Raw genomic sequence first — 72,089 nt, forward strand, 5'->3', positions numbered from 1 at the left:
ATGTTTTTGTAAGCAATCGAAGATTGACAAGTACCCTTCTTATGTTACCGTTAATTGTTTGTATAAGTTGACGTGTATCTGCTAACTTAATTAAAGTGATATGGTAAAAGAAGGGTCTACCTAAGATTCTATAGACGTATTCTGAGAATTTCTGCTTAAAATAAGTAAAAACGTCAACAGTGAGATTTCCAAACATTACTGAGACACAGGATATCAGGTAAATATCCTAAAGTCTTTCAGTGTCTGATGAAGAAACAATCCTTGATCTTCCCAAATTATCCTACGTTATTGCTATTAAACCCTTGAAACCTGATTTGTGAATTCGAAAACAGTTTTCAGTCTTTCTTTGTTCTTGTTACGTAACTCTTATTTTATTACATTATTTCTTACCAAAGGTCACTAATATGGAGATTGATAACTTCATCAACTGGAGTGCGATTGAAATATGAAATTGATCGTCTGTGATATGAGATCATTTTCTGAAAAGGAGTAATTGTTCGACTTAGTCAAATAGTTATATCTGTTAGTTACAGATGCTGAACTGTATGATATTGTTAATATGTTTACATAGTAATTTACTGACTCACTGCTGTTAAAGAATAATCAGTTCAAATGTATGAATTGGACTGTTAATCTGACAAAGTAAATGGCATAAAAGGTAGTTGTGGTATTTATATGAGTTAATGATTCTTTTTTGCTTGACGACCTGCTTATTACGAATTGCAGATATAGTACATTCATTGGTACTCATCCAGTTCTACTTTCTGTAAATTGCACTATTTTAGGAACTCCTAGTTAGTACAATATTTCGAATACTTCTGGTTATCATAGTAGTGTATTCATATACCATTTTAATTTATTTTGGAAATCAAATATGTTCTTACGACAGTCTTGCGTTTAATAGCGTTATTATATTATTCTTTTAGTTGACTGAACTTATATCATTTTTTCTTTGCCGCTGACTTTTGTTTCGTTAGTTCATCAAGTGATCACTCATTTTCACCTTATAATGCTTTGTTACTATGCTAATAGGTGTTCTAGAGTCTTATTTAACATATATATATAATTACAACATTCTATCCGGACTTTTCAATCTTATTTTAATGTTAACCACACTATACTGATATCTTTTTCACGCTAAATCTGATGGAATAAAATGAATTTATATTCTTCTGCCCAAATTGTTACTCTTAGTCTCTTTAAAATGATTATGATTGATGAAAATAAGCTCATATTTCTATATATGCCTTAATAATTCACTAATGAATACATTAGTTTCCGTTACATTTACCAACTCACATATATGTGCACACATATACATATGGGAGAGGAGTCGGACGACGCAGTCGGCTAGTGGAACATGTGCGTAAATGACCTTAGAATAATTTAGAAAACCATACTTTTGTTAGGCGAACTCATGAGTGAAACAGACCAGAGGATTAAGCTTATAACGGTTTTCAAAACTTTATCTGGAGATTATCGAAGAGCATTCTTAATACTTTGGAAGCCCTGGACATTAGAAACTCCAAGACAGCTTTGCGTGAACGAAAAGAACTTGTTCTGACCCTAAATTGGACTTGGTAAACTTTAGTGTCTAGAGTGTTGTGATAAACTCTTATTCCTTTCAATTCAGTTGATATTGTTTGTTTGAATCTTCCAGTTGATGTTTGGGACTGCAATTGATCAGTTTCTTGTCAATGGGAAAATTCAAACAAACGATACCAAGTGAATTTAAACTTCACCCCATTGCACAAGCGAGTGACCATCAAGACTCAGTAGCTAAGTGGATAACGCAGTGGCTTTTGAAGCGAACGGTACTGGGTTCAGGCTCCAGAGTGAACATCACCTCTGAGATGCAGGTACATCCAGCTGTCGAGTCCCAAATAGGATGAAACACGTGTCCTGGATTCCACTGCTAGACACTATTCATTTTTTCTAATTACTTTCATTTTATATCATCTCAATCTCTCGTTCCTATACATTCAATTCCAAATTTACATTTATATAACTTTAATTGGTTTCTATATATAAGTGCCTTAACATGTTATACGTGTGACCTGATTATTTGAAGTGTATTGAGTAAATATATCACATTTTTAGATCAACTTAATCTTTTTAAATCATTAGCCTACTTCTTTACAGATGCGTGTTTAATTTATTCCTTTTATTAATATTCTATATTTACCAGTATCTCACCACAAATTTATTTAAATTTTTAGCTGTGATGTCATAATAAGATACTTTGTTTCCATCTTTCAAACGTTTTATTTTGTATCAACAAACCGATACTTTAAACTACCAAATAGTTCCTCAAATTAATTTAGTCACATTCTTATCTGTGTAGTGATATTTGGAAGGTATGCAGGACTGAATTTTGTGTGATTTTTTCTACATTGAATAGCTCTAGCTGTATTATTTCGAAAGGTGTTACGCTTCACATGCCGTCATTGACAATCCTACACCTAATCATTACGAATATTTGTATGTTTTCTAAGAATATCATACTTCTGGTTTATATCCTTTTTATGTACTTCGGAAAAGCTTGAGAACTTGGATTTTTATACTCATGTGTTAGTCTAAACGCAATTTTAACAATTCTTGACATAAGGATATCAAAACTTAGGCTAACTGCTAAATGGAACGACTATTTATGCTCTATTTCTATTTCTATCTCCTACTTTAAACCCTACCTTGGTGTACGTTACTTTGACACTCCTATTTAGATCTTCAAACTGATTTTATCGAGGCCTGTAAACCCTAAATTTGTTTCCTGATTATACATATAAATCTCGTGTTTGTGTTATTCTTTTCAAGTCACATTAGTTAACTTGAAAAAAGAGTGATTGACAACCAATTTAATAATATGAAACTTAGTAAGACTGGTTTCATGAACCAACATTAAGTAATTTTTTAACATCAAACTTTATAAAACTCATCATATACCTAGAGAATATAAAAGTTGGCAAAATTTATTTGGATGAATCTATGACGAACAAAAGACTCCATGATCTGTGTTGATTGAGATCGATTACTTGATTTTATATGATCAGTGTAACTAAGTGGTAACTACTCTCAAATCTGAATTGTTGACGAATCACTCTGTGCATGATTATCGTAAGATAGTACAATCTATTAGAATAACTACAGAATTATGTACAAAATTGAAATCTGAAACGTTAAAAGTTGTTAGATATGTAGCTCGTAGTTCATCCACAAATTTATAAAATCTATTGTGACATGTATTTTCAGTGATTTTTTCTAACGATAGTATAAAAATCACATATTTTTCCTATTTGTCACACTTCATATGTAACCACGTTTATACTCAATATCTATTGTTTCTCTTTATCAATAGTAAAGAAACAGATATAATTGTTTGGTCATATTTGACATACTCTTCACTACCGCGATTATTGAAATATAAACACTATCTCCGCCATCTATTTTTATGCTTTATTGACCACGGCCTTTGATTGAAGATTATAATAGTAATATAACATCAGAAGGGGGTTTTGTGGAGATTTTAGTCATTTTATAGTTGAAATCATGAGTCAATTGAAGACAGACCACCATGGAAAACCTGGAGGCTTCAATTGACTAATGAGTTCAACTACAAACTTACTAAAACCTCCACAAAAACCCTTGTGATAATAATCATATGCTCAATAATGACTGGTTTCAAGAGGTATTTCCTGGAGTTCTAGTGAGAAGCAGTGACCAGTGGAGTTCAATCGGGTCTGTTATGAGATAGTAACTCACTGAAGACAATGATAAATGGTTGCTCAATTTCGTGGATTGGTTGAAGTTAGACATTAACACCGTTGGATGCCGGCTCAGTTGTCTAGAGGTTAGGCGCTCGCACGTGAGACTAATAGGTCCTGGGTTCGAATCTCGCGAAGCGGGATCATGGATGCGCACTGTTGAGGAGTCCCATAATAGGACGAAACGGCCGTCCAGTGTTTCCAGGTTTTCCATGGTGGTCTAGCTTCAATTGACTCATGATTTCAACTATAAAATTACTGTAACATCCTTTTAGGCCTTCACACACTACGTTGGAGTTTTAGCCCGGATCATTATTAAATAATACTAGCAGATTTAACCTTCTTCATTTTGCTGTTTGTGCCACCAAGTGCAGAGGAACCTTTGTTAATCAAGCGAACTCATTTATGGTTGTTATCTCAGCGAGAAGCTTACAAGTAATATTCATTTTATAACAATTGTTACCATTTTGTTGTTCAATATAACTTTTTATATTGTAACTGTAATTTGTTATCTTTTGCGTTACTCACAGACATACGTTTAGGTTTGTAGTGTTAATTCTTTTAGTATATTATTGGCAACTTTGTGTATTGTTATATCTTGAGTAGGCTTGTAGCTGTAAATAAATCCCCAAAATCAATAGCTCTGTAAGTGTTCGATATTGGATACTGACCACATTAGTTTTAGTGGACTCGTTTAGCTGAAAGCGCTCAGTCATGCATCCGTACCAGATCACGTTTCAGAACAGAGTGGGAAACATCTCCTACGATCATTACCCAGATTAGATCAGTCACTTCTCGATATATTGATAACCCATCAAATATATCTTCCAACCTCCTCGCTTCTGACTTCTGATTTTAACTGGGTGGGGACGATTCGATTATAGGTGTTACTGGTAAAGTGTTGTCAAACTACAATACTGGTGGTATCTTCAGTGGTGAGATAGACGCCATCTGATACACCAAACGATAAACTGTGAGTCTGTTCCTTTTTGGAACTTCATAAATCATTGTTTTGCTTTACTAGACTTTTATATATTGTGATGTATATATTTTTTCGAGTTTTCGGATATATTTGAATTATTTATTTTTCGATCATCATGATACCTGATTTTTCACTATGACGAACAGATACCCCAAGTATTTTAGTTAAAGACTATCCCCACCCTCGTTTCAGCTGATGCCTTTTCGGCCGGACAATATCGAAGCCTGGTTCTGCAACGCAGAAGCTGACTTCCACGAGTACGGCATTACTGACGCACGTGCACAGTTCCTCGCGGTTGTTAAGGCATTACCGCGCGAATTTAACAGTTACGTAACATCTAGTATGTTTACTAGTGATGTTTTGAAACCTTACGAAAGTCTTAAACGATCGATTCTTAAACGCGGAGATCTAACCGATCGACAAAGGTCAGTTCAACTCCTTATTAGTATCGACCTCCAACATGGCTCCGCGACAGATATGTTGCTAAGGCTGAGAGAGGTGTTTGGCCAAAGAACTTTCGATGAAGACCCATTCAGACAGCTTTTCTTATCTAAACTTCCGCAACAGGTGCAAGCAGTTCTCTCCTCGTTTCAAAACAACGCCGTAGACGAGCCGGCTGCATCTACTGACCGCATACTTGAAATCACGAAAACCTCTAGTGCCGAGGTGTTCTCACTCCAAGAAAAACCTCAAGAGAGACAATGTGACATTTCGGATCTGTGTCATACACTGACACGTTATCTTAGGTTTCGTAATGACCGTAAACGGTCACATAGTCCTCCAAGAACGACTTCATGTAGGCGATCTGTCTCTAGACCATGAGAGACGGATAACCCCGACTGGTGCTGATATCATAACCAATATGGAAACGATTTCAAAGGCATGTCATGACCGTCAACATTCAGAAATGCTAAATCGGAAGCAACTCCTTAGACTTCCTAGGACACACTATTGATGCTTAAGGCATCTGACCTCTGTAAAGCAAAGTGACGGCCATTCTGGATTACCCAGAACCAACCAACATTAAGTAATTGCGCACATTCAACGGTCTTGTGAGTTTCTTTAGATGGTTAAAACCAAAATGCGCGTCCCTTATGAAACTGCTAACCGACCAACTTCGTGGAAATGCGAAATTCATTAGTCTGGACGATACTGCGCTAAAAACATTCTCCACAATTAAGGAACTCATCGCAAAGGCAACTTTGCTAGCACATCAGGACACCCAAGCGATCATTAGTATCGCAGTAGACGCATCCGACTGTGCAATCGGATGAGTCTTACAACAATGAGTTAACCACTCTTGGCAACCTTTAGGATTTTTCTCGAGACAGTTGCAAGACACTGAATCGAGGTACAGCACTTTCGGTAGGGAACCCCCAGCTATGTATTGTGCTGTACGGCATTTCCAACATTCCATCGAAGGAAGAGAATTCACGCTTTTTACCGATCATAAACCTCTTACCTTCTCTTTAAGCTCATCCTCAGACAAGTACTCACCCCGAGAGTCTTGACAACTTGACTACATTTCGCAGTTTACTTCAGATATACAACACATTTCTGGAGCAAACAATGTAGTTGCAGACGCCTTCATTGAACAGTTTCCAAGGAATCGACCTTAAACTCGTTCAGCTTCAAAAAGAAGACACTGATCTTCAGCACGGGTTATCCTCGACAACACTTAAACTAAGTACTGGGCAGATGGGAACAGGTAAGGAAACCTTACTTTGCGACATATCTACAGGTAGGGACCGCCCGATCGTACCGAAACATTTTCGACGCAACGTCTTCAATACGTTGCACAATCTTTCTCATCCAGGTGTTCGTGCATCAATCAAGCTTATAGCCGAACGGTTTTGCTGGCCTGGTATGAATAAAGACGTTAGGGAGTGGGCACGCTCTTGTGTAAGGTGCCAGAAATCTAAGGTCATAAGACACAACAAATGTCCCCCAGGTTCGTTCAAAACTCCTGGTGCTCGTTTCGGCCATGTTCATCTGGATATGATATGACTCTTACCCGATTCAAAGTAAACGCTGACATTGGATACACTCGCATCTCAACACGTTTATGAAACTACACTCTGACTTCCAGGAGAATTCGTGGATCCTTTGTCTTCTTCAATGAACATAGATCTAAACTTCTTCACGAGCAGGCTTGCAAATGCAATGCGTTCAGTTAAACCTGTTTCCAGTCGACCTCAATCAAGTGATGTTTTCGTTCAACCTGACCTACGACATAGTACACATGTCTTCGTACGTCGAGGCTCACATCGACGACCACAGATGTGGTTGGGCGCGGTTGCCGTTGGGTAGGCTACCTGTCCACTCACGCACGGCTCATATAGACAAACAGGAAGAAGCTCACGCGTTCCAAATTGAAAGCATAAACTGCCTATACACGAACGCTGCGAGCTTGCCAAACAAAGTGGATGAGCTGCGTGAACTTAGAAACGCTAATGATGCCCATCTGATAGGAATATCCGAAACTTGGATAACGTCTCAGTTCACGGACCAGGAGCTAGCAATAACCGGAATGTCTTTATTTCGCAACGACAGAAAAACAGGAATGGGGGGTGGGGTAGCACTATACATACGGTCATGCCTGGAGGCGCACCAACTTCACAACCAAGAGTTTCTCAATCTTGATGAGTCAGTATGGTGCTCAGTAAGATTGTCTACCACCTCGAGGTATCTAGTTGGGGTCATCTACAGGAAGCTCACTGCCGACATCGAGTATGACAAACGTCTGCTGGAAGGATTAACTCGCTCTACGCGTCTCGGATTCTCTCAAATCCTGATTCTAGGGGACTTCAATCTTCCTAGAATCAACTTCGTGGAACATACATACATTGGAGGTGACAACTCTACTGAAGCTCGGTTCTTCAACCTCATCGGTGACCTGGGATTATTCGAAAATGTGAAGTCGGCAACTCGTTGGAGAAACAGTCAGACGCCGTCGCGTTTAGACTGGGTATTCACAAATGAAGAATTCCTAGTTGACGACCTATCAATCCTGGCTCCCCTGAGGAAAAGTCATTACGCCGTCTTATCATTCAGCTTTGTCAGCAAAACGGAGCTAAGATATCCTACTAGCAACAAGCGCTGGAACTTCAAACGGTTAAATGTGTTAGCTTTACAGGACTATCTACAACAGGTGGATTGGGATGTTCACCCTCAAATTGAAGTGGATGCTCATTGGGATTTTTTACTGCACACGATCTTATGTGCTACTGAGCATTCAGTTCCTAAAATGGTCCCAAAAAGCTACAAGCAACCTCCATTCATCAAGAACCGCACTCGTCGTTTGCTAAGCCGCAAAAGGCACTGTTGGGCTGAATATAAACGAACTGATAACAACGACGCATACAGGCAATATAAACGCATAAGGAACATATGTTCAAAGGCAATGAGAGAAGATAGGCTTCAGTTCCAGACCAAACTTACCGATAAATTCGTCTGCAATCCGAAAAGCTTATTCAATTACGCAGCTTCTCTTCGACAAGGCAAAACTGGAGTTTCCTGACTGCTTGGTCCTAATGGCCCGACCAATAACGACGAAGATGCCGCTAACCTTTTGGCTGAACAACACTCCCAGACATTCCAGCTGACCCACATCAACCATACTGACGAAAGCTTCACCTGCACCTGTACAGGACTTTCCGAAGTGGACCTGAGTGCTGACCTGGTGCTCCGTAAACTGCAGCACCTAAGAAAAGACACTTTTCCTGGTCCGGATATGGTTCATTCCGCTGTTTTGAGGGAAGCAGCTTCAATCCTGGCGACACCACTTAGCGTGATGTTTGCACACTCGCTAAGCAGAGGCAAACTACCGGAAATTTGGAAGCTGGCCCACATCACACCAATTTTCAAAGGAGATCGACGCAGTGAACCCTCAAGCTACCGACCAGTGGCCCTTCTCTCCATACCTTCCAAAATTATGGAGTCCCTAATATACGACGGTATACTAGAATACTTATCATCCTCAAAGTTCTTCTCACCTCAACAGCATGGTTTCAGAAAGGGTCATTCTTGTATGATCAACCTGCTGAGTGCGGTGGATAGATGGACAACCATCCTTGATCGCGAAGGGAAGGTTGACGTCATCTACCTGGACTTCTCAAAAGCTTTTGATAGGGTCAACCACGCATGTCTTATCAAGAAGCTTAGACGATTGGGTATAAAACCCCCTTTGATTGATTGGCTCTCTTCATATTTAGAAAACCGACACTTTAAGGTCAGGGTTAACTTCATTCTCTCTCAGGCTATGGAATGTCCTAGTGGGGTCCCCCAGGGCTCAATACTAGGACCTCTTCTCTTCTTGATTTACATTAACGATCTTCCTCAACGAGTTTCATCTGACTTGTTGCTTTTTGCTGATGATGTGAAACTTTGGAGAGAGATACGTAATCATAATGATATACTAGTTCTTCAGGAGGATCTGACCCAACTTCAAAGTTGGGCAGACGACAACGGACTTACCTTCAACACTACAAAGTGCAAAGTAGTCCATCTGAGACATGTTGCAGACTATAGTTACAACTTAGATAACTCCTCTCTAGAAGTTTCCCAAGTCGAAAAAGATTTAGGAGTGTTGGTACCCTATGACCTGAAATCGTATGCGAACTGTGACAAAAACGCCTCTCAAGCAAACCTTGCACTGGTAACATTGAAGCGTATTTTTGGCCAGTTTGACGGTAGAACCTTCCACATAATCTTCAACAGTTTTATTCGTCCCCATTTAGAGTACGGAAACATAGTATTTCCTCCCTCCCTCCAAAAGGATAAGGACACTCTGGAACGTATACAACGTCGAGCCACGAAATCAGTTCGGGGACTCAAATTCAAACCTTATGAAGAGCGCCTCAAATCACTTAACCTTTACCCGTTAGAGTACAGGCGTCTTAGAGGTGACCTTCTTATGACTTATAGTATCCTTAATACTTCTGGTCATCCCCTTAAACATCTTCTTAAGCTTAGTCATAACACTAACCTGAGAGGAAACACCCAGAAATTGGAGACCCTACATAGCAGAACAGACTGCAGACACAACTTCTACTCCGTTAGAGTTGTCAAGTGCTGGAATTCGCTGCCGACTGAGCTAGTCCAAGCGACCTCCCAGGAGTCCTTTAAGAGGAAACTTGACTTATTCTTAAGGACTAAGGATAACATATTATTATGATTTACCAAATTCTTTTTTTTTTCCTCTATTATCGTTGATATACCTAGGTTTTTGCCTGGAGGTATTGGTGATCCACTGCTACTAGACACGGAAGCCCGTTAAGGGAAAGCTTCTTCTATTCCGTCCTCAACCATTTGAACCATTTGAGCAGGCTTGCAAATGCAATGCGTTCAGTTAAACCTGTTTCCAGTCGACCTCAATCAAGTGATGTTTTCGTTCAACCTGACCTACGACATAGTACACATGTCTTCGTACGTCGAGGCTCACATCGACGACCACAGATGTGGTTGGGCGCGGTTGCCGTTAACGCGTGCCTACTGGGAAGTTCCCGGATTGTTTTTCGTGTTATTCGATTTTAAATTGGGGTAATTGCAGGGTTTTCTGCAATATTCGGCAGACTCCCCATACTGGCTATGATATCAGCACCAGTCGGGGTTACCCGTCTCTCGTGGTCTGGAGACAAACCGCTTACGCGAAGTGTTTCTTCGCTGGGTATGTGACTGTTTACGGTCATTACGAAATCTAAGATAGAGTGTAAGTGTATGACATAGTTCTGTAATGTCATTCTGGGTCGTTTGAGGTTTTTCTTTGACTGAAAAAACCTCAGCATTAGAGGCCTTCGAGGATGCGGTCAGCAGATGCAGCCGGCTCGTCTATGGCGTTGTTTTGAAAAGTGATAAGTACTGCTTGAACCTGCTGAGGAAGTTTACACAAGAAAAGTTATCTGAATAGGCCATCATCAAAAGTTCTTTGGACAATCACATCTCTCATTCTTAGCAACACATCTGTTGCTGGATCATGTTTGAGATCGAAGTTATTGAGGAGTTGATCTAACCTTTGTTGATCGGTTAGATCTCTGCGTCTCAAAATGGACCGTTTTAGAATTTCGAAAGGTTCTGAAACATCTTTTGTAAACATACTACGTGCTACGTACCTGTTGAATTCGCGTACTAGTACCTTTACAACCGCGAGGAATTGTGCGCGTAGATCATTCATGTCGTATTCGTGGAAGTCGTTCTCTGCGTAGCAGGATCAAGCTTCGCTATCGTCTGGCCAAAAGGGCATTATCTGAAACGAGGGTGGTGTAATAGTCATGATCTTAAGTAGCTTAGGAGTCTGTTCTGTCATGACGAATTTAAAGTATAGAGATGAACGAGGGAAAAGTATTCAAAAATACAAAAAAATATCACAATATATAAAAAATAAAGTAAGGCAATGATTTATGAAGTTCCGAAAAGGAACAGACCCACAATTTATGCGTTGGTGTACCAGATCACATCGGGCTCACCAATGAGGATACTGAAGATACCACAGGTATTGTAGTTTGACAACACTTTACCAGTAACAACTTCTATAACTGAATCGCACCTACCTAATGAAACCAAAAGTCAGAAGCTAGGAGGTTGGAAGATATATTTGATGGGTTATCAACATATCGAGAAGTGACTGAGTTCGTCATGAAGAAATTGAATATTGAATGGCGGGAATGTAGTATGTAGGTCTTCAGTGCTTTGCTGAGATCTGGCTTGGATTTGTATGTGGTTGTTTTCGTCGGGCCTAGAGATTTTATGACAATATCAACTTGGTTTTTTCACATATTTCAAAGTTCATATGTTTCCAAGCAGCGTTTTTAATCTGTCTATTTTTATGCAATAAACTTCCCAGAAATATATGTACCATAGAGTATACTCTAGTAGAACTATAGTTCTTTTTATAAAACGAGGATTAAAATCAATCCATTACAGTTAAATGGTCTGCATTACTGACTTTATTAGTCTATGAGAAGTGACAAAAATATTATCATAATAACCCTACAAATCATTTTAACTGTTAAGCGTCTGGAGTCGGTAAGTCTGTCTGCTTCAGATATTAACAGCACCTCCAAAAAATTCAATACCGGGCTGGTTTTCTTGGGCTTGCAGTTTGTGACTCTAAGTCAAGCATTGAATGAATATTGAACCGTATAGATGTCAATAGATTATTCATCTTTCATCAGGTCCTGGAACATATATACCGACTCTAGATTGCTTTTAGCCTCTTGACCTTTATATGGAATTTCAATCTGTTGACTGGACTAATTTATTCAAATTCATAGACCTTTTAAATAGGCTTTCGTTCCTATTCTGTTGGCTAAGTTAATCATTACTCGAAGAGGTTAACCCAGTCTGCAACTTTTCATTTGTTGGACGCTGTATTGCAATATATTCAGGTAGGACTAAACTATACTGCCGAACCAATCAGAAGCTTTCGCGGGTTTTCAAGGTCACAGCGCTAAGTTCGGTACCTGATGCTTACGTACGATCGGTTTACAGCGGATTTTAGGGAAGACGTGATAATTCAGCGTCTACTAGAGAAGTGATCATAAGATTTTGGCGCGAAATTCAATTATCCATTTGGACAAATGGAGTTTTGGCATTATAGCTGATGTCAGTTCGTGATGAAAACCCTAAGTATAATTCCTAGCCTTAACCGTGAACTTTGAATCATAATTTGAATTCTTCACACAGGTTTATGCCCTCATTTGGCCCTCATTTGAGTAATGCTGTGCTTAGGCATAAAGTATTCGGTTAAAAAGGCGAATTGGTCAATAAAACTTCCAACCTTCGCCGGTTAAATTGACATGGACAAGTTACGTTTATCCAACCACCGCTATCTAGAAGTGTAATGTCTGACGTAGGTTGGGAAAAGTCAGCGGATAAGTAGATCAAGATATAACAACGATTCACTTACTTCTAGTATAGGTCATTTGGGTAGCCGTGGAACTCCAATTCTGGCCCCGCCCAGTAATTAATAAACGGTTAGAAACTTTAAGTAACGTGGTGCTAAATCGGTCACAATGGCGCAGTATTACTTAGTTTCCACCTCTTTTTAATATTGAGTTTAGTTTTATTCCTGAATCTCCATTCTTCAATCTCATTTTTCCTCATTCTGTATTTCACATGTCCGCTATAGTGGATATGGTTTCCCATCCTATCCCTCTTATCCTGTTTATTTCCTTTCTCGCTTTGCTGGTGTGTGTTATGACAAATCAGATAGGTCCATTTCCAGGTCGTACGTCAATAATGACTGACTGCATTCTGAATGTCCGTACATTGTTCAGTAACTGTCTAAAAGAAATACTGTTTCTGATTAGAAAAAGTATTTAATGAAACATACGAAGTAATACATTCACACACTGCAAATGAATTTTTGTAGTTGTTATATTCCCGATAGTTGCGTTCTCAAATGTCCACAGATAATTTGTCCTTCACGGTCTTTAAAAATGGTGTTTTGTTTGTTCCCGTCTGCATACAACATGGATTATGTTTGTACTACAAATTGTTGGTGGTGTGAGATTCGATATGGTAATTCTCGCATTCATTTGGACTAGTGATTTCGAAGTAAAGATAAGCTGCATCTGTTCGTGCTTATTACTTCGTCGTTTCGATTGTATCTTACTTGCTTGTCTCACTTATCACGGTAAGTGGGTAGTTAAGATATAGCTTCATTACCAATATAACTTATCGAACGAAGACCTGCTCTCGGTCAGCGAAATAAAGCATTTAGAAGTCATACTAAGAAATCTCTAAATTGATTTGGTCTTCTTAATGTTCGTCAATAGGGCTGGAATTTAATTACCTTCACACTATTAAGATTTTATTATTTTTATTATTATAAGTGGTAAAATTTTACTTGAGGGTCACACGTTTTATTCCCTCTCAATATTAGCTAGTCTTTTCCCATTAAATAATTAGATAACTTACATGACTGATTACGAAATGTTCCACTTCTTTATGCTATGATTTCTTTGTACTTGATTTGGAACTCATACTAAATGTTTAAATCTCATATTAGTAAGCGAAATTTATCTTCTGTAGCATTATTCTTTCAGTTATTTTGTTTCTATCGTTACTCATGCTGTTATCTGTCATGTTCTTCTTAGTTGGAATACTGAAATATGACTGAGAGTCTAGTTAAGCCCCTGAATCCGGTTCCAGATTTCTTTAAGGCTATATATATATATATATATATATATATATATATATATATATATAGGCCATAACTGCTTTCAAACCTCGCAGATGTGGTCACAAAACTCAACTTTCAACTACAGTCAAGGTTTGTAATATTCCATTGTTGATGTTCAGGATTGAAATTTGTATGTCTTTGTGGGCATTCATTCATCCGAATAGGACGAAACATATGTTCTGGAATCCGCTGCTAGCCATGATCCTAGAATACCAAGTTGCAGGTTCGGGCATCTAAGTTTAATTTGGTCTGGGCAACCGAAGAGTATCATTAGCCCGCATGCATAAAGCATACTTCAGATTCAAGTAAACAAACATGTACTTAGCGGCTGTATTGAAAAAAAGGTATTAATCTGACCTCTGATCACTTCTACGCAGACTGCCACTTTTATCTTAATAACTCGAGCGTACATTAAAGATATCCACCATCAATCTGCGGAGGGTGATTAGGTGTAAATCCCCCATCAAACACTTTATGCACTATTGAACTACTGACCTGATAATTGAGTGAGGTTTTCGTTGACGAAATAAATGATTCATTCATAAAGTCAGATATTATCTGGAAATCTAAGACTAGGTGCGGTAGGCGAAATCAAGTTGACAGTAACAAGACAAGACAAGGTTGGGAGTGATACTCTCGAGCTCTGCAGAAGTAGGCTAATGATCAAGACACGACTCGGTTGAAAACCCGCCTATTCATGCAATCTACTAGTATCACGTACTCTCACATAAAGAATGTTGCTCATACTCATGTACACGAACATGCCCTTTTTTACCGAATTGTAATAAAAAATTCACTATTATGGACTCTTATTAAGTCAAAATAGTCATAGCGGTTGTACATCAAGACCGTGTCTTGAATCACACCGAACTCGTGTGCTCAGTTATGCAATATGTGGATGTCATCAGGGTTATAGATAAGTTATATCACAGTTACACAACGCGATAGGGAATCAATGGAGTAAAGCAACCTTTTTTAAGATGTATTAGCTATGTAGTACTCTGGTATCAAGGATTTCTACACCTGAAATAAGAATATCGCTCATGCACCTATCTAAACATTCATCTGGAAGATGATGTTTAATGCATCTTTAAAAAAAGTCTAGAAGGGAATAAATTTTACAAATTGTCCTGAAATGACCTGACCTCATTTTATTTTATAATGAAAGTTGTGGGTTGTCAGTAACCTGTTGAAATTTTAGTAAAAATATTAGTTTGTTGACGTTGTTAATATCAACTGCTTTAGGTAATGTCGTTTTGATGGACTCTGATAGCAGCGGGTAGACGGATTAGCTTCATCACAGCTGCACCATTTCTGTTGTCACTTAAATAACAGAAAGTACGTGAAATCAACCTACTAGGGCACATTCTAAACAATAGCTGTCAAGTTTAGTTTTGGGTTACGGTATAGTAGTCTTTTTACTTATGTTGTTGTTTCCAATGTATTCTACGTACGTTTTTTATTTTTTTACAGAATTGTAAACTATATTTTTCATTACATGCCAGTACATGGGTGAAACTAAGGACCAGTCATATTTTTTAAAAGATCTGAAACCCAACATGAAACGTGTATCATGTGTTTTTATAGTTTTGGAGCTGGGTTTGTTGTTTGCTTAGACTACAATTTATACTATGTCACAAGGTCCTATCACGCGTACGAAAGATGGCAATGAAGTTCGGACTGCGAAGGTCGCTGATCGCACAGGCACGATTAATATATCTGTTTGGAATGAGAATAGTTCATTAATTGCTCCATGTGATGTTTTACAGCTAGTTCAGGGTAATACTACTGTAAGGGGTGGCTGTTTAAACTTGAATGTTGGTCGTTATGGTCAGCTTATGAAAATTGGAGAGTAATTTTATGTAATTGTTATTCCAAAAATTTCTTTTCAGATTTTGTTTCCCTTTTGTTGAGTCACCTGATTTTAGCGCTTATAACGATGAATGGTTGGGGAAATCCGTAAGTACTATCATCTCGTTTGGCTAATCAATTTAATATACTTACAGGGCGACTCTAGTTCAATGAGCAAATGTGAACCAACAAACAAACAATGAGATAACTCTAAATATATACATATATACTTTCACAATTTTGTTCTTTCATTCACTTTTGCTAGTGTGGTTGTGTGAATTATCACTTTAGAGTTGTTGATATCATAAGACTGATGATAACCATACTGAACATCAGGCGCTCATTTGAAGTAACCAGGTTTTAAGGCTTTTCGAGGTTAGATGTATCATTATAAAATACTTCGATAGTTATCGCTTGAGGTGTCAGAATGAATCCAGTGAAATAGATGAGATTTCTTTTTCTTATACGCCTACACTTGTGGTGTATGCTACTTGTGTCGACAGACATAAGTAGTATGTCACACCAGTCAGAAGTTGAATGCCTGTCAAAAGAGGGTTGAGAAGATTGCACTGGAAAAATCATAAAGGATGTAAAGACAATTAATGGAAGATTTGCAAATGAAGTACTTGATGTATAGATTTTACATTTTACGAAAGAACTTGGTAATTTTGTGTTAAGTAATAAACTGATTATCTCCACCTGAGTCCTCGTTCACTACACACTTAATAACCAGTAATTCTGGTTGACAATGAAGTGAAAAACGATCTGAAAATCAACCAAGTTTACGTCGTCAGTATATAGGGTCACTGACTGTTTTGCTTTTTAAGCGTTAACACGCTTCCGCAAATCACTTATATTTGGACAAAATGGATTTAATTTAATATACTTCGAAGAATATTGTCACACTTCGTGAAAGGTATAGTTTATCATTTCGGTGTTTCCATAAACACTTTCCCGCTAAAAGCATTTCAATTTAGTGTTGCTTAGATTTTTGGCAATTTAAACTGTTATGCGTATTTATTTCTAGGTTAAATGTCAAAAGCACCAAAAGAAAAAGAAATTGGTGCAGTTCGCTTACAACTTTTGGTTGACAAAATTACTACATCTGGTTCCAATAACGCTGATTGTTCACTAGTTGAAGAGACCGTAAATATATGCAGGTAATTTTGATTAATGTATACCTGACAATCTCCATTTAAATTATGTTATTTTACTATTACATTTATAAAATAAATCCTTTTTCCGTCATAATGTTAGGCTTATACACTTTAAACATCTTGCCTAATAAAAATATCATAAATTCGAGTAGTTTTCAGAACTCCAGTTTGAAGTATTTCAATCTGTTCAGTTCGTGCTATACCTTGATGGTCGAACAAATGCAGACGAAGACAGCAAATGTAGCAGCAGCCTCTGCATCGATAGGTCTCCACATTCACGAAGAAAAAATCAAGATTCTCAAATACAACACGGAGAACACCAACCCAATCACACTTGATGGCGCAACTCTGGAAGCGGTGGAAACATTCACGTACCTGGGAAGCATCGTTGATAAACAAGGAGGATCGGATGCAGATGTAAAGGCGAGGATTGGCAAAGCAAGGACAGCATTTCTACAATTGAACAACATATGAAACTCCAAACAACTCTCAACTAATTTCAAAGTGAGAATCTCCAATACGAACGTCAAGACAGTCCTACTGTACGGAGCTGAAACGTGGAAAACTACTACGACCATCATCAGGAAAGTACAAGTATTTATAAACAGTTGTCTACGCAAAATACTCAACATCCATTGGCCGAATACTATCAGCAACAGCGTTTTATGGGAGAGGGTAAACCAGCTTCCAGCTGAAGAGGAAATTAGGAAAAGACGTTGGAAGTGGATAGGACATACATTAAGGAAATCACCAATGTGCATTACAAAGCAATCCCTAACTTGGAATCCGGAAGGGAAGCGAGAAAGAGGAAGGCCAAAGAACACATTACGCCGGGAAATAGAAGCAGATATGAAAAGGATGAATAGAAACTAGAAAGAACTGGAAAGGAAGGCTTAGGACAGAGTTGGATGGAGAATGCTAGTGAGCGGCCTATGCTCCTCGACGAGGGGTAACAGGCGTAAGTAAGTAAGTAATACCTTGGTGGTATCCCTTCTAACAAGATTTGGTTGATAAGGCACCGGAGTAGAAATGTTACCGTTAATTTTCGGTAAACTCTTAATGCGTACAATTACAAAAGATCTATAGATTAAATAATAATGGTCAATCAAGACTTTCCTCTTACTATCAGTTAATTGAGTAGATATCATAGTCTTACAAAAGCTTTTTATACAGGTTGATTTCCTATTTTGTTTGGCGCATATGTATCTGGTGCCCCTTTGTACCAATATGTATGTGTTTAAATAAATAAATAAATATCATTTTCTATTCTTAATGAACTTATGTAAGTTGGAAAATGCTACATATCCAGAAAATGCAACTAGAATCAGCCTAACAATGTCGACTGATGCTACAAATCCAAAATTAATGTTACAGCAACCGATAAACTTGGTGAATATTATGGCTAATCAGTTGTCCACAACATCGCTGAATCATCCCACTCTTTTGAGTACCACTCTACTGACGAAACAAATTTCCAATAATAGTTCGGAATTCCTGTTTGATCCTTCTGCAAACATCACTTCTGTGGTAGGCCCAATGGGCATGTACGTTTTAAATGTTGAGGCTGCACATGGGACTTAAATTCCTATTTCTATTAATTCCATAGCCTTTATCCTTATCATTTATTAGATCCACATCAGGAAACAAATGATGAATTACGAAACTCACCAACGGCACTGTCAAGACAAGCAAAGATCAACGACCAGCGGGAGACGAAGAAAAAATATCTGGATTTAAACATAAATATCATTTAAGGGGTAATATACAAAAAATAAGTTGCCACCTACAGATTTGCTTCTGGATATGCTGTTAGATTCCATAAAAAAACAACCACCAACACTTCAGTCAAACACGAACTTACATTATATCATAAAACCTTTTTGATACGAAACACAGTTCAGTGGAATTTCTGTAACTTCCAAAAACTAAGTTGCGAATGACTTCAAAAACGGTGAAGGTGTTTTTAAATTTCGTATTTCTTAAAAATTTAACTGTAGTCAACCTGCAAAGAATTTTTCCAAGTCGATATTTTAACTTTCCAAACGCTAAGTTGGATCTAGCGCTTGGAAACTCATTCTTGTTGATAAGTTTTCGAAAACCTCAAATTCCTTTCGATATACCTACACATTTTACGCTGTATCATCTCTCTAACTTTTGGTAGTTCATTCATCACATCTGTTAAAGGCAGGTATTGCAGAATCATGAAATTACCTTATCATATGTGAGAATGTAGTTCCGTAAATCCTTTTTTCTTATGAGTAAGCAATGATTATTTAAATCTTCTGGTAACTATCTTTTCTGTGGTATTCTGACTATAAATTTAGCGTAAGATTATTTGAATACTGATTATTATGTGTCTTGTGCTCAGATTTATTGCAATATTTTGAAGAAACCATATTCTCTCTATAGATCATTGTCAAGTAACAGTTAGTGGCTAAGAAATTCATAGTCTTCTGAAGACTTTGAACGACAGCGTGGGAATGTTTGTGGTCGATTTTCAACAAATGCTTAACGTTGATACTTAACTAACGTTGACCACCTATTTTGGAAGCTTCATCTGTAATAGTGTCTTGGTAGCTGACACATAAGAAATACTTGCCTGGCTTGAACCACTCGTGGCACTAGAGAAATGTCCTGTTGTCTATTAACAAGTGAATCTATTATGCGACGACTCTATCTTTTACACCAAGGGTTTGAGTTGTGATTCGTTTGTAAAAGAAATGTCTAGGTTACATGAACATGGTTACTAATGTAATGCAAGTAATGGACTAAGCAGTGGACCTTCACTAATTGATACTGATCAATCGTGTTACGCATTCATAACCACCGTCTACCGTGATGCACTACGTTGGTTAAAATATAAGCGAATAACAAAACCTATAAGAATGATCAAATCAAGGTATTCCATCCTTATTCCCCTATAGTTCATGTATTATTTTATAGCTTTCATTCTCTAACCTTTCTTTCGTACTCTCGATGCCAGTATTTGCACCCTTTCAATCCTACTCTTGTTAGTTTTATGCTGTGCTGATTAGAAGTGCAGCTAGTTAAAGTGATACACGTTCTATGTTATGTTTGTGTACCATACTCACGTTTACAGACTTCTAAAATTAAAGATAAAGACATGATAGTATTATAAGTTTGCCCATCGCGATAAGATGTTGAGATTCATGTGTGTGAGTGGCTAAAATTGTGTATCTTTTTGTTATGGTCTTTGATTATTTTATTCGAAAACATTAATGTTTAGGTGATTAAAAATTAATATAGCAGTTTGAATAACCTACTTCATTTGCTTTTATTTTTTCCAGCAAATCAAGTTCTACTGTTTCTGATTTATTTCGATTTGCTACTGTTCAATTACGCCGTAATCATGCTCAGATTCGACTTGGCGTGTTAAGATTACTTAGATTATTATCTTCTCCTCAAGCGATCGTTCGTCAGTTAACTCTTAGTATAAATGATGCAATCAAATTCATTCCTTTAGCGAAGTGTCTTCGTAACTTGATTTTAGATAATTTGCAGGTAAGTTAAGAGCAACCAAATATAAGTCCAGTTGTATCAATTAAAGATCGTAAAAATCTTACTCTGAAGGTGATTTAACCGATTTTCAACATTCTATCATATGTAGGTAGCCTGTCTTTCTCAAAAAAACAGTTGGTTTCCAAGTCAGACACTCTGATGTAATTTGCTTAAGAATACTCCTCGTCATTTTTCAAAAAAAAATTGTAGTATGGTTCAAACGTAACAGCGTGTAAGGGAGAACAGATACAAACTTGCTCATAAAACTTCGGTCACATGCCCTGTAATGAGATCGTGCAAAGATTTCGAAGTTTCTGTATTTCAATGCTTAGTAATACGTTCGGAATATAGTACATTTAAAGGAAATGGTCAGGGTATTAGTATTTAAGTTGGATTAAAAAACATGGCATTTTACTCAATTTGAATGGTCAGGTTCTTTGCATTTAAAGCACTTGCGACCGCTGTGTTGAGTGAACAACAAACAATTGTCAAATGAAATATCTTAAATTTTCATTCCATCGTGCCTAATTATACGTGGGATCAATTGTCTCGATAAATGTCACTGACATCTTTATGTTTGTTTCACACTGTGATTATCTACTCATCTTTTATGATGTTCTTTTTTCGTAGGATACTTTTTCATATATGGTACAGTTAGAATCATATTCTGCGCCTATTCTTTTACCAAAAGAAGCCGCTAAAGAATTACAGTTTGAAGCAATAGAACTTCTGCTTGATTGGGAGTATGAATTAGAACAAGGATATTTTGATGTTACTCCTTGGAATCCTGACCCATCCCCGCCCCTATCATGGGTACCATCACAGAGAGCCAAAGGTCAATTGAAAGCATTTATAAATTTCCTCAATTTGGATAGTCGGCCTTTGGGTAATGATTGTTCTGGATATTGTCCAACAAAACAACTAATAAAAAAGATACAAGAACAACGTCAACAAAAGTCTCAATTGTTCAAGAGTCAAGTGATAAAATCTCATCGCCTTCTTGATGATTGCCTGAATGAAATCGAAGGTACACTTTGATGCAAACAACAATAAATTGCATTTCAATAAATCTTACAAGTTCTAAATGAATTGTCAGTAGTAAACATTATGTATATCGTTGATATTATTCGCATGGATTAACCATCTGTTGATGTGCTTTCTGAATGCATTAAGCTCAATCTAGACCAAAGTATCGATACATCCTAACATTATTTCCGTAGAATAGTGATATTTCATTTATCTTCATTTTTTGTATTGATAAAATAATTTTGACAAACCAACATTTTGTTAGTTTTCTAATACTACCATTCTATATATATAATGGAAAATTATGTGAATTTGTATAGTTGATCTGGATTATCCGAAGAAATAACTTTTTTTTACCAAATAATTTCCATGTTCCGTGCAAACATAATCGTGGCTTATCTCTCAAACTGTCCATATATTTCAGCCAAACAAGTATTTCATAGAACCATTCCTTATACTTTCCCATAAATGTATACACCTGTAATATACCATTTAGAAAAATCGACTATATTTAGATTTATGCACTGGGCGTAACTAGCCATACTACGTAACTCAAACTTGATATTGGACATCTAGGTACTGCAAAAAAAGATTACGGAAAGCGGACATATACCTATAAATTATTTGCTGTCTACATGGAATATCTAGTGTGACAACTTCGATCAATCGACATTTTACCTCGTATTTGACTAACTGATTGACTGCACCATCCAGCTTGCTTTCAAACAACATTGGAAATTAGGTGAATAAAATTTTGTTAGTTTCTGTGTTATCCTTTATTCACATGTATGTAATACATGTTTTCTGTACCATTCCAGAATGTAGCGAGTCGGTTGAAGAAAATTTAGTCTCTTTGTCAACTATATTAGATATACTGGTTCCCAATCCAACTTCTGAGTCTAGCGAAATTGATAAAATGGAAATAATCGAAAATCAATCAGAGACTGACCATAAGTCTATGACAACCATGAACACATTCGATTCTTTACGTTTGCATGGATGTCTTCCTGGAAGTTCAAGTGGTTTCAGTTTGGGCTCTACACTTACTATTGAAATTCAGTTGCCTTGTAATAGTAAGGTTAATTCATCTAGAGCTTCATTTGAACCAAAAATCTATATTAAACGTTCGACAGAAACGAAAGAATTAGAACATTCAGCTACAGTTTTCGCTCGTTTAGCGGCAGAAAAACATAGACCTAAACTTATGAATTACTTGGAAGTGAGTTTGATAGAATACATCTCCATTAACGTATTATTTTTAAAAATCTCAAACGTTAATGTTTGTTTTCTTACACCATACATTCTCTGTTGTAAACAAAAACGTGTACACAATTCTCACTACTAACAAAAAGCAATATACTGCACAGGAATAAATGAAATAGGTGGACTTAATGGTAAGAATAGGCGAATATCAGTTGAAAGAATTGAGTGTGATCAGTGTGCTTGAGTGTGCTACTCAAGGTGTGTGTAAATGTTTGGCACTTCTCGACTACTCACCCTGTAAAAGAATACTTCTTGAAAATAAACAGAAAACTGGGTTTAGGTGAACGTCTTATTGACCTAGTAGCATGACAACAAAGTTTAGGAAACATCCATTTGGGACTGATCATACACAATTTTTGTGGGTAGTTTTCAACATATTAACTTTGGACATTTCAGACCATGTTGTCGACACCGACTTGCTTTGAACTCTAAAAAAACACCGTTCTTTCTGAATTCTAAGGAAGATGAAAGTCCGGTTAATTGATCAGGTGCCAAATCTGATATAAGTTTTCGGAACGTATAACAGATATCCCACACCTCTGGTCAAGGCAAGATAGTTTCTCAGACTGAATCTAAGACGTAGTAGTTAGACGTTTAAACTAATGAGTTACGACTACACATCTCAGTAATTGACAATGTTGAGATGTAAAGAGGACTTAATTCTTTGGTCCTAAATTTTTACTTTGAAAATATGGATTTTGTTGTGTAGAATTTTGATAGTATAGACCCTTCATCCAGATTCATGAATTCATGTTTCTTGATTTTCTCACTGGCGATTCGCTTGTGTTCACTTATTCGTTTTCGTCTATTGTTCATCTTAGTATTATTATTTTCCCGTTTCTGGTGAACTTTCCTTGACTGTTTTTGTGTCAATGAATTTCAGTAAATGCATAGTTCAAATTTAGGGGTAACTTCGGTACTACATTCTTAATCTTGAGTTTAAATCGACTAGCTACGAAACATTTTATCATTGTTCAAATCCAAACAGTCCCATTATTTCCTGTATGAGGATTCTAATATTTCTGATACAGGGAAATGTATTTTGACAATTAAAATAGTTTGTATACTCAATAATCTTCCCATAGTTCGATCATTCGTGTTAGATTTTCAACCCTACTCTGTATTTCATATAAAAAATCTCATTATGTTAAGACTCTTTACAAGCCTTTCTACTGTCAAATCCCATACATATATATTCATTTCAGACTTTGGAAAGTACTCACTCAATGAATTTTGATGCAAAACTTTCTTCTAAAAGAAATGAAAAAATCGAAATTCTTAAACAGTGGATTAGTCGAATTCAAACCTTGACATCTTTATTATATGATCGAATCGAATTCATTGATAGTGAGCCAATGCATCGCGTAAATAATCCTGCCCGTGAGTACTTCTCAATGTTTATCTATAAAATTATGCGTAGATATTTGTGAAATACCTACTTCATTGTTTAGTTTATGTGGCTTTTATCACATTTTTCTTACTGAAGTCTCTCTACAGAACCCTATTTTTTAAATTCAGTTTCTTACCGTCATTGAAAATATCATTATTTCGACTTCTTCATTCTAATTTCTTGTTACCATGCCTATATGGTTCATATCCGTTAAATGTCAATAGGGATATCGTATTCTTACTATTCTATTACTTTCTTTCTCCCCTATATAGATAGTACGGGAAGTGTGTTTATTGAGCTGAAATCTGCAACTTTATGTAGTTGCTTTACGTTAATTTGCACGAACGAAGGTTACTTACACCAAGCTCTTTAACTGAAATTGCGACAAAACATTTCTTGCTGAATATGTTTATTCGTATATCCGAATTTCGTGTAACTTCGATTATCATAATCTTAAAATCTATGGCTTCTTAGTAAGAAAGGCATCATTTCGAAAAAGTATATTAAAGTTATGTTTGATTACTATACGTATATTATTCTCAGCTTCTTTAAGACCACCTTTATGCACTAATAATCTGTTATCCATGGTTATCCAAGTATATTTATGATCCATGCATATTTTTTTATCAAATCTTAAGGAATGCTTTATTTATTTATTTATTTGAACACATAACTGCCAGTACAAGGGAGCAACAAATACATATGCGCCACACTAAAACAATGAGACTGTGAAGAGACAAAGAATGTAAAGTGCGCATAAGAAAAAGGTAAACAACAACGAACAGAAATTAGTGTATGAGAGTGAAATAATAATAATGGGAGATGCAGTTCAGATAGCAAAGGTACAACCAGAAAGAATTCTTCTAGTTAAACAAGTTACGTTTTATGAAGAAAGTAAAAGAAAGTTACAGCATGATCACCAGTGGCTTCTATTCTAAGTCATGTCTAGTAGCTTCAAGCCACTGTGTTCCATCATCTCTAGGACCCCAACCGGGAAGTCGTGACGGACCAATAGAAGCCAGTCCTGTACAGATTTCTTTCATACCACGACACTACGTTGTGCACTGACCACCCCGTTTTCTCCAACATGTCCCAGCATCAACAAATAATGCACGACGTAGAATTCGCTGTAGCGATATTCGTACAACATTTCCAAGCCATCAAAGTTGCTGCTTCAAGATGGTGATACCGACTGAATTATCGTCACTGTACCCGCATGCACACGATGCCGAACTTGCTCATTACTGACATGGTGTTGTCATTGGATGTTAACAACCTTTCGGAGACAACAATGTTGATAGGTTGCTTAAGATCCTCAATTAGAAGAGGGCATGTCTCACAGACATAGAGCAGAACTGCTCTCACCGTTGCGTTGTGGATCCGATCTTTTACAGCCTGACTGACATCACGAAGACGCCAAAGATGGTCCAGATTGGCATAAGCCGCTTTGACCTTCACCATATATGAATTGGTTTCATCACACGTTCCACCACCTGCACTTATGCAGCTACCCAGATACGTGAACTTCTCGACTACCAGTCTTGTGAAAGTACTTTACATTTTGAAGGTGCAAAGCACATGCCATACCAACGGACACTAATTGCCAACTGATTAGGTGCGGATTGCATGTCTTGGGTATCATCGCACAGTAAGACAATATCACCCTCATATTCCAGGTCGAGAAGTCTTTCTCTAGACAACAGGTCCACACCATCGCTACCTATATCCATCAGAGCTGTTTCCAGAACGTCATGAATAGCAAAGTTGAAGAGGAATGGTGAGATTGGTCAACCCTGCCTAACCCCATTGCTTGAATGGAACAATGGAGAGAGGTGGTTGTATGGCCTCACTCTGCTTGAGGTGTTTGTATATAGGGCACACCTTTACTCGATAGACAGCCGCAGAGGACGGTCCTATTCAACGAATCCAAGACCCTAATTTTAAGAAACTATGACTGTTGGCTTGTGACAAGTATGACGGTGTTCTAACATTTGGAGGAGGGCGAAGATATGATCAATACATCCCGACCAGAACGAAAACCAATCTGCTCCTAACGAGTCATTCTTTCTAGAGTTTTGAACAATTTACGAAGTATGATAGAAGCCAATAGTTTGGACGCAATCAGAAGTAGACCTATTCCCTGGTAGTTGAGACTTTCTAAGGATATAGCCAACCCTATCTGCTGTCGGATTCGCATAAGTGTGTGAACGTTGAAGGTGGCCAGTTTTAATGGTATATGTAGTTTCAGTATTCGTAGTCGGTGGTAGCATTCAAATTCCGACCAGTCAGTGACTTGAGATCGTTTAGATAGGACAGGGTTTCCACCATAGACCAGCTGTTGTATAAGCTGGAAGATAAAATACGCAAAATGATTATAAATGTTATTAGACAAGTAATGCAATATATACTAACGACGAACGTTACCGAATATTTATGAGAATGAGGATTGAAACAGGCACAGGTTTTTCGAGTTGTAGTTATGATTAAATTTGTGAGTGGGCTGGGTTACCACCCATGTACCTAAACTGAAGTAGGTGGTTTTCTTAGTGTCCACTCCTTGACCTTTTGTCTTTGAGGTCTAATCCACAAGGCAGTGGAGCAATGTTAGAGTATGCGGTCTCACGGTAGTTGGTGACCGAAAGTGGAATCATGCTTCATTATTTTCTTTAGATCCCCTAGCCTGTGGGCACCACTGGTGTAGAATCAAAGCTTTCTATCTCCCACAGGTGGATCATCCGTACTTACCAACCCGGTCAAAGCGCTGAGTATCCAAGAAATACTATATAATGAGAATTTATTATAGAAATAAATACATCTCGTGTAATCAGAAGTGTTAAAATGGAAACAGAACTGATATCACTTGATTAACGTAAGAAAACGCGTAGCAGATGAAAATGTATTTCAGATGTGAAAACCAGAGATCATAACAAACACACTTATTTGTATACAGATTTACTTGCACGCTGAGAAAGTACTAATGGAAGGACCTGAAAAGTCACAGCCAAGCAACCTACTAAACATATCCCGGCGATTACGAACAATATCTGCGCATACTTATTCAGACAAAATGAGAGAGATGTTATAAAAATGATCAAGCGTGAGATCATGAATCGATTCAGTGTGATATTCGTTAACTAATCATCAAAGTAAGTAAATCTTTATGTATATGAATGTATCCAGATATTATTCTGAAGTTTAATATTTGGCTGTTACATTAATTTTTATCTGCCGTCAGTATTTGTCTTCTTCCTTGCATCGTGCGATATCAGTTCTGTTTCAGTTATAACACTAAACAAGCTAAATAAAGTTTTGAAAATCATATGATCACCTTTATTTTGAAAGTTAAAGGTTGGTTAGCCAATTGTTCTAAACGTTGTATAGTAAATGATTAAATAAATTTTGGTTGACAATGTAGTTTCGTAGCTCTGTTGGTTGAGGTCTATAACATTAATTTGATGATAGTAGTTCTAATCTGATTGGTATTAAAGGTCTTTTCTATATGTTACCTTTATCATCTGTCAGTAATCAAGACATGTGTAACGTTTTCCTACTTCATTAAGACACATTCACATGACCATTTTCGTCTATGTGCATACTGTATAGCAAGTACTCTCAATCGAGCTAAACTTTTTACAGTTGTTTCGTTGTTTTTGAAAGGAAAACAAAAATCATCATATAAATTTTTTCATGGCATTTCCATTTCTAATCATGTACATATTTTACAAAGTTTTGTTTGTGTTGTTATTTAGAATTATCTAATTCATTGTTTCACCTTGATAGGTACTCCTTCTATTTCTAGTGATGACAGTGATTTTGAAGAGGTAATCAGCACTACGTCAGATACTGGTAAATCACTATGTTATCCAAGCTCATTACACGAAAATTTATCATGCGGAAGAATGGAGTCGATTAACTCTAAAAGTTTGTCCGTTACTAGTAGTAACCCCAACCAACAAATAGTCCAGTTAACGAATGAAGATCAACCGAAGTAATTTTGCTAAAATATTAATTGATTTTTATGATGGGAAATATCCCCTTATATTATATTCCAATAATAGAAATTATTAACTTGTTAGTGATTCGTATGGAATTATGATCTTGTTCCTCAAAATTCTTGCTTGTTTTTATCCTCTCATTTCTTATACTTTTGTAATGTACTTTTGAGTAAGTTTTATTTTGCCCCTTAATTCATCTGACTGTAACGACAAAGCAGACAATTTATTGCTAATGAGTTGCACTCTTGAGACGTCGGACGCCTTACAAGTGTATAAAACTTCAACATTGAAAAGTAACGTAATATTTCATTCTTTTTTTTATACTTAAAATGATTGGTTGGATTAATATACTGTTAGATTGGAGCGAATATTTCGGAAAAGTAAACCTTTCAGAACTGGTATACGGTAAATTATGGAGTGTAATTGCTGAATATTTGGTGTATGGTATTTTCATATTGTCCTTATTGAAAACTTCCATCTAACTCGGTATCGATGTACGTTTTTACCGTTTCTAAAGTATCGTTAATCAGTTATATACTTATTTCGCGGTTTTATATCACATGATTTAATGGTGTACAAGCTATAACTTCTTATGTATGGTGCCTTATGATCTTGTAACTAATGTATATTATACTATAAGTTTTTGAATTCTAATAATAAAAGGTAGATCGGCTTGCTATTATTGTGTTCTGACTGGTTACTGGGATCCGGAAAAACTACTTTGGATCAATAGGAATTAGGATTTCTAGTCATTGTGAGCGGTTAGTTTTCTTACTGATTAAATAGGTCATTGTTGTGATCGGCTTAAGCGAACTCTAATAAATTTATGTGTATGCAAATGGCTATGCACAATAATAATTTTAATAAAAATAATAATAATTCATGTACTCAATCTTCACTCTGTATATAAATTTTAAATTTTGCTTCAACGTTTCATATTGCGTTATTTGTCCTAACTCCAACTTTCCGTTTAGTGATAAAATTAACATCAAATGTGTCCTGATTTATATTATGTGATATCTTATATTCGTTTGATCAATAAACTGTTCAATGTACACCATGCAAAATAATTGATACTGGATGTGTTTAATAGGTTACCTAGCTTCACAAAACCTATGTTTAATAATAATAATTCGTATTGCTGAATAAAGTGAATAGTGATTATAAACTACCTTTTGTTTCCTCAGTCGATTGTATTGTAAACGATGGATTAAAGTCTTTTTCACTAAACAAAATGGTAAAGTAACCAGACTCTAATTAAGTAGTAATCACCTCATTCGAGACAAAAGCAAACAACCAGTATCGTTCACAGTTTCAAATCAAGCTCAATTAATGGTAACCGTTTATTTAGTTAATGTTGTGCATATTTTTGTTACTATTGCTTTTATGAGATTTCCAGTTCTCCTCCAATTGTGGCATATTAGTTTATTTCTGAGTAATTTTTATTTTAATACCCTGATCTGTCTTGTAGGTTGACCGCTTTATTCGGATCCTAGCTATTCGGATAACCCCAGGCTAGCACTACTCAGCGACTTGAAAGACCAGAGAGAAGACACGAGTATCAGAGAAGCACTTTACTACAAGGTTCATTTATGTACAGAAAAACAGGGGTTTTATAGTAATTAAAAGACCTTGAGATTCCATAGTAGCATTATGTTAACAGCCAATCAGGACCTTGTTATTTTAGTAGCATTTTTAGTAGCATAGCTTCTAACTAATCGCTGATTGGTTGGGCTCTTTATGAGCCTCTCTAGAGTTTATTGTAAGCCGACCTAACATACCCCTCCTAAATTTTGTAACCCATTGAATTGATAAATAATTCAGGGTGATCACGTACACACTAATGTACAAAAAGCATCTAGTTAAAAATATTACCAACCGACAATTCAAACATCTTACGTTTGTGATATCAAAAATCTACATTTGATTCGCGTATTAGTTATCCTTTATCAATTAGTTTAGAGTGTGCTAAACTGTAAGCCCACTTAAGGAGATCTACAATCCTTTTATCAAATGATCTGCAAATTAAAGAAATCCTGAGGATTTCAGTATTGTTACCACCAATTCATAAATTTCACTAACTATATCGTTTAGAAGATACATATTTTCTAATTTGTTTGTTTCAAAAAACTGTGTTCAGTGAAAGACTAAGTTCTTGAACGAAATTGTCTCTTTAGGAAAATACAAGTATTTATAATAATTAAGTTATTGATAATATTATGACCGGAGCGTTTATAAATCTGTCCTAATTTTTATGAAATTGTCGTATTGAGTAACGACAATGTCATTTAACCCTAACAAAATAGTTCAACTTTAAGGTTAATGCAGAGCACTAGAGCCTTACTGACAAAATGCTTATATACAGATATAAATGCTTTTGATTTGTACCATACTGTCAGTCGGATCTGTTTAAAAATTTTGGAGCATTGGTAACATTAAATACACACTGTAAATTTACAGTATATATATATTACTTACTTACCCATTGTAGACGAGCATAGTCTGTCCACCAGCATTCTTCATCCAACCCTGTCTTAGACAATCCTTTTCAGTTCTTTCTAGTTGTTATTCATCCTTTTGAAGTCTGCTCCCCATTCTCGACACAGTGTGTTCTTTGGTCTTCCTCTCTTTCGTTTCCCTTCAGGATTACAAGTTAGCGCTTACCTCGTGATTCAGTTTGATGATTTCCGTAGTGTATGTCCGATCCACTCCCAGAGTCTTTTCCTAATTTCGTCTTCAGATGGAACCTGGTTTGTTCTCTCCCACAGTAGGCTGTTGTTAATGGCACCCGGTCAACGGACACTGAGTATCTTGCGTAGACAACTGTTGATAAATGATTGTACCTTCTTGACGATGGTTTTAGTAGTTCTCCAAGTTTGAGCTTTGTACACTAGAACTGTCTTGACGTTCGTATTGAAGATTCTCACTTTGAAATTAGCTGACAGTTGTTTTGAGTTCCATATGTTCTCTAATTGAGGGAAAGCTGTTCTTGTTTCGCCAATCCTCGCCTTTACATCTGCATTCGATCCTCCTTGTTCATCAATGATGCCTCACAAGTACGTAAATGTTTCTACATCTTCCAGAGTTTCTCCACCAAGTGTGACTGGGTTGATATTCTTTGTGTTGTATTCGAAAATCTTGATTTTTCCTTCGTGTATGTTGAGGCCTATTGATGCAAAGGCTGCTGCTAAATTTGTTGTCTTTCTCTGTATTTGTTCGTGTGTATGGGATAGGAGAGCCAGGTCATCTGCAAAGTCCGAATCGTCTAGTTTCATCTAAGCTATCCATTGTATTCTGTTCTTTCCTGGAGATGTGGAGGTCTTCATAATCCAGTCAACAACTAGAAGAAAGAGGAAGGGGGAGATTAGACAACCTCGTCTGACTCCAGTCCTCCACTTGGAATGCGTCTATCAGCTGTCCTCCATGCACCACTTTGCACTGTAGTCTGTCGTATGAATTCCGTATGATGTGGAAGATTTTCTCAGATACATCATAGTGTCGAAGGAGATCGCATAAAGTCCTCCTATCTACACTGTCAAACGCCTTCTCATGGTCAAGGAAGTTAATGTATAATGATGAGTTCCATTCAATTGATTGTTCAACGATGATCCGTATTGTCACGATTTGGTCTGTGCATGACCGATTCTTACCGAGTCTGTCCTGTTGATCTTGAAGTTGAATCTTTCATCCAGTTCAGCAACACTCTGTTGAAAATGTTTCCTGGTACTGACAACTAAGTGATGCCTCTGTAATTCTCACATCTACTCAGATATCCTTTCTGTGATATCTTGATGAGATATCCTTGTTTCTAGTCCATCGGAACTTGTTCCTTCCCCCAAATTATCCTGAATAGAACGCAGGGCATGTTTGCAGTTGCTTCAATGTCTAACTTCAGTGCTTCAAATGGTATATTGTCAGGTCCTGCTGTTTTCGCACTCTTCATTTGTCTGATGGCCATGCTGATTTCTCCGATCGTTGGTGGAGTGGCATCTATAGGAAGGTCTGTGTGCACTGCTTCGATGTCCGGTGGGTTCAATGTAGCTGGTCTATTCAACAGTTCATCTAAGTGCTCGACCCAACTGTATCTCTGCTCTTGGATCTCCGTGATTGACTTACCTTCTTTGTCCTTGACCGTTCTGTATGGTTTACTATATTTTCCTGCTATTTTTTTCTTTGTGTCTTATAGCTGTTTCATATTTCCCTCTCTTGCAGCTTTTTCCATTGTCGTTGCTAGGCCTTCCACGTATTCCCACTTGTCAGCTGTAATGCTGTTGTTTGCTTCTATGTATTCAGTTTGTGCCTTGACTTTCTCTGTTCTTATTATTTATTTTATTTATTTAAACACATAAATATCGGTACAAGGAAGCACCAGATACATATGTGCCTCACAAATCTCATTTGATTTGTGTGAGGGCTGTGGTACTGCCCAGGTGCCCAGACTGAAGCAGGTGGTTTTCTTAGGGGGCCACACCCCCAAGCCTTTGACCTGAAGGTCTAGTCCACAAGGCAGTGGAGCATCTTAAGGAGATGCAGTCCCATGGTAGCCGGTGACCAACGATTGGTTCATACTCCATTTGTTCCTTTAGGATACTGGAGCCGGACATTCGCTTTTCGTCCTCTCAATTTCGTAAACAACACCCCCGCCATGAGAAGGCAGTTGCTCGGCTGTTGTTAGTTGTTGTCTTCTTGTTCCTCCTTGCTTGAATCATGTCTAATGTTTCGGCAGAGATTCATTCCTTACGATGATACCTCTTGAGTCACAGAACCTCCTGACACGTTGAACATACTGTTTCTTTGATTCTTTTCCAGTTGTCCTCCATCGTACTTTCTTCTTTCAGTAGATCTTGTAAGGCTTGGAACATGTTGTTGAGAGTTATCTTGAATTCGTTGAGTTTGTCAGTATCTCGAAGGAAGGCTATATTGAATCTTTGTAATGCTGTTTCCCGATTTGTCCATTGCTTCTTTAGCTTCTGTTTCATCTTGGCCACAACCACGTAGTGATCTGAATCTATATAAGCTTCTCTCCTGATTCTCACGCCTTCCATTGACCTTCTGAAAAAATTTTTTGGGTGATCAGTTTTTGATATGAAATTAAATTCCCTTTATGTGTTCTTAATTTTTGTCATGAATGTGTAATTGGTTGTTTACTGTTTGATTTTTAGCGTGTGTCGTTCTAGGTCATCTCAGTAACAATTATGGCATTTATTAAAACTATCCACTTTTCCCTCTTTTGGTAATTTTAATCATCATTACATCAGTTTTCACTAATCTACATCTCGACCCTAAATCGTACGGCTTTATTATGATTTAAATATTTTATATTGGTAATGTTTAAACTATTTAGTATGTAGTTTGAGTCTCGGAATGCTTTCCAAAAGGTTTTTTTGATTGAGTGATATATATATATATATATATATATATCCCTATATTATTTTAATTTCGATTTTTCTCATCTACACAGTTACTGCTATCTACTGTTCCTTAATCACTCATATGTTGTCATGAAATTATTTGAAGTTCTTGTCTTCTGCATTTCAATAAAAATTTTCTAGGTCTCAAAAATATGGAACCATTGTAACGAGTTCGACACAAAACATCATTTCTTGTAATGTCACAACAAACCTTCATACAACATCTTGGAGGGATAACGAATCTGTTCATCGTTTTTGGAAACCTATTGATCCAGACGAATATAATAGACCAAAAGAGTATCTTGATTCAGCTATTTCATGGTTTTCAACGAATGATACTCAATGTTGTCATCCAAATATTCATTCTGAATCTGCAGACACGCTTGAATTTACGAAAAATGAGATCAAAGACATTGACTTCACGGGTATCGTTCTTAATTGATATAAATATGTATTTTATCATATTTAACCTCACGTGTATATTATCGTGTAGATTTCATAGAAATTTTGCTACATTATTACCAAACAGTCACGGTAAATCAGTTATTAATTACTGGTCTGGCTTAAAACCCGTGACCTAATAGTTAGAATTTGAATACTTTTGAAAACCAGGTCATAGACCTGTAAATCGTGCACTGAAGAACTACCTTTTGTTTGTTATCTCTTTCATGAACATGTAACCCCAAATAAAACCCCGACTATTCTCACTAGCCCAGAAACAATTAGTGAGAATTTACAAATTTTTTTTCCGTGTAGGCGATTGACTTTTTGCCACTTAATATCTGATTTGAACTGCAGATTGAGAAGAATTTCCACAATAAGCGCGACATTACGCCTCAACTTACAAAACTTTAATTTTGGTTTCGATTTTCAAACTCAGCTAATTCGTGATAAGGTAAGACTTGATGTTTAAAGGCACAGGTTGACCACATGGAAACTGCAGTAAATTTCTGTTGGTAATCCAGTTATTCAAAAGTTTAATGCCTAGACAGTTGAGAAATAGAATATAGCCAGTGTTCGTAAATTAATTATTTGTGAGAATTGCAAACCTAGTGTTTCGGAAGTTTTCTGTGATTTGATTCGGCAAAACTTCGAATTGTCATAATCAGTGAATAGAATGCTAATCGATAGGTGGACCTATAGTGTGTGTGGGTGGAGGGGTGATGGCTACTCACGAAATCGGATAATTGATTTAGGTCTTCGAATGATTAGCGCAATATGAACAAAATAAAATGTGACAAGCAACTGTTAGGTCTAATCTTTGGGCATCGTATCACCCAGTCTGACAAGTGGTTTATATGAATAAGCTGTATTCTTAAATTTAATCAACGTGATTGTATACATTTCTCTACACCTAACTAGATTTTGGTTTCTTGCCAGCTAAATATTGTGAAGCTGTTTAAACTACTTTAACTTAGGCTTTTGTGTAGATAAACTATGGGAAGGCTATCTACTCAAACACTACTGGTCGATTCAATGAGCATGGTGGGCTTTTATCGGAGGTGTCAACCTCGAGTAGTGTTCGTCAGAGCTGCTCGTTACCCATCTTTTCATTTATTTCGTCATAGCTGTTCTAAAAATCATACTCTAAATCCGTAAGAATTGATTTTCTACTAGTAGGTTCCCCTATCAACTTAGAATATGCGGATGATGTGATCTTATTTGTTGAAGACACCGATGTACTGCAGTTTTACGGACGCCTTGAGTAACAATGCAAGAATTTTTATAGTGCATTTCTCTATATTTGAATGCGAAATTTTGCCTCGGGACTGGTGTGCATCCTCCCAAAGTAATTATGTTGACTCCTTCACTTATCTTGAAGTCTCATCAGCCTCGGTGGGTTGGTGTCTGACCTGTCTTTTGGGACAATAAATTAAGCAATTATGAGGTTGGACAGGGTACACTGATATTAGTAAACTAAGTGTTCATTTGATACTACTTATGGAAGTAGATAGTATCTAGTTTTGTTTATAAACCAAACTCGTAAATAACCTTTATTCTCCCAATAAATATAAGACTTTTTACATTCATATATATTGGTCATTTGGATCTTCTCATTGATGAACCCAGGAGCCAAGTAAATAACTTTCGTCTTCTCATCTCATTATACACATTCTGCTTCAGATCCTAACTTCATATCATATTGCCCATAAATTTGTTTTTTACAGATTGATACCAATCATCAAAATATTTAATTATTATCTTCAAAGTTACCACATCAACCCTGCTTCAGTTTGGGCACCTGGGCAGTATCACAGCCCTCATACAAATCGAATGAGATTTATGCGGCGCATATGTATCTGGTGCTTCCTTGTACCAATATTTATGTGTTTAAATAAATAAATTTATTATTAGTAAATAATAATAAATAACCACCTCAACTCTCTTAAAAATTCTAAATTTCCTCTCTTGCTCTCGTTTTTCTGGCACATCTAAGAAGGTAGGGATTCGTAGTTGTAGTATACGAACATTTCTAGAAGGTGCCATACCAAAAAATTCCAAGAATTTAAAAATCTCGAAAAATCACAAGTGCATCTCACTTTATACCTTAAGTCAGCAGGCCAAAATCTAATAAGAAACATTTCATAAAATAGTTTTATTGGTAGTTAATTAGTTATCTGGTGATGAGAATTAGCATTATTTAAATACTAACACTTAATAAGTTACTTCCCATGGATTTCATGTTTCAGACATGCTCTGAGAAGCGAATGAAAATATGATGTGGTCCTTTCGATAAAACTTTTCAGTTTATTGCTCTTCAGAATTTAAGTTGTCAATTCTGTGTAGAACAGGCGGAATTCGTCAACTTTACTCACTCGATCAGCGGTTTTGCACGTTTACAAGCGTAGACAGAATAATATTTATCCGATTACTATTTATAAACTTGACGTGATTAATAGATTGTCCTTGTCCAATTCACTAAATTATCTAATTGTGAATTTCGACCTCAGTAGCTCCGCGACAGCTGTTCTGTTGGGCTCCCTTGTTGTCTGGTTCATTATGCCATCGATGTGATCCAAGCGGTCGATGTCCCATACATGGCAGAATTGTTAAACGTGACAAAATAACTGGAAGACCGATTAATATGAATGACCGAAAACTCCTCCAAACAGAAATGGAATCTAAGAGGTTGGCTAGACAAAAAAGTGAGTTTTCTTGTTTAATGGTGTAATTTCATACCAATTTTCTCTGTTCCCTAAATTCATAGGTTGAAGGATGCTCTGTAAAAAACATAGTTTTATTAACATGAGTATCAATCTCTTCTCTTCGTTGTTTTGATCACGTATAAAGTCGTTATTCACAAAAATGCCCCCCAAATGCCCTGGTACGGTCGAAGGTGGGAAGAGTCCGCTCTCCCTCTCGAAATGCTCTCACATGACCACGCGTGTACAGCCACTGCCAAGGAAAGTCTACTCACTGCCTTCTCATGGCGGGAGTGTTGTTTACGAAATTGAGAGGACGAAAAGCGAATGTCCGGCGCCTTAACCTGGTCGGTGGACACGGAGAGTCTACTTAGGAAAGTTGGAAAACCCTGATTCCAAACCAATGGTGCACATGGGCTCCAGTTTCCTGGAGGAACAAATGGCGTATGAACCAATCGTTGGTCACCGGCTACCATGCGACTATCGGTTGCTAAGAGCACAGACAGGAGGCCCAATTTCGGGAATCTGGAGTTGCCTCTAGGGGCGGTCCTCTTGATTCAACTTCCAGTAAAAATGCATCTTCAAATCACTAAACATATCAGGAGATATTTTTGGTAACTAATATTTAGTCAATGGTCCAATAAACCTAAATAACTAAAAAAAATATCCAACTTAATAACTACGGTAACCAGACCCGTCCACTTTAAATAAATCACTGGTTAACTAAATTTTTAGTAAAGCAAAGTACTCAAAAAATTATTGAAATAAATTTGGGTTGTGAATGGAACCTTCAACAAATTTCTAGGTTTTTGTTTTCCAATGTTGTGCGTGTTCTCTTAGTTGTTTTGATCACATATAAAGTTGTTATTCACAAAATAAAGTTTTCAGTGCAATATTACTGTTTCTGAAATAATAGGCTATGTGATCCAATTTTGTACAGGCTAACATGAATTTAACAAGTCAAATGTAAGGTGAAAATTACTGTGCTTGGTTTTCCTCAGCGATAAATACACACTGTATACTTAATTATTGAGCTTGCTAAATGCTAAGTTTCACCGTTTGTATTCAAACAAAATTGTTCGGGACTTTTCAGACTATCCAAGGAAACACATATTAAAAGGTTCGGCAGTTAGTGAGAATATTTCAGAAAAATATGCACAAATGATCTACTCTCAATGCAGGATACTTGAACGATGAAAAGAACAATTCAACTGCTATACAGTCACCCTTTAGTTACTTACTTCTACCAAGAAAGCAGGATGTGATGTTGACATCAACTTCCCATCCTCTTAATGAAGTGGAAAAAGCCATAGCTAATTTTAAGCAAAGGACAGTAGGAAGTACCGATGGATTAACGCCAGAAATCTTCAAAGATGATGGTTCACTCTTAGCTTTCAAGTTAAGTGAGATATTAGCTAAAGTATGGGAAATGAGCCTAGTCTCATCTGACTGGTCTCGACTGTTGATCATTCTGGTCTATAATAAAGGATAAAAGTTCTCTAGTGATGACCAGAAGAATCAATTTGACTAATATAGTGTCTAAAAGTATCGACCTTAATAATCCTCGATAGTTTAACTAGAGTTCATAAAGAGCAAACTCGTAGAAGCCAAGCTGGTTTCAGACCTGGGAATGGACGTGTAGACTAAATATTTGCCCTTCGCCAGATTTTGAAACATAGACTTAACCACCGACTCCCAACCATAGTTGTGTTTCCCGAACTTAAGCTAGCGTTCGATTATGTAGATCAGTCGGTCTTATGGTACTAAAGAAGTACATTAACCTTGTACAGGCTCTTTACTCGAATACTACTAGCCAAGTCAGAGCTTATGGAGGTGTTTTTGGAATTGGCAACTCCAAGTGGTGTCTTTCGGGGTTGTTTGCCTTCCCCATTTTCATTTAACTGTCATAGACATTTTTGTAGAGATAACCTTTATATCGTGGCATTTTAGAAATCAGTCTGACCAGGATATTCACCTGTCAGTTTATAATACCCTGATGACATAGTTCTCTTTGGTGAGGACGCCGAAAGAATACGGAGAATTTCGATTACCTTGCGTAACAGTGTTGTCATGTTTGGGATGCATTTTCCTCCATTTAAATACAAAACCTTGCTTCAGGATTGAGTTGCATCAATGCCTGGACTAATAGTGGAGAATGAAATGACTTAGCATGTCGATCACTTCCCTCATCCTGGAAGTCTTATCAGTTCTAGTGAGTTGGTAACTGACGAAATCTCGACAGGGATTCAGAAGGCTTAGATGGCGCTCGCCAACTTGCATAATCTGCAGTGTAGGCGTGATGTCCGTCTGCCGATCAAATGGCACTGCAATATTACTGTTTTTTTCTGAAATAATAAGCTATGTGATCTAATATTGTACAGGCTAGCATGAATTTAAGACGTTGGTCTGGGCACCCGTATAGTATCACGGCTGATATATAAATAAAATGAAATGACAATTACTACTGCAACTACTATTCTTGCTTCAATTAGCATTTAGACAAATCATATGCAAACAGTCGTTTTTATTTCTTCTATACTATGTCACAGATCTACTCGCCTTTATTATCATTTTGTGTATTTTGTCTTCCAGCTTATACAGCAGCTGGTCTATGGTGGAAACCCTGTCCTATCTAAACGATCTCAAGTCACTGACTGGTCGGAATTTGAATGCTACCACCGACTACGAATACTGAAACAATCATTCTGAAACTACATATACCATTCAAACTGGCCTCCTTCAACGTTCACACACTTATGCGAATCCGACAACAGATAGGGTTGGCTATTTCCTTATAAAGTCTCAACATCGATATCTGTTGTCTACTCGAGACCCATATTCAAGACTCTGGTGAAGTACTACAAATTCGCCTCCCGTTTGTCGTATCGGACAGCTTGTTTAACGTATGTTCATCCAGAGACTCAGTGACAGCTTTGTCTGGCTTTGCTGGCGTTAGTGTTTTACTCAGCACTAGAGCCGAGACAACACTAATCAATTTGATCCCCATTAACAGTAGGTCATGTGATGTTAGTTTAGAAAGCGCCATCAAAGTGAGAAGAAGTCGGTGTGAGAAACAATGTCTTTTCGTAATTTCCACCTATGCTCCGACAGATTGCATCCCGGATGCTATCAAGGATGAGTTTTACCACCAGTTAGCAGTTCATTTACAGAAAGTGCATTCGACAGATATTGTGGTACTAGCCAGAGACTTGAATGCACAGATCGGGCTTCTAGACACAGAAGTGAGTCGTTTAGGTGGCCAATAGAGATTTGTTAGTCGCAGGTCAGATAACGGGTACCATTTACCGCAAATTTGAGCAAACTACAACCTGTCTCTGGCTAGTACTAACTACCAGCACAGTCATCGCCGACGTGCCACCAGGTTTTAGTAATTTTGTTTTGCTGTGTGAATGTGTCATAGTAGCTTGGGCCAAAAACACACATATACCAGCTTCTAAGTCGTGCATGACTGAGTAACCCTTTTCTATTCTATTTCTTTTCTAAACGTTATTTTCCTCCGCAACACATTCCCGATGTCCTGTTGTATGAAATATTTTGTGATGCAAATAAGTAAATAATAAACTCTGCTCGTACAGCAGAGAAGATAAGTTCGGCCAAAGCTATTTATGAGTTAGTAATCATGCACAGAATGAATCTAACAGTTACCATATATCGCCAAGGGCTTAACCTAAAGTTTGTACGAAACACGTTGGCATTAGAAAAATAATAGTTGGGAACTTACAGATATACATAAGCAGCGACTGAGAACACAATAAGTGCCTTGTCCAAAGATGAATATGCGAAACAAAGCCCCACGAAAAGACAAAGTCGAAAAAGCATGTAAAAACGATCAATTATGTCCATATTTCCCACCCCGTTAACCTCTTCATCGGGTCTATCATTATTTCGTATTGCATTATTAAGCACCATTTCTTGTGCTGCTTGGGGTTGAATTTGGTCAGCTCTTTGGTTAACCCCATCTTCGTTAGGTAATACCTCATCCGCTTCCCTCTGACGCTGATTACCATTAAACACTCCCCAATTGGATAAAAGTGCCTGCGCCCTTTGAATCCACTGTTGCATATTGCTAGATGAACTGTTTGTGGTTGTTTGGCGTAAAGAGCTATGAGTTTGTGGGACATAAGCATTGTTAGGGAAATTATAGTTCCCGGGAAGCATTTGCATAACAGTCCCTGATAAAAACAATTAAGATACTACATTAAAACTGATAATGGTAACATTATGACAATAACTCACCAACTAAAGTTACAACAACTAGTTGTACACTTAGTGAAATCCATTTACACTCAAAGTGAGCATTCAATCAAGCAATAATACATCCTTTGAAGAAATTTACTTAAAGAAGAATAACTTAAGAAACTAAATAACACGTGTAGATATACAAAACCGCATGTTAACGATATGGGAATGTCATTCATGAAAAGTTTACGACTGCTGCGAAATTTCCTCATGAAGTATAAGCCAACTTTCTCATGAGCTTATCTGAAGGTCAAAAGCTTCGAAAGTAAGAAACAGAAGTACACTCCACAAAATGATACATTCATCATCAATCGAGCTTCTTAATCCTAGAGGTGAGATTTATCACTGCTATTATAAAATCACGACAATTTAATTTTAATTGAGATGTCTTGCCAATCTCATTATAACAAAAAAACTCATACAAAAAAATGATCAGTTTCATACCTGTCCCAAAATAGTAAGGGTAACAGTAATCCTGCGTATGGCACTCAGTTTGGTTTATTGGAGGATTCTCCATATAAAAAGTTTGCAAATAATGATAATACGCCTGCTGATATTTATGCATTTGCTCAGGTGGAATATTACTGTAAGAAGAAATTCGAGAAATAACGATTAGATTGAGAGGGAAGTATAGAGAAGTCGAAAATGACTTTTATCTGTGAGCTCTGGTTTATAATGACTCACAAATTAAAGCTGAATACGATGAGTCTGTGGTGAAAAATGAAACAAAGATCGATGATCACGCGATGTACGCCGGTTACAGTTTATACATTTTTTTGTGGGAAACTTTTCAGAAACGGGAAAATTACAATACTAAAATCAACAATAGACGAAAATGAAGAGCAAGAGAACACTTCAGTGACTATAATACAATATAACAGCTACATATGTTTGTGAACACAAACAAATCGTCAGCGAGAAAAACAAAAAGCATGAATTCATGAACCTGAATGAAGGGTCTATACTGTTAGAATTCTACACAAAATCCATATTTTCAAAGTTAAAATTTAAGACTTAAGTCCTCCTCACACCTCAACATTGTCAATCACGGAGATGTTTAGTCGTAATTCATTAGTTTAAGCCTAAATAATTTGAAGGAGCAATTCTTGGAAAGTTAGCCATGTGAATCACATAACTTGTCAGCTCCCAGAGAACACGGGTTTTGGAACGAGCACTAATGTTTAACTAGCTGTGAGAGCACTGAGCAGCAGACCAAGATAGTGGCTTGCCTGTCGATGTGACAGTCACAGAATCCAGCAAGGTGTTTGACGAGATGTCTCAGTGCTTGTGCAGTCTCCTCAGTCTTGATAGCAGGTACCATACAAAGCATTTTCTACGTCCATGAACTACCAAGATTGTTATAGTCGTCGACACGAGCTCGGTAATCTCGAATTCCGGGGAACAATATGTAGTAAGGCTGATAATTTTGGTTCTCAAGCTGGCTTAGGTGGATTAGTAAGACAGTCCCTAAGTTGACGTCTGAAGATCAATTCCTGAAGGATTCATTAATTCACATTGGATTCGGCAATGGTCCCCAATAAAACTATTAGTACATTACTTCCATGAGTCCAGGAACAAAAAGACTCAGGGTTAGTAGTGATTCACGACTGAACAACAACTCCGAGTTGTAATACAGCAGCTAGCTTCTCTGGTTAGCGTTTCAACCAGAAACCAGAGGAAGGCCAAAGAACATATTACGCTGGGAAATAGAGGCAGATAGAAAAAAGATAACAACTGGAAAGTAATGCCCAAGATAGGGTTGGATGGAGAATACTGGTGTGCGGCCTATGCTCCTCCACTAGGTGTAACAGGCGTGAGTAAGCTAGCTTTTCCTTTAAAGGAATTCCAATAAACCCAATTTTATTTGACCACCTCTCTCTAAGATATAAAGTTGTGTGAATGAATGATCACTTTCTGTTCTTAACAAGTTCTGACATTCACTAAATTCCGTGGTCTAACATAACGTAGTTGGTGTAAGAAGGTCATGTACTAAGGTATAAACGCCTGATAGACGGAGATAGATGTAGTACACTTGAGTCAAATTCACGAAATATTTTATACAGCAATGCTCAGCAGTTAGAGACGTTGAGTGAGTTGACTGCGAATCAGTTGTAGCAACAGGTTTCGCAAGCCATATTCTTAGCGCCTATTCCTCTTAGATGTCATTGACATTATTATTCTGAATCGTTTCATGTTAATTTCCTAGTTGTACTGACGTGATGCAGTAACTGACGAGTGGACGAGTACCCCGGGATTTGAGTTGCTTATGGTTGACGGTATTAAGTTTATAATTAGCGATGTGGCTATGGTTTAACCACTCGCTGCTATGAAGATCACATTGAAGAAAAAATATTACAAAAAGCTGCAAGATAATTGGGAGTGTACAACTTACAACAAAGTGTTGTCAGCTCGGTAGTTGTTGACATTAGAATCGCCCATTAGTTTTGGGTTGGGGTATACTAGATGGATTGTAGGAAGCCCATCGACCTGGAAATGACCAGAAAAGATACCTTACCTGAGTACAAATGCCTGAGATTGACGTATCATCTTTCAAAAGCTTACCCGCATGGATAAGTCTTTGAGATAGGACACTAGGTTGAGCGGGATGATGCTCTGATAAGTACTTTTTTAAGTCACTAGCCAGCCAGTTAGAAAGGCATTGCACAGTCAAACTAGGTATTTTATCATTAGGTGATTTGATAATGACCTTAAATCCTTTATCAACCATTAACCTGAATGACGTAAAACAGTAGATGAAGACCCGCCCGTACTTAATCACTTATCCTAACAAGAGTATCGTCCAATATCTTCGTAATGAACCATTTTACCAGCTTGACTCTTGATTTTAGGTCATAGTTTTAATTTTTTCGCTGTGTTTAATGAATTTTGCTAGTTACTCGGCTTCAGTAGCACAAATGACATCTCAGATGGACTTTCGAAAATTACAGGTGAAAACGTTGGAGAGTGATGGATAATTACTAGATTTTCAGCAACGTTTGAACTCTCAGCATTTAGCCTTATATTGAGAATTTCTAGCGATAAATTACAACGAAGGGTGACAATAATAAGTAGTTCTGTGTGAAAAAAGACGGATGAATCCATCGACTACTAGGTTCTTGTAGAGGTAAATAAGTCCCGAAAATCAATAGCTCTGTAATTTTTCGACATTTGATGCTGACTACATTAGTTTTACTGAACTGGACGCTTGATCACGCGTCAGCACCAGATCAAGAGTGGGTATGCCGTACAACTCACTCCCTTCAACTACTAGCCATCTTGGACCAAATATATCTTCGAACTCCTTCATTCCTGGCTGGTGATTTGACTGGGTTGGCTGGGTTGTGAAGTTTACTTGTTTGGAATGTCGTAAAGGAGCGAAACTTCACTAAATGATTCGTCAGAACAACTAAAAGGTTAGAGAGTTTACTCTCGAATTGCAGAAACAAGCTGCAAAGTGTAATTTCGGTGATCAACTTCACGTGCATCTACCTGATCGATTGATTGCACGGATTAACATACCAGATCTGGAAAAAGGGTTCATGCAAATGCCGATGTGTTCTTTCTAAGATGCTAGAACTGCGTGTATTATTTATGAGGCAGTGCATGAAATTGACTTCAAGAATTCCACTGTAGTGCATAGTTATCGTAATCCGATGTGTACTCGAGGCCATACAAGTAGGCGTTTAATTGACGATAACCCTCGTTCTCGTGAAAACACAGATAACAATTCAGTGAGGAGTTGCAAGGTGGGTTACAGAGTTGAGCACGAGTTTGATGGATGTTTGTCCTGTGGTAAAGTCCACGCACGTAAATCATGTGTATTTTATCATGGTGAATGCTATAAGTTTTGTAAAATGGGACACACCAAGTCGGTTTATAAAACTTCTGTTCGTCTCATCACCAGTGTAGTGACCTACTTTTGTGACGAGAACGCGATTGGTATAATGAAAACGATTATTATTATAACCAATTGTACCACCGATTGTTTTACTGTACTTGTTTGTCTAAGTGTACCAAAGACACACACTTTCTTCCGTTGCCTGTGACCTTGCACGAACTCAAGTACGCTCAGTAGTTCCACTTGTAAACTTTCGCACGTCTCGGTATTCTTTCGATACCATGAGATCGCCAACAGCCTTATGGCTTTTGACCTACCGAGGGATCCAACTCGATATCTGGCACGTAATCTTCTTGTAATGGTGATCATAGTCAATCGCGAATCGACGCCCTCTACACCAGTAATGGTAGGTCCTGTAGTTCGGATTTTATTAATTTTGGTGAGTCTAATGATCACATATTATCCCTATTCACAACTCCGAGTAATTCACTCCATATTCAAAAACGAGTATATATATGTCTAGTGGTGCATTTCACTATTGTATTGTTGACACTGGCAGTATTAAGTTCATCATTTCGCTTGGGAAGTTGAAATCATTAAATTCTGATGCTATAATTATGCCTACCAAAGTTTTCATTTCGAGTGTTACAGGTCATAAGCTTCGCGTTCTTCCGTGTTGTAATTTGTGGATTAGAGACGATAAACCTTCAGTTATGAATTGTGAATTTCTCACCACTGATTGTGGACCGTCTATAATAGGTCTAGGAAATTTAAGAATGAATTAGGGACAGCTTTATTTACTGACCACTGGGAATGGTTCTAATTAAGTGCTTGATAACTTGCTGGCCAGGGAATTGAAGGGCGGAAAATTGCGCTTGACTCCAGAGCTCCCTCATCCGGATGAGCAAGCAAGAAATGCTAATACCGTGAAAATATACATCAGTTCTACTCGTGCTATAAAATTCGATGATCAAGAAAAAAGTGTTGATAAGGTATTCCAGTGCTGAATAACCTGACCGTACACAAAAGAAGCTTTGATGAAATTGCTTTAATGAAAAATCTTATACAAGTGCGTAAATTCTTGATCACACATAATCCATATCAAATACAGCTGAACAGTTATTTGATTAACCTATGGAAGTGACGTACAACAGATTATGATCATTGGGAAGCCCAATTAAGCTGTGGCGGTTGTGATATTTGTACTAACGGATAATTCCTTTGTGATTGACTGCACGCTCATCGTGAGTCACAAATATAATGCATTTATTTGTGCTCATATAGCCCTAACTGACTCAAATCGAACTTTTCCGGAAATACTTAACTACAATGTTCATCAGATTTTTATTTTTACTTGTCGTATGAATACATACGAAATATAGAACTAGAAACAATATTATAACTCGTACCTAGAATGTCACTTAATGTCCAAACTTATTTTTTCACATTGTCATCTAGCATTTACTTGGAACGGTTTACCAGGCGTATTATAGTTAAGATGTTTGAGATCGATTTCCATGTAGAAATATACCCAATGTGATAAGGCAGAATATCATCTGGATGTTTGACCAGTGAGATAACTTGTTCAAATCCAAGATTCATAGGATTTATTGGTGTACACAACGCGCTTTTCCTCCGCATATATCTATCAACGATGATGAACCAATTTTCGTCGATCAGAAATATGAAAATGAGTAGCCTTTTTATTTAAGAATGTTAATATTGTTTGATGAGAGATTATAGACTAATTGATTTTCGTTCTCATACCTAGAAATTAGAAACTATTCCTGGCTTTGTCCCACACAGCTTTTAGTAAGGTCAACCCATGCATGATGAGAGACCTACACTCCTTATCGCCTACATTTCAAGGGGATTGGAAAGAGTTCATCTTAGAATTGCTTGCCCCAGGGTTACCTTACGTTTTGGAAGTGAAGCTAGAAACATTCACCATACTCTGAACAAACATGAATAAGACCACTAGAAAACTCACACATTTTGTGTAAAATTTGTTCATAGACCGGCCAAAGATGACTTTTAAAATGAATGGTGCAAGATCAGGTCAAAAGGCACCACCTTCACGAAGTGTGGTTTTAAGTCATACTGAACCCATAAGCCTACACCTTTTTCTACTAACGACACTTCTAAAGGGTAATTGTTTTGTATGTATACATGACACATCAAGCCGCAGACGGGGATTTTAGAATTTTTAGAGTTGAAGCTAGACCCCTAGTTATCTTCACAACTTCAAAGACATGCCTGGGGTTTTTTATGTTGTAAACTGTCCCTCTACTGTGAGCCTCACTTTAGGGCTTTGCACCATTGACAAAAAATTATTTTCATGTTTATCTGCTGAGGAAAGTCCGAATACCAAAATATTGAATGTCGTGTTTAAAATTTAATCCTAGACCTTCAACTGTTCCGTTCACGATCCGAATATAAACCTACTACAACTATCAATCTGACTGCTTCCGAATAGAGAACGAGGAGTACCCTCGGGCATTAGACTGGTGAGCCCTGTTTTGATCACAAAAACTTTCTTGTTTTACCCACTTTTTCTACTTCACTATTAAAGTTAACCTGATAGTTTATTAAGATTATATTTAACATAGATTTCGTGTACATATGATTATATATATGTGTGTATTTCACTGGATTCTCGTTAGAATCATTTTATTACCTTGTTTATATCATATTACTACATTTGTGATATGTCAGACTCAGTGCCCAGTGAAAGCCTGGAAGATATACATAATTTGTCACCCGTACAGATAGACCCTTGTTTCTAAGAATGCCTCTCCCTTAGAGTCTGATTTCAGTGACCTTGAGTTATGATTCTCTCAATCAGACCGTTATTTCACGAGGCATAACACCAAATCTGAGTGAGCTCGCTACCAAGATTTATGTTCCATCCCCCTTGTAAGGTCCGTCTTGAAGTTTGTATGTGAAAATCCCTCCATGAGTAGATTCGCAACTTCTTATTATCGGTTTCTTTAGTTGTACATTTTGATAGTCTTTTTGATGCCATTTGAGGTGGTAATATTTTATTATAGTTTTCTCATTTTTCTTTCGCCTTCACTCAGTTTCTGTGTGCCATCCGGAACTGCGTTTGTATTGTTTTAGTTTATACTTAATCTTGGCGGAAGTCATACTGACTATTCCCCCTTTGACTGTGTTGCTTGAGTTGACTGGGAATGTGCATCTTGATTATGAATTGAAAAGCACCTTTCCAGAATTGGAAACACTTGGTGTTATAAATAACAACTTATTATCTCTTGAACGGGGTAGAATAACACTTATTTTTGGTGCGCTCTGTAATTTTCTTACATTCCTTATCAATTTGTCTATTTATTGTAATTTAGACCGATTATTGAGAGAACAGTTATTGGTTGAATAACTGAGTGGTAATATTTGTTAAGGTAATAATGTACATTTGTATTTATAATGAAATTTAGAACTGTTATTTCCACAACCACCTTGTTCTGATTTCAAAGGGGCTATAGCGCGTGTGTAAACTAACCAGACAGTTATTCTTCAATCCAGACCTTGGTTGGGATCTTACACCCCTCCCTTATTTGACATATGATTCCACTACTTAATTCCGCTTCTCTTAGCGTCCCAGCCATACACTATTTTAGGACGAGAGATAATGAATTTTCTATTTTTGCTAGGTAGCGAAAGAATTCAGCTTTCCAGAAGAAAAACATTAGTTGATAGGTCATCATCACCGTTCTTGTTTTTCCTCTAAGTCTTATTGGATGACAACATCGTATTTGAAGCAGTCTTAAAACATGGATGGATACAAGTTCTCCCGTGCTACGTCCAACACTGTTTCGATACCAAAGACCCAAACACCTCTTTACTACAATTGGCACGTACTGCAGATAGAATAATGAAGAGAGATACCTAAATGGATGACGTTCGAAAAATGACATACAAAAAGAAGAACCAATAAATGACAAATTCATGATAGAACTCACTTTGAGTGCCGAAATTCTCGCGGAGACTGTCGCCAAAATGCGAGTAGATCACAGAAGCAGAAGAAAGGCACCGCGAAAAATGCGATCCACACCACAGGGTAGGTCACAACAATGTGCAACCAACACTAACCCTTCCTAAATAGATTCCCAATCATATTTGGGACAAATAACCCTTCCGCAGGTCACTGCAACTGATAGAAGGTGCCTAAACAGTCGCATGTTCAGTGTCAAAGAAATTCAGGCTTCATTTTCTGGTGGATATCGATGTTGCAATTAATACTACTCCTCAGAACAAGGCGCGGACTGGGTTGAAAACTTTCCCTAGTTACTCTCAGAGTTTCTAAATTTAAATAAGTCTAACCCTCTACCTTCCGAAAGTGAGACGAAACTGGAGGCTCACCTGTGTTTGCTGGACGCGACAGACTAGCAGCAGATAAGCTCAAAGTCACTAAATCCGAACGTGGGTAACAATCATCCTTCCGGTAGTCAACAGACATCGTCTGTACACATGGTCCTGGAAAAAATGGAAGGGGATTGGTGGTCATTATCGACCGCTCAGTCGTTAAACCATACCAGTAGGTACTCAATATTCCATGTCCACGATTTGACAAATGACTTACAGGGTGTAATCACATTTGCTTAGACTGACTTGGTCAGGTAATAGCACAATATCCTGGTGGCTGGGGAATGTATGTATATAACAGCTGTCATTACACCTAAACTCTTCGGGTTTGTACTCACGCCATTCAGCTTGAGGAGCGCGACATAAACGTTTCAAAGGTTTACGAACAACCTGATTTAAAATATGTTTTTTGTTCAACAGTGCATAGACGATTTGTCAACTGCTAGTCCGGATTTAAAAGCCACATAAATAACACAATACTTGTGTTAAAACGAGTAAAGGAAAATAAAATGAACATGCATCGAAGCAAGTGTATTTTTGACGCTCAAGCTTTGGAATTTCTGGAACAGATTACACCGATCAAAGAAAAGCTACACATCATTTAAAAAAGCTCCACATCAAGTTCTCCGACACAACTGAGACGTTTTCTAGGTTTAATTAACCTTTATCGTCGATTCGTACCTGGTTTTGTATAACTAATTCAACCATTGACAGATTCCCTTGTAGGAAAACTGAAAGATTTTCAGTCGGCTATTGGGCATGTTCACCCCATTATTCAGCTAAAGAATAAACTTGTTAAAGAGTTTACGTTCGTGTATCCGAACTCCGATTCCCCATTCACTTTAGTGGTAGATGCTTCAGAGGAAACAGTAGACACTAACCCTAATCAACTAGCTAAAAACACGTGGCCATCAATCTCGTTCTTTTCTAAAAGTCTTGCTTCAACAAAGACGAGATATTCTATCTTCGGACGAAAACATTTAGCAATCTTTCTAGTCATCAAGCGTTTTTGATACATGTTGAAGGGCGGGAAATTTGCGGTTTGCATGAATCATAAACCCCGAACCAATAAGGTAAAAGCTTATCATGGTAAACATTCTCCACAAAGGATTTGACACCTTGACATCATACCTCAGTTAGCCAGTGATATACAATATGTCAAATGTCAGGACAATCAGTCTGGAGATGCATTATATCAACTAGTTGTCTAACTAGGAATTATATCAGCTAGAAATGAACATAATTCAACAATCGTACATTTCAGAACTTTAAGAGACAGCCGGGAAGATTGCAAGGAATTACGAAATATACTTTCAGAAAAGAGCTTTAGCCTCAAACTAAAACAGCTACCATCTATCACTCATTGAAGGTGGTTTGATTTGCTGTTGCACAACCAAGGCGATACCTCGGTTTTCAGTCCCTAAAAATACGTGAAAACAATTATTTGATGGTTCACATACTTTGTCTCATCCTGGCATGAACTCTACTACAAAACCCATTAGTACTAGATATATAAAGACAAATTTACAAAATGATGCACACAAGTGGGTTACAGGGTGTTCGGTGTCAACTATCGAAGGTAAGCGGTCTTACAAGTTCATCTACAGAAGTTTTCTTCCCACCGGATGTACATTTTCCCTATCTTCATATAGATTTGGTAGATCCTTTTCCGCGTTCTAACAGTTTTAAATATTTATTTACGTGCAAAGACAAATTTATGAGGTTTCCATTAGCCATGCCGACAACCGACGTCACAGCTGAAACAGTGATCAAAGCTTTCGTCCAGAAACGGGTGACCATTCTTTGTACATATAATACGATAACATCTGATAAAGGATTCCAACTGAAATCTAAGCCATTCAACAACTTGTTGAAACTTCTAGGAACTAACAGGAAACGTTTCGCAGCATATCATCCTCAGGATAATGGGGTGCAGAACTTTCCTAAAGTTAGTTAAAATCTGTCTTAACATCACATTCAAACCCTTCCAAGTGGGGCAGAGTTCGTACCATTAGTTATATTGGGAATAAAAACAGCCGCTAAAACTGATTCGGTGTTCGCTAGCTGAACTAGTCTTCACAACGACTCTAAGATCATCAGGCGAGTTTATCAATTCTTGTGTTGAAAATAAAAAGTCGGACCTAACAATTTATCTGAATCGACTACCAGATCGAATGTTTAGGCTTAAACCGGTTAATACTCGTGAACGGTCTTAAGCTACATAGATATCCGAGTATCCAAGCTCTTCCACGCACGTGCGGATAGGGTTTGACAAAGTGAAAAAACAGCTTAGCCCTTTATTCTGAGTCGTCTCAACAAAACCCAAAAATTTCACTGTACGAAAACATGGAGCAGACATAATGAGCATTGATAGGAAAAAACCAGCTCATGTGGACACTGAACCACCATGTGTGGTATTAGACCGTTTACCTTGCAAAATAGTTAGAGAATTCCCCGCGTGTGACGAAAATGCTTAGATGGGTACAACATATTGTTCATCCACGGATGTCCGCAGTTCTGACTCAATCCAAAGATGTCACCACATATATACTGAAATTCTGATTTGGTGAACTTTTTTGTGTGTTAAGAACATAAGAATGGAAGAGAATGTGGAGTATCTTTGCAGTTACTGCTACTATGCTAATAATGTAGTGTGGTCTACTTATATCCATATAATTGGTATATGGCGATGGTCAGACATAGAATGTATTTTGGCAGGAGACCGATAAGGAAAGAACTGAAATGAAGCGCAATCGGTAGGAAAATGCATGAACAATGAGATTGGAGAAGATGAACTGATATTTACAGAAGGAACTGTGAAAATTGAGACAATTGGTTGTCAATTTGCAAGTTAACTGCTTGCTGTATGGTTAACAGAATTTAGTGAGATAGTCTGTAATTTGCGTCTAAAGACATTCGATTGTCCTCAGTCATGTTTTGTTCACTACATTACATCTGCTATCAGTGCCTCTGCCGAAATGTTGTCTGGTCCCGCTGCTTTGCCGCCCTTGATTTGTCTGATGGCCATATTGATCTCTTCAATTGTTAGTGTGCCAACATTGATTGGGAGGTCCGTGGGTGCTGCTTCGATGTTGGGTGGGTTCAGCGGAACTGGTCGATTCAAGAGTTCTTTGAAGTGTTCTACCCACCTGTTCCGTTGTTCTTCAATGTTGGTGATTACCTTGCCTTCCTTGCTTTTAACTGGTCGTTCTGGTTTACAGTAATTTCCAGCGAGTTTCTTTGTTGTGTCATACAATTGTCTCATGTTCCCTTTTCTTGCAGCCTTTTCCGCCGTGATTTCTGAATCTTCCACATACATTTGTCGGCTCTGATGCTCCACTTCACTTAAAGTTTGCATCTGTGTATTCGGCTAGTGCTTTGGCTTTTTATGCTCTGCGCCGTAAAATCCCGTTAACGTGTTCAATATCTAAATTCGATTAATAAATATGAGTTTACCAACCTGAGTACAACTGAGATCTTAGTTTGACAACGTCGTCTTTAGTAGACTGTTTGTGGAACTCCCAAGAAACCAGATTTCGAATGCTACACGTTGGCGTATTACCCAGTCTGAAATACAATCGTTCATTCTGCAAAAACTGTCGTCTCAAAGGATCTACAGGAGTACATCCTTCTGTGCGATGGTGGTCGTACACAGTTTTAGTTGAGGCGATCTTTAGCTTATCGTTTACTGCACGAACCCAAAGTATAGATTGGTAGTGACATTATTCGGACCTGAAAGATACGTAAATGACCGACGTCACCTTTTTCGTCTAGGTTGTGGTGGTGAGTTTGAAGGTTCATGCTCTTCGGAAGAATGTTGATTACCATCATCTATATCCTGAATACAATCGTCTGATCCCGATGCACTGTAGTGCGTTTGTGTCCATATGTACAAATGGAGGTGACAAAAATGTACTTTAGAGTTTGGCCATCTTTTTTTACATATCGACATGACATACTTAGTGTGCATATACTGCACAAAGGATCATCAAACACGGAAGTCCTGTTACCTTATGTGTAACTTTCAAACAAGTTTCAAAATTGTTCTAACAGATAAATCGTCGCAATAACATAACATAATTGAAGATTTGTCCCATATTATGCATCATTACGATGGCATCGCTTTCGTTGGTTCAAGGATAGATGTTATCAGATATCGCAAGACTGAAACCAAAAGAAATCTAAAATCATCTTGATTTGACCGCTCCTGCAAAACCTTATGAATTGTCGAGGTGACGAATTTGGGTCACATCTCGTTGGAAATACCCTTATTGGTTCTCACCTATTTATTAACCATTCCTTTTGGTGTTTTTCATGCTATTCAGCGCTAGAAAAAACTTTTACCATATAGGACAGGATGTATCGTCTGAGGTATTTTGTATTTTTGAAATGTTTTCTTTTCCAAACCGGAACATAATAAATTGAGCACAGAATTTGTGTTTTTATTTAACTTGGTGTGACTGACTCCAAAAGACTTTGTAGGCTATACGAAAGAACGTAGTTTGATCTAATGGAATAAATTTTGAATCGTTAGCTCCGAGTTTGCATGAAATACTGGAAGCTTGATCGTTAGGCTGTGATAATTAGGAGTATTTGAATTAGTATACAAACTAAGAATCACAGAAATAGCGCAGGTAAATGAAGAAGTACAACATGATCACGAACAAATGTATTGTATATGGAATTCGAAACCATGCAGTCATCAAGTACAGAGGAATGATTGGTTCATTCAAACACCACACATTTCCAACAAATAAACGTTCTGAATAATACCTGAATACTCTCCTACAATTTATGAACACATCACATACAGATTATTCATAATGTAGTATTTAGCTCCATAAAAATATCAATGACGAGAATATCAAGAACAGTTGACTTGATAAATTGTTACAAAGACGATTGTTTCCGGCTCGAAAGTGTACTTTGATTCACCGTCAAAAATGCATAATACCAGTCAGTTCAAGCACTACAATCAAAAAAAGAGACAGCAAATGAATTCGGTGACTTTTTTATAACATAGATGTCAAGTAGAATAGTGTAAATCCAACTTTTAAGACCAACAGCAATTCAGTAAAAACTTGAAAAACAAGAAGCAAAATAAAAAAAAGTATATTATTATCTCAACTAAAACAAAACACTCAGCCAAATTTACAGCTGAAGGGACCAAGAAGAATAAATTACAAAAGTGTGTACGTAGAGGGATCTTATACACAACAACACAAGACTTACAAGAAAAATCTTAAATTCAGGACTGGTGAGGTCGAGTTATTTTGATGGAGAAATTAAGATGTGATTGATTAAACTTACTTCTTTTATCACGTCGATTGCTATGCAGGTGTATTTGAATAGGATAATGAAAGTGAGTCAGTAGTGTGGTAACGAATGGATAAAGGAATGTACAAATTAAAGCGATTCAAGAGAACAGAGAATTTCAGGACTGTGCAGATCTCTAAAATATAGGATCATATCATTCATTATTACTTTTATAAAATTATGAATTAATCACTTTTTAGCGTAATAGCCCAGTTTAGCTTGTAATAAGATTTCTCATTGGGAGGTAAAACCAGTTCAAGGTTACAAACGTGGGTCAAAGAGGTAGTTAAGAAAGGAAGATAATATCAGTCCAACTGAATAACTACTAAATCTATTGAAACGGTGTAATGTGTTATCGTCTATACTTACATATCTTTTACTGAACACAGGCATTTTGTATTTATAATTGACATGAATTTCCGCTTAGTAATCATGGCAACTGTTCCACGTTTCCCTCACTGTATTGTTTAAAGGAAGTCCCTTTAATAGGAATGCTGATGAGACTACGAAAGTTTGTTACCTCGTCGACACTGGCGCACAAGTTAGCGTTCTTCCAGCAAATCACAACGACAGACTTCACGAGTCTGTTTTAAGTTTACAGGCGGAAAACGGAAAGCCGATCGCTACATACGGTTAAAGGTACGTCTACCTTAACGTGGGTTTACGCAAACCAATCCACTGGATTTTCGTGGTTGCAGATGTTTCTATGCCAATCATTGGTATAGACCTGCTACAATACCACAATCTACTCATCGACACGCGCTCACGAAGGTTAATAGACGGAAACACTAAGTTATCTGTTTGTGTAACTCCTTTTTCTGGCTGCAGATTATCCCCAGTCACAATTAAGCACGCCATAGACCCCCTATATCAATCATTACTCGATAAATGCTCCGGGATATATCAACCGCAACCGAAATTGCCGTGTGTAACCAGCAATGTTACACATCACATCTCGACTACAGGACCACCTGTATTCTCAAAAGCACGCCGACTGGCTCCCGAAAAGCTTAGGTTAGCTAAAAACGAATTCGACCACATGATAGACTTAGGGATAATTCGACCATCAAATAGTCCATGGTCATCCCCTTTGCACATGGTCCCTGAAAATGATAGCAATGATTGGCGTCCAACTGGTGATTATTGGCGTCTGAATGCTAAAACCATTCCCGATCGTTACCCTCTGCCTCACATCCACGATTTGACAGCTACCTTGAAAGGTACAACTGCCTTTTCGAAAATCGACTTGGTTAAAGCTTATAACCAATTCCCTAAGGCTAATGACGACATTCCTAAAACCGCCATTATAACTCCTTTCGGCCTCTACGAATTCTTACGAATGCCCTTCGGTCTAAGAAATGCCGCTCAAACATTCCAAAGGTTCATGGATGACGTATTCCGAGGTCTCAACTTCGTACATGCGTATGTTGACGACTGTCTCATAGCAAGTCCGGACAGAGAATCACATCTCCAGCATCTGGACATTGTTTTCGAACAACTCCAAAGGCATAGCATTACCGTAAACATTCGGAAATGCCAAATCGGAACAAACTCTTTGGACTTCTTAGGACACACCATTGATGCTCAAGGCATCCGACCTATGAGAAGCAAAGTGGCGGCCATTCTGGATTACCCAGAACCGACCACGATCAAGCAGTTGCGAACTTTTAACGGCCTCGTAAGTTTCTACAGACGATTCATACCAAATTGCGCGTCCCTTATGAAACCGCTAACCGACCAACTTCGTGGAAATGCAAAATCAATTAGTTTAGACGACACCGCTCGAAAAGCATTCTCCACAGTTAAGGAACATATCGCAAAGGCAACCTTGCTAGCACAACAGGACACTCAAGCGATCATCAGTATCGCAGTAGACGCATCCCACTGTGCAATCGGAGGGGTCTCACAACAATGGGTTAACCACTCATGGCAACCTTTGGGATTTTTCTCGAGACGGTTGTTAGGCACCGAATCGGGGTACAGCACTTCCGGTAGGGAACTCCTAGCTATGTATTGTGCTGTACGGCATTTTCAACACTATCGAAGGCAGAGAGTTCACTCTTCTAACCGATCACAAACCTCTTGATTTCTCTTTAAACTAATCTTCAGACAAGTACTCACCGCGAGAGTCTCGACAACTCGACTACATTTCGCAGTTTACTTCAGATATACAACACATTTCTGGAGCAAACAATGTAGTCGCAGACGCTTTGTCCCGAATAAGTTCCTTGAACAGTTTGCAGGGAATCGACCTGCTTAAACTCGCTCAGCTTCAGAAAGAAGACATTGATCTTCAGCATGAGTTATCCACAACAACTCTTAAACTAGGTATTAAGCAGATGGGAACAGGTAAGGAAACCTTACTTTGCGACATATCTACAAGTAGGGATCGCCCGATCGCACCGAAACATTTCCGGCGCAACGTCTTCAATACGTTGCACAATCTTTCTCATCCAGTTGTCCGTGCATCAATCAAGCTTATAGCCAAATGGTTTTGCTGGCCTGGTATGAATAAAGACGTGAGGGTGTGGGCACGCTCCTGTGTAAGCTGCCAGAAATCTAAGGTTATTAGACACAACAAATGTCCCTTAGGCTCTTTCAAAACCCCTGATGTTCGTTTCGACCACGTCCATCTAGATTTGGTGGGACCCTTACCCGACTCGAACGGATACTCATATCTCTTAACATGCGTAGACCGTTTCACTCGATGGCCAGAAGCAGTACTGATAAAGGACATTACTGCTGAAACCGCTTTCGTCGAACGATGGGTAGCAAATTTCGGCTGCCCTTCAACCATCACTACAGACCGCGGACGCCAGTTCGAATCTGGACTTTTCCGTTGTCTGACCTCACTATTAGGAATCACTTGCTTCCGAACAACCACCTACCACCCACAAGCAAACGGGTTGGTAGAACGTTTTCACTGACAACTAAAAGCTTCACTTGCAGCTGCAAACGTTTCACAGTGGACAGATGCTCTGCCACTCGTCAGACTCGGTATTCGCAATGCAGTGAAAGCTGACATTGGATACACTGCAGCTCAACTCGTTTATGGTACGACACTCCGACTTCCAGGAGAATTCGTGGATCCTTCATCTCCTTCATTGAACATGTATCTAAACTTCTTCACGAGCAGGCTTACAAACGCAACGCGTTCAGTTAAACCTGCTCACACTCGACCTCAATCAACTGATGTTTTCGTTCAACCTGACCTACGACATAGTACACACGTCTTCGTTCGTCGAGACTCACATGGACGACCCCTCGAATCAGCATACGAAGGACCCTTCAAAGTTCTTCATCTTGAACTTAAGTACTATATAGTCGATAAGAACGGCACTAATGTTAGCATCAGCATCTATCGCCTCAAAGCAGCGTACTTAGAGGGAAATTTTATCCACGTCGAATTTCCTTCGGTACAATCGAACGACATTGCTCTCACACTTGTAGTACCCCATTCGACAGCCGACAGGCAAGTTGATACTTCGCTAGCGTCTGAAAATAAACTTAAGACAACGCGTTCTGGAAGAAGAGTAAGATTTCCAGAATATTTAAACGACAATTGCACAAAAGACACCAGTTGACATTTTGCTTTATCTCGATTTTCCATTGCATTGCATATAATAAAAAATTTGGTTTGACGACCTTGTTTGTTTGGTTAAGAATTGTCGGTCAAATCATTTCAGCCCAAGTTCTTATGTAATTTATTTTGTGTAGGCATCATGTTCCCTATAATTCTATACTGAATATTTGAATTTTAGTGTCTTTGGTAGCAAAACCTCGCACTCCAACTGTTTTCTTCGATAATCTGAATAAAAACCTAGTGTACCCATTAGTCCGTTTCGTCCACGAAAAATGTCAGAGGCATCTGCCGGTACCAAAACATGTCTAAGTGAATTAGGTCTACTGGTAGGTTACTGTTTTGACCTCACGACAGACCATTTCAAAAATTGTTGCCATTGTTATCCAGGTGCTGCATGTAACATTCTTAACTGCATAACGCCATGATATTGGTATTAGCATCAATCAAAAGCTTATATAGTCGTCAATGGTACAGAAAGAAAACAGGTGGTAGTCGGCCCTAGCAACTAAATACTTAAAGGCACTTCTTTGTCTACAAAGACAATGCGACACAAGAGAAATTATGAATCGTATCGGTTCACCAGATGAATGTTCCTTCGGAACACGAACTATGCTGCATCACCGTCGTAAGCAATGATTACATAAACCATCTTTCTTTCAGGTGATTTTCAGGTAATCGCGGAGTCAAGGGGAACGTCGAGGAAGTCCTCAATTACAATACCGTTAGCACATGCTCAGGCAACACGTTAATATGTAAGACTGAAAAGCCTAAGGGGTAAATTTCTAGCTATATACAATAAAAAATTGATAAGGTAGTACAACGAAAAATGAACAACCCTGTCAGTGTTAGTCACGAGACGAAGGGAGATTTTGAGGATTAAACCGCATTTTTTCTAAAACTTTGTCCAAATTTGAAATTTACACTGTTTTTCCTAAAGTCTGGGGTGTGTTTCAGACAGCATAAGGAGCGAATACTTGCCGTGTTCTAGCTTAGGGATCATATAATATTCGCCATATGGCTGTACTATAGATAATTTCTTCACTGATTTTATGTATTTCGCGAAACAAAAATTGCTGATTTTTACTTAGTCAACCACAGCATACGAACTTTCTAGCCCTATGATTTTCCCATTACCGTTCGTCCACTCTATTCCACCCTTATAGTACACTTCTGCCAATCTTACACGAATAACAAACATGTTGGGTCTAACATTTGATAGGTTATACTGGAAATCACGGAAACGTAACCCGGCTAAAACGTAACTCTGAATCCTAAAAGTCTCAAAATCCAGCTCGTGACCTTGACATGTCTAAATTAAACACTCATAATCCTAACATACTGACTTAAGCATTTTTTACTACAAGAAAACTTTCATGAAACCCTTTGAACCTACATAATGGAATCAAAATCGTGGCTTCAGACAGAAATCTATCCCCATACAGCAGTTTGGGCCTGGATAGGAGGTACCTCTTGTACTACAGGAGGCCTACAGATTTATGTGAGTAGGGAGGGCTGGAAAGAAAAACAGGAAAATACGGGCCAAGAGTTTGTCAGATTTGTTTTATGTTTTATTGCGAAAGCAATGAACAACAACCGGCAGTGACACAAGCCTAAGATTAAGACAATCTGTGAATTCAAACTAGAAGCCGATAGTTTAACACTCTGCACGCAATAGCATGTTATATTTACTCTACCATTTAATATTGGATGGCTTGATTTTGATTGATCGCTTAAGGCTATCGGTATAGTATAGTTTTAACACATTTACTATTTTCTTTGTTCATATATTCATAGTAATCAACAAATAAACATCATTCTATCACGAGCGATGACAATTGTTCTGTGGAATAAACTGTTAGGTCAGTAAGTTAGGGTTGAGAGTGTTAAGGTTAAATGTGTAAAGGTAAGAAGCTGGCAGTTCAGTGTGTTTTTGCTAGGATTTTGACTTCAGCTGGGTATCGGTGCTATGACTAATCGCCTGATTCATCGAATGGATTGAATTGAATGAATTTGAGTTATATCCAAGATCACAATTGTAATTACTCTCAGAACGAAATTTCTACTGCACCAACTGTCCAAATAAAATGTCCTCCATGTATAAAGGCGTTCATAACAACTGCCGTTTGCACACACTAATCCATCATAAGCTAACGATGATGCTAATAGCGATAACCCAAGCTACGAGCTTAACTATCAGGACTATACTACAAATAGTACTGCGCTTCACAATCAGCCTGTACAAGACGTTTCTGGAACATAGCTCCTATTGGGACCTCTGGCGAGACATCTAGACCAAGTCACTTCAAATCACACGCTAAATATAAACTCTCTTCTTTCTCACAACTTCAATCATAGAGCATCCCTACCATTCCCCCTTGAATAACCTTTCTAGGCAACCTCTTTATCTCATTCGATATACACCCCTCTAGCCCTAGTTACTAACAAGTGGGTTGCTAAATGACAAACAAAATCACTGCTTGTGGTCCCTCTTAGTTGTAGTATCTCCATAACTGTGTCTTCTGAAGGAACTCTAAATATATTATTTGCCGATTCGAGCTACCCTAATTCTCTGATTCTTGCAGATCATCGAAATGAATCATTCTTACTTCCTCCGCCGACCACTTTATCTCTTCTAGGTATAATCGTTTGACTATAAAGATTCATCTCTAAATCCTAATTACTTAGATATTGGACAAAATAACTCTTGACTCACTAGGCTAGCTGGTAATTTACGCAATTTCACAATTCCTTCACAGCTTTCTCTTATCTCATTTAATTCACGCTCTGTTTGAAGTAAGATTGGTCCTCTTAGACCCCTAACTTACTCGGCCAATTCGTGCTTGTTCCAACTACTGCAATCAGGCGCACATCTGGTACTTCTGTTTTAACATTCTGAGTTGCTAGTTAAAGAATGTGTCGAAAAAATCAAAATTCAAGCAAAAGTGGGGGCTATTTGGTACATGTGGGATCCGGTATCTTATCGACTCTAATCTTCCAGAGGGTTTTGAACTGTTAGATAATATTATTTTAGATTTTGTAGATAAGTGTGCTCACCAGCTCTTTATAATTGCTTGCATTACGGACCACCGTGTGCCATTCATGCAATGAATACACATTTAAATCAAATATTCACGTTCTTTTCCTTAACATCTATGGCCAAGTCAACAGGTGGTGATTTTGATATACCGTCTGTTAGTTGGAATCTGTTGCGTGGTCCCTCTCATTTTGCGACATTTATCGAAGTACTAGAAACAATTAGTTAGACACAACTAGTCAATAAGCTCAGTGGAAATGCTAATCTATCGGGCACCGTTTTTCTACACAATGCTGTAACGCATTACGATTATGCTAGTCTCCAATTCCTAGATAGCGATCACTAAGTTGTAGCCTATCAACTCATTTCAGGAAAACACCATTCTGCTTCTACTGGACACAAACATTCTCACAAATCTCATCAGAATCTTTTTGCAAACATCGATCCTGCTCCGGAATTCTTAATAGGGATGAGTTTTTTTCATCTAGTGACGTTATTACTACTCTAGCTTCCCTTTGTTTCATTCTCAAAACCTTTCCGAACCCAATCACTCCGCTTGTAACAATAAAAACATTTCACTCATAATAATATGTTACATGAGGCATGCCAGTTCACAAGCAAGGCCAAATTGTTACAAATACCCCAGGCTTTACTAAAATGAATAACTCGTTTAAGTTGATGCACTACGGTGCACATTGGTCATAGAAACAGGGGGTATATTGTTATTCAATAAAGTATTACTGTATGACTCTGATGAGTTGGCGCACTCTTCAAGTCATATTTTAACCCTGTCATTTATCTGCCTATTAACCGTAGCTGTTTTCATTTGAATGTATGTGCGCATCGTTTATCTTATTCATTACTTATCCAGATTTTTGTAGGACTATAAATACTGAGTAACACCTTATCAAAATGGGTTGACTCGTTCGCCTTTTCTACTCCGTTTTGTTTTCCAATCTTATATCGAAATTCTCCACTTTACATCGCTTTCCTATATATTGCATATATTTGAATCCTACTGATTTATTGAACTCTACACTCTGTTTTTTATTGGAGTCTTAATTCGCCTGTGTATTGTCTCATATTTCTGAATCGGCGATTCTGCTCCACGTCACTTTTGCTTGTAGCTTAGTGATCTGTGCTATTCAGTAATAAACTGTAGTTGACGCCTCGTGAATTCATACACTATGGAGATTTATTTGACAATGGTTACCGGGATGATCGATATACTTAGTCTAAAAAACTATATCAAAGTCAATCTGCTACTGAGGCACATAAGTGACAGCTCACAAAACGTAGTTCTCGATCGGGGTACCACCGGACCGAGAGGTGAAGCACACATTCAGGAAATAGTGGATGTTTGTCACATCCAAAGTGAAAAGAACACTAATAGTAATTCAGAGGCTTGAGCAACAAATCAAAACCTAGAAGCTTCTGATGCTTAGAATTCAATGATGGACAGAACATCCTTGTCTCTGGAAATTCTGATCAGATACACATGCATCAGCACTCATAAGGCACACCAAAAGCTGTATAAATAATGGTGGAAAATCGATCCCGATCATGTAACACCACAGTATAACTAATATTGCTTGAACTAGAAAACCAGGTCCGTTGGCCTCGTAAATCCAAGACGACATGTCTGAAAATCAGTATCATGTAAGGAAGTTTAGAGACACAAAGATCAAACAAAAGCCACCTATTAAATACTTTTACACTCAACACAACGGTTATCACCACTTTGTTAGTACTACCACCTCCATTTAGCTACCCTGTGATGTACAAGCACCATTTGTTCTGGGTGATATCGTATCAAGGACAGAATCATCCGGTACTGCCGCAGAGCTGAAAACAATTTAACCTGTCAAACAAAACAAGTCCTACAACACCGAAACAGCACATGTAGTGAAAAACTTGGGAGGGCATGGCACATGCATTACTGATTTGTGTACGATGAGCTTGTTTCTGTCACTGTCACAGGCAACTAGTAACTACTCATCTGACAGATTCATCACCGTTGAAGATACGACTAGTATTCTGATTTTACAACCTGCTACCAGTAGCACCTTCTATATACGAAGTTTTCCCCAACCGAATGAAATCAGAAGTCAGATATGAGGAGATGGGAAAGATATATTTGATACGTTACCAATATATCGAGAAGCGTTTGTTCTTAGCTAGCTAGTGAACGTAGGAGCAGTGTCCCACGCTGGTTCGAAACGTGATCTGGTACGGATGCATAACCGAAAGCCTTCAGTTAAACAAATCCACCTAAATAAATGTGGTCAGCATCCAATGTCGAACACTTAATGAGCTATTGATTTTGGGGAATTATTTACAGCTACAGATCACTCCCCCCTTAGTGAGGTAGTGATGCCCCTAGGAAGTGACCAGCCAGAAGTTTAAACCCAACGAGTTTGTCGTTGGTAAACACTCTTCTGATAGCCTGCTATGTTTAGCAGCGTCTGGTCGTCTTTCTTTACACTAAGGGACCATGAAGTACAACATAATAATAAGGAAATCAAGTACAATGAAAATTTCGGTTTTTTGTGAAACTACGTCGTTCTTTTCCAGCCGTCCTGGAAAAGAAAAAAAAGGAACATGTAAGTGCATGTCGAAAATACACGTGCTTGCGTAAGGACACAAAGTGAGAGGAAAAAATATATATATGAACTAATACGCTTGCGACAGCGAAAAAGCGATTGGAAAAAAAATTGGTTTTTTTTGGGTGTTTTTATATGAAAAAAATGTATATACGCTCATCAGTAAAAAAATTTTTTTTTGAAATAAATATATAAAAATAAGCATTGTAAAATAATTATTTTTTTATGATAAATAATGCAAAGGGAATTCGAGATAAAGTTTGTGTCCTACGCGCAATAGTCGTTCAGATGTTCTGGAAATCTTACTCCTGGATGAAAAAGGTTGTGCAACGTATTGAAGACGTTGCGCCGGAAATGTTTCGGTGCGATCGGGCGATCCCTACTTGTAGATATGTCGCAAAGTAAGGTTTCCTTACCTGTTCCCATCTGCTTAATACCTAGTTTAAGAGTTGTTGTGGATAACTCATGCTGAAGATCAATGTCTTCTTTCTGAAGCTGAGCGAGTTTAAGCAGGTCGATTCCCTGCAAACTGTTCAAGGAACTTATTCGGGACAAAGCGTCTGCGACTACATTGTTTGCTCCAGAAATGTGTTGTATATCTGAAGTAAACTGCGAAATGTAGTCGAGTTGTCGAGACTCTCGCGGTGAGTACTTGTCTGAAGATTAGTTTAAAGAGAAATCAAGAGGTTTGTGATCGGTTAGAAGAGTGAACTCTCTGCCTTCGATAGTGTTGAAAATGCCGTACAGCACAATACATAGCTAGGAGTTCCCTACCGGAAGTGCTGTACCCCGATTCGGTGCCTAACAACCGTCTCGAGAAAAATCCCAAAGGTTGCCATGAGTGGTTAACCCATTGTTGTGAGACCCCTCCGATTGCACAGTGGGATGCGTCTACTGCGATACTGATGATCGCTTGAGTGTTCTGTTGTGCTAGCAAGGTTGTCTTTGCGATATGTTCCTTAACTGTGGAGAATGCTTTTCGAGCGGTGTCGTCTAAACTAATTGATTTTGCATTTCCACGAAGTTGGTCGGTTAGCGGTTTCATAAGGGACGCGCAATTTGGTATGAATCGTCTGTAGAAACTTACGAGGCCGTTAAAAGTTCGCAACTGCTTGATCGTGGTCGGTTCTGGGTAATCCAGAATGGCCGCCACTTTGCTTCTCATAGGTCGGATGCCTTGAGCATCAATGGTGTGTCCTAAGAAGTCCAAAGAGTTTGTTCCGATTTGGCATTTCCGAATGTTTACGGTAATGCTATGCCTTTGGAGTTGTTCGAAAACAATGTCCAGATGCTGGAGATGTGATTCTCTGTCCGGACTTGCTATGAGACAGTCGTCAACATACGCATGTACGAAGTTGAGACCTCGGAATACGTCATCCATGAACCTTTGGAATGTTTGAGCGGCATTTCTTAGACCGAAGGGCATTCGTAAGAATTCGTAGAGGCCGAAAGGAGTTATAATGGCGGTTTTAGGAATGTCGTCATTAGCCTTAGGGAATTGGTTATAAGCTTTAACCAAGTCGATTTTCGAAAAGGCAGTTGTACCTTTCAAGGTAGCTGTCAAATCGTGGATGTGAGGCAGAGGGTAACGATCGGGAATGGTTTTAGCATTCAGACGCCAATAATCACCAGTTGGACGCCAATCATTGCTATCATTTTCAGGGACCATGTGCAAAGGGGATGACCATGGACTATTTGATGGTCGAATTATCCCTAAGTCTATCATGTGGTCGAATTCGTTTTTAGCTAACCTAAGCTTTTCGGGAGCCAGTCGGCGTGCTTTTGAGAATACAGGTGGTCCTGTAGTCGAGATGTGATGTGTAACATTGCTGGTTACACACGGCAATTTCGGTTGCGGTTGATATATCCCGGAGCATTTATCGAGTAATGATTGATATAGGGGGTCTATGGCGTGCTTAATTGTGACTGGGGATAATCTGCAGCCAGAAAAAGGAGTTACACAAACAGATAACTTAGTGTTTCCGTCTATTAACCTTCGTGAGCGCGTGTCGATGAGTAGATTGTGGTATTGTAGCAGGTCTATACCAATGATTGGCATAGAAACATCTGCAACCACGAAAATCCAGTGGATTGGTTTGCGTAAACCCACGTTAAGGTAGACGTACCTTTAACCGTATGTAGCGATCGGCTTTCCGTTTTCCGCCTGTAAACTTAAAACAGACTCGTGAAGTCTGTCGTTGTGATTTGCTGGAAGAACGCTAACTTGTGCGCCAGTGTCGACGAGGTAACAAACTTTCGTAGTCACATCCGTGACGTATAAGAGGCGGCTGTGTTCGCCGGCTACGGCTGCCGGTAACGCGTGTCGGCTGTGAAGTCCCCCGAGTTCTTTTTCGTGTCAATGGATTTATAGTTCGGATAATTGCAGGGTTTCCTGTAATTTCTGGAAGACTTACCATACTGGTTATGGTACCAGCACCAGTCGGAGTTATTCGTCTCTCGTGGTCTAGAGACAGATTGACTATGTGGAATGCTTCTTCGCGGGGTGCGTGACCGTTTACTGCCATTACGAAATCAAAGATAACGTGTACGTGCATGGCATAGTTCCGTAATTTCATTCGGGGTTGTTTGATGTTAGCCTTTGACTGAAAAAACCTCGGCATTGTAGATTTCGTGATTCCTAAGATGCGGTCAGCACCCAGTTCGTCTACGGCGTAGTTTTGAAAGGAGACCAGAACTGCTGGCATCTGTTGCGGGAGTTTGGATAAGAAAAGTTGTTTGAATTGGCCTTCGTCGAAAGTTCTTCGACCTATCACCTCTCTCATCCTAAGCAACATATCTGTCGCAGAACCATGTTGTAAGTCGATGTTATTAAGGAGTTGGTCTAACCTTTGTCGGTCGTTTAGATCTCTGCATTTAAGAATCGATCGTTTTAGAGTTTCGTAAGGTTCCGAAACATCACTAGTAAACATACTAGGTGTTACGCACCTGTTGAATTCGCTTGGTAGTGCCTTGACAACCGCGAGGAACTGTGTGGGTGAGTCCGTAATGCCGTGCCCGCAAAAGTCGGCTTCTGCGTAGCAGAACCAGGTTTCGATATTGTCCGGCCGAAAAGGCATCAGCTGAAACGAGGGTGGGGAGATAGTCTTTAACTAAAATACTTTGAGTATCTGTTCCGTCATAGTGAAAAATTAAGTATTATAATGAACGAAAACTAAATAATTCAAATATATCCGAAAACTCGAAAAAAAATATATCACAATATATAAAAGTCAAATAAAGCAACACAATTATTTACGAGGTTCCAAAAAGGAACAGACTCACAGTTTATCGTTTAGTGTACCAGATCACGTCGGGCTCACCACTGAAGATACCACCAGTATTGTAGTTTGTCAACACTTTACCAGTAACACCTATAATCGAATCGTCCCCACCCAGTTAAAATCAGAAGTCAGAAGCGAGGAGGTTGGAAGATATATTTGATGGGTTATCAATATATCGAGAAGTGACTGATCTAATCTGGGTAATGATCGTAGGAGATGTTTTCCACTCTGTTCTGAAACGTGATCTGGTACGGATGCATGACCGAGCACCTTCAGCTAAACGAGTCCACTAAAACTAATGTGGGCAGCATCCAATGTCGAACACTTAATGAGCTACTGATTTCGAGGAATTATTTACAGCTTCAGTCTACACCACACTGGCTAACGATGATTCGTAGGTCATTGTGTGTCTAAATAACAGGTATCACATTGTTGTTTATCGTGCATTTATCTGTACCTTGATAACCAATATGCATAAAAGTGCACCTGGAAGCAGTTATCGGCAAGTGCCAAATGCTAGACCATTTAGATAATTTCTCCAGATCATTTTGAAGCTCTAATCCATTCCCAACTTTTTATCGCTATCCGTATCATGACATTGTCAACATATAGCAAAACCGATGATGATAGGGCGAGACTAAAGAACATGGACGAGCCAATCAGAAGCTTTCGCGGGTTTTCAAGGTCACGGCGGTAATTTCGGAACATGATGCTTACGTACGATCGCTTTACAGCGGATTTTCGAGAAGGCGTGATAACTGAGCGACTACAAGAAAAAGGATTATTAAGAAGCTCCTATACTTGTGACTGCGGTAGTCGAATGACCATTGTACGGTGTGCAGACTATCGTGATGATATTATCTTTCGATGTCCTTCATGTTGGAAGAAGAAATCAGCTCGAACAGGGACTTTTTTCGCCCGGTCAAAATTAAGGTTGAGACAAATTATGCTCCTTGTTGCGAATTGGATAATAAAAGCACTGGTAACACTAGCTGCCACCTTTGCCGATGTAAGCGAAGTTTCGGCAGTTCAATGGTACGAGTTTTTCCGAGATATTTGTGCAACAAAACTGACAAGCGTACAGCAATTGTATGGAGGAGTGGGGAACATTGTTGAAATAGACGAAACGGTTGTAAGGAAACGCAAATACAACCGTGGCCGTCGTATCAAAGAAGATTGGGTAAGTACCTCTTCCATAAATATACCTCACAGGTCCTTGGAATATTTGATAGATCATTACAGAAAGGACACTTCCAAAGAGTCAGGAACCGGCAGGCACCAACAATCATACCGATTATACAGCAATATGTGCTGCCGGGCTCTACTGTTCATACAGATGATTGGAGAGCGTACAGGTGTCTAGATAGACTGGGATATGCGCATGAAGTCGTTATACATAAGCGCCATTTCGTTGACCCTACTACTGGGGTGCACACTAACAACATAGAAGCTATGTGGTCAAGACTGAAAGAGTTTTTGAGACCCTATCATGGCTCGAGCCAGAAGCAGACTACTATGGAGCCATATGGATGAATTCATGTACCGCATGCAATATGATTTTAGAACTTCTGAACCTATATCCAACCTCGATAAGTTTTTAACTCATGTAAAAGAACAGTATCCACTTTAATTCTTTGGTTTTGTATAATAAATTTTTACTATACACTAACTGTCTTCTGATTGGCTAATATTTCTCAAGGTCATTTAAGATTCGTTCAAAGGTCGTCCATGTTCTTTAGTCTCGCCCCGCTAAGTACGGTTACCAAGCTAGACAACTCTAAGTTCACTCGTACTCTTTGTTGACGCGCGACTAGGAAGTCCTTCATCCACATTTATGAATTACCTCTAGTCCCGATATTACTAATATCATAGCCGGCCGTCAGGAACTTTGTCAAAAGCCCTGTTGAATTCAATGTAGGATACATCTATAGGTAACTTTCGAGCTTTAAGAGTGCACCAAATTTCATGGACTACTAATAAGTTGGTGAGACATGAACAACTTGTCCTAAGGCCATGCTGCTTTTCAGAAAGAATCTGTTTTTTTAAAAGTTACTTAAATAACTTCTTTCGAATAATCTTTTCTAAAATTGCGACGATCAGTAGTTGCGACCAGTCAGATGGGATTACGTTCAGTTCCCAAATTTTAGCTGAAATATTAATCAATCTAATCGCTAAAACTGGACTACCATACTTAAAGACCTCTAGAACCAATCCATCTGGATCAGCTGATCTTCCTCATTTCAGACTAGCTATAACTTTTGAGCTTTAATATGTGTCGGATTTATTGTATAAAGTAAACCATAGGGAAACGCTAATAAATGGCTTTAGTTCATTCAAAAGTTCACTTGTCCCCGATTTAGCTTCATTTTCAACCACTTGAAAATTTTTGGGATCGATCTTTAAATATAATTCCGTCGAAAGATGATTTCAAGCTTTTTCCTCATAGTCACTTTTGTTCGTGACCATTATTGTATTATCTTTGTCAGCTTTGTTAATGACAATCGTCGTGTCTTTCTGCAATATGCACAAAGCTTTCCATTCTTCTATGGGAACATTAGGTAGAAGGGATATTCATCATGCCAATATATGAGATGTTTTTCTGACGTAATATGTGCGATTGCCTGTCTGGAAGTTTTTCGAGTACGAGTTCTAGAATTGGGGTTATTTCTAGAGTACTGGGAGGTCTCCAATGTAGATCGACATCATGGATACTAGGAGTTCTGTTAGAGAGATTATGAACCACCTTTAGATCAGTAGAAGTAGTTGTTGTATTTTTGGTGAATCCTTCCAAATTTCGTGTGCTGATTTCCGTGTGGAACGCTTATGCAAACTATGTTAGCCACTGCTTCTATGAAGTTGTGCGACGGCAAATATCTTCAGGTGGAAAACAATGGCGTGATGGTATTACATTTGCGCTACGTGTCTGCAAACAAAACAGAAAGACGTTTATATAGAGAGAGTTATTGGTTGTCTTCATTGCAGTTCGTTTGATTATCCGCAAAACGTTAGAAGAATTCGGGGTATTTTCAGTCGCATTTCCCCGAAATACACGATATTAAAGATCCCTATTGGGAAAAATATACAAACCTCTCCTGAAAGTCGGGATATTTGGTTGGTTTACCATGTGTGTTAATAGTCTCAAGCACATCCCTTTAAATTTTCATACCATGATCACTATTTATTGTGTTGTTTATTGATAAACTATTATATGTTACTAAAATCGTTTTTGATTATATCGTAGTTGGTGCAGTGCGGGAGGATAGCCTGGTATTGTTCTCAGGTGATTTGTTGTACTTCAAGATAAGTTAGTGTCAACTTGGCAATCAGCCATTCCATAATAGGAACACTTATGAACTCGTTATAAGTTTTAGGGATTTCATTAGAAAGTTAGGCTCCTACAATTGGTTTTAGTATACTATCGTGAAACTAAATTAGTGCGGATGTAGTTCCGAAATAATTAAGAGGAATATTTCTTCATAGGCATAATAAACAATTCTATCACATAAGCTTGGGAACTAGTTTTCAAGTTTCGTGGAGATGTTGCCTAGTACATGTAGGTTGCTTTTCTACGATAACGTATTTGGATGACTTCTAATATGAATAGTAGGCTGTGTTGCTAAAAACTGTCATGGACCAGACGGTTACCTTACTGTGTTTGAAATAGACGTGCACTTTCACCAGTCCCCAAGCCACTTGCTAGTTGTATATATCAACCCTTTTGACTTGTAAATGTTTATCACGTGCTCTCCTTACCGAATACTTAGTGATCATTACTGGTCGATGTATCTATCAAACAAGAAACACCGGGAGATTCTCCCACCTACTGAATACCTTTGTGTGAATCCACTTACGATGGACATTCTTACTAAATAGTACTGTAATCAGTTGGAGCTCATGGGAATTCCAATATTGAAGCTCTGATATTATTGAACTCCTCACATTCCCATGTACATAAAAATGTAGCCACCTTATGAACACATTTTGGCTCGAACTTCACTGCTAGGTTTTAAATAATTATTTCAGTGGACATATTAGTGGTCAAAATATTATATATACATAGAGTAGAGCAATAAAAGTGGTGAACTTTGACGGATTCAAGTATGGAGAATACGATTGCCAATGGATAGTCATCAAACCGTATTACTAGATAACTAAACTGAAGACGTCAAGGCGTTAGACAGAACAACCCGAGTTATCATGCATCTACAGTTGGGGACAGTACGAGAAAATGTTTTCTGCCTGGTCAGAAATAACAGGAACATTAGCTACTACCCGGTAAACTGTCTCCCAAGTTGCGACAACACTGATTAAACGTAAGGGTATTCAGACAGAGTTAGATTATCTCTACTTGAATCAGAAGTGTGCTCAAGGTCCGAAGTAGGTTAGAATCCCTAACTGCAGCCTTATGTATATTGACCAAGAGGACATAACATATCTCATGACTTCACTTGATACAGCCACGCGAATCTCCCTCAGCCTATAAAAAGCTTGGAAGGCCAAGAACAAGGAAGTAGGAGAGGATTTTAGGATACTATGCGAGATTTCATTGCTCTCATGTGTGCTTTCGTGAAGGACATTTGACCCGAAGTTATTTGAAGCTTTAGTTAGACAATTATCAGATTGTTCCTCAGTGACGCCATCTTACTAGCTTTTCAGGGTGCCTGCATACATACGAGCCAGCAAAGCATCCAAACGCGCTTTTCTTAAGTATCCACAGAGAGAACTCCACTCGGAAACAGTAAGGTCACTTTATGACGTTGAGAGACCTATATACATTACACTAAATCTATTATTAGTTGATTGGCTTCAGGCTAGCGATTCGTAAAACCGCTTCAGACCGAGGCCGTCAGCTAAACTGCAGACGGATCATCTGAACTCTGAGAATGAAGCAGTGGAGGAAGATGATGAGTACCTGCTCATGCGAGCGCACAAAAGACCACATAGTAAAGAAGTAATTAACTCCGACTTTGTTACTGATAGATCATAGTCGCAATCATTTTAGTATGAAGAACATGATATTGGTAAGCAGGAATTTAATTCATAAAAGAACAAAAAGCAAAATATTCATTTAGCGTATCATATTACTCATGAGGAAAAAAACTGGACCAGCTC

At 38.1% G+C, this 72,089-nt stretch overlaps 4 protein-coding genes across 6 annotated transcripts in view; 2 read left to right on the top strand and 2 right to left on the bottom strand.

Moving 5' to 3' along the window:
* Window positions 1–11,420: 11,420 nt before the first annotated feature.
* On the top strand, window positions 11,421–16,012 carry Smp_032920.1 (putative ob fold nucleic acid binding protein; the record flags this gene model as incomplete). Of its 2 annotated transcripts, XM_018788696.1 has the most annotated exons (5): window positions 11,421–11,453; window positions 15,401–15,526; window positions 15,569–15,779; window positions 15,820–15,886; window positions 15,934–15,981. In XM_018788696.1, exons 2-5 carry the CDS (start codon window positions 15,436–15,438, stop codon window positions 15,979–15,981), a joined length of 417 nt encoding a protein of 138 aa, XP_018654213.1. In that variant the 5' UTR covers window positions 11,421–11,453; window positions 15,401–15,435. The 2 variants fall into 2 exon arrangements, with proteins under 2 accessions (XP_018654213.1, XP_018654214.1); XM_018788697.1 differs by having other exon boundaries at window positions 15,401–15,779; window positions 15,934–16,012.
* Window positions 16,013–16,732: 720 nt separating this feature from the next.
* Window positions 16,733–37,231, top strand: Smp_032930.1 (hypothetical protein; the record flags this gene model as incomplete). Of its 2 annotated transcripts, none has more annotated exons than XM_018788700.1 (8): window positions 16,733–16,938; window positions 20,244–20,457; window positions 21,085–21,481; window positions 22,299–22,699; window positions 23,949–24,123; window positions 27,914–28,121; window positions 33,681–33,964; window positions 36,494–37,231. In XM_018788700.1, 8 exons carry the CDS (start codon window positions 16,811–16,813, stop codon window positions 36,709–36,711), a joined length of 2,025 nt encoding a protein of 674 aa, XP_018654215.1. The 2 variants fall into 2 exon arrangements, with proteins under 2 accessions (XP_018654215.1, XP_018654216.1); XM_018788699.1 differs by having other exon boundaries at window positions 16,811–16,938; window positions 36,491–36,711.
* Window positions 37,232–40,420: 3,189 nt separating this feature from the next.
* On the bottom strand, window positions 40,421–46,421 carry Smp_139950 (hypothetical protein; the record flags this gene model as incomplete). The annotated part of the gene is made up of 5 exons (XM_018788701.1): window positions 40,421–40,875; window positions 41,387–41,526; window positions 43,335–43,429; window positions 43,458–43,674; window positions 46,312–46,421. 5 exons carry the CDS (start codon window positions 46,419–46,421, stop codon window positions 40,421–40,423), a joined length of 1,017 nt encoding a protein of 338 aa, XP_018654217.1.
* A 25,576-nt stretch (window positions 46,422–71,997) lies between these two features.
* Window positions 71,998–72,089, bottom strand: part of Smp_032950 (putative calmodulin (CaM)) — a 404-nt gene continuing 312 nt past the window's right edge. The window contains exon 2 of the mRNA XM_018788702.1: window positions 71,998–72,089. This exon is cut by the window's right edge and continues 175 nt beyond it. Coding sequence (XP_018654218.1) covers window positions 72,063–72,089 — 27 coding nt within the window. The 3' untranslated portion in view covers window positions 71,998–72,062.

This window comes from Schistosoma mansoni, chromosome W (assembly GCF_000237925.1).
Source record: "Schistosoma mansoni strain Puerto Rico chromosome W, complete genome".
Lineage (NCBI taxonomy): Eukaryota > Metazoa > Platyhelminthes > Trematoda > Strigeidida > Schistosomatidae > Schistosoma > Schistosoma mansoni.